This window comes from Ovis aries, chromosome 3 (genome assembly GCF_016772045.2).
Source record: "Ovis aries strain OAR_USU_Benz2616 breed Rambouillet chromosome 3, ARS-UI_Ramb_v3.0, whole genome shotgun sequence".
NCBI lineage: Eukaryota > Metazoa > Chordata > Mammalia > Artiodactyla > Bovidae > Ovis > Ovis aries.
The window spans coordinates 63,214,847-63,286,935 of NC_056056.1; the positions used below are offsets into that span (position 1 = coordinate 63,214,847).

General features: G+C 39.1%; 2 protein-coding genes across 7 annotated transcripts; both read right to left on the reverse strand.

Annotated features, from left to right (window-relative positions):
* Positions 1 to 225: 225 nt before the first annotated feature.
* Positions 226 to 31,742, reverse strand: PAPOLG (poly(A) polymerase gamma). 6 transcript variants are annotated; one of them, XM_060413876.1, is made up of 23 exons: positions 31,514 to 31,742; positions 29,418 to 29,579; positions 27,925 to 27,976; positions 22,194 to 22,275; positions 21,857 to 21,966; positions 19,706 to 19,759; positions 17,750 to 17,861; positions 15,682 to 15,771; positions 14,931 to 15,069; positions 14,320 to 14,392; positions 13,491 to 13,611; positions 13,069 to 13,153; positions 12,621 to 12,674; positions 10,740 to 10,859; positions 10,055 to 10,164; positions 8,249 to 8,370; positions 7,833 to 8,008; positions 7,334 to 7,422; positions 7,035 to 7,252; positions 6,405 to 6,470; positions 6,175 to 6,231; positions 4,459 to 4,553; positions 226 to 1,425 (listed from the first exon to the last, which is right to left on the reverse strand). In XM_060413876.1, exons 1-23 carry the CDS (start codon positions 31,528 to 31,530, stop codon positions 1,386 to 1,388), a joined length of 2,244 nt encoding a protein of 747 aa, XP_060269859.1. In that variant the 5' UTR covers positions 31,531 to 31,742; the 3' UTR covers positions 226 to 1,385. The 6 variants fall into 6 exon arrangements, with proteins under 6 accessions (XP_060269859.1, XP_012026259.1, XP_042102050.1 ...); XM_012170869.5 differs by having other exon boundaries at positions 226 to 4,289; XM_042246116.2 differs by having other exon boundaries at positions 27,910 to 27,976.
* Positions 24,576 to 24,899, reverse strand: LOC114113931 (large ribosomal subunit protein eL39-like). The gene has a single exon (XM_042246118.2). It carries the CDS (start codon positions 24,875 to 24,877, stop codon positions 24,722 to 24,724), a length of 156 nt encoding a protein of 51 aa, XP_042102052.1. The 5' UTR covers positions 24,878 to 24,899; the 3' UTR covers positions 24,576 to 24,721.
* Positions 31,743 to 72,089: the final 40,347 nt, after the last annotated feature.

Sequence of the window (72,089 nt, forward strand, 5' to 3'; positions counted from 1 at the left end):
TGTTTGAGGCAGACGCTACTGCTTGCTAATGTTTAATCAGATATTCCGTGTAAGGCAAACTGAGTATGAGCTTTGTTTTTGTATTAAGCAAGTAGTGGATCCCATTATCTGCCAAAGAGTCTGAGAGGTAAATGACCAACTAACTGGCTGTCAGTGTGAAATATAAGTAAAGACGTCTGGTACTTTTAACTTACTTCCAAATAATATCAGTCAATCACCAATACCTATTTATCAAAGCAAGTTTATTATATTACTTATTCCAGACAGATAATGAGGCTTGTGTGTACAACTAAGAAATTAAGACAATTCAAATAAAAGGCAGGAAAATTAATATGAATTACACAAACAGCTAACTAGAAAGGAGCAGCAGCTGCATTCATTTTACATTAATACTGTGAAGTGATGTAGCACCATTTACCTCAAATATATCCTAAGTATTTTTTAAGGTAATTACTTGGGTCCTTGCTAAAAAATGCAGCAATACATTAAAAAATTAGAGCAAGCCTGATGATAATCTTATGTTCAACTAACTTCAAATATAAAACTCCAGAAAAAAATAGGAAATCTGGGAAGGCTCTGACCTTGTACAATTCTTTTAAAAAATCCTAAGGAAATAGTTACCATTTTTGAGACTGGCTTTTTTCTATTGCTTGCACTATATTCATCACTATTATCATGACTTAAATTCCAAGCTTTGGAAGGTTCAATAGGTACTTATTTATGCATTCATATAATTTATTAAAAAATTTTTTTACACTAAAGTTCTATTTCTTGGTCTGTTCAGTCTGAACCAATGGAGGAATAAGAAATTTAAGGCTACCAAATCAAAGGATTAGCATCTTTAATTATTATTTTAGGATCTTTAATTATTAATTCTGCTTTTTACCATTTCTAATGATTATTCTAAGCTATTCTACTCTGATCATTCCTACACTGAAATTTGTTGGTTTGACCCTGTTAATGAATTGAAGTTAACATGAAGACATTTATAAATCCAATCATAAGGCTTTTTCTAAATACTGATAAAGTTTCATCTGAGATATATAAAGAAAACTTGAAAAGAGAAATTCAGTATTTCAGAGTCTTTCATTAGCCCACTTTACTAGTTAAGAGCCACAGTACATTTTCAGAAATATACCACAGAAAAATCTTAAGAAAATTCCAAAGTTTGGGATTATTCAATCCTGTAAAGCTGTGGTCCCTAACTTTTTTTTTTCTTAGTGTCATGAACCATTTTGAGAACTGATGAAAGTATGAACTTCCCCTCAAAAATATGCATATGAACAAAAGCTTCTTATATATATTTGCAAGGGATTCCCTACAGTCCATGATCTTGCAAGTTGGGAGTTCCTATTTTGAAGTGGTGGACACCGTGGAAAATAAGTTTAGCCCATTTTGACACTGTTCGTCTTCACTTCTCTGTTCCTATATAGGACAGTAAGCATTTTAATGTTACCAAATTGCTGTCTTAAGACAAAAATTCTTATTGTAAACACAGTCTTGTAAAATCCTCTTCCCCTAATTTTACAAGGTTTTAAGCCATGTATCCTGTCTCTCAAATTAGTTAAATCCCTAAGGTTTAAACTAGCAGATAATCGTTTCTTTGATATATTTTATTCTTTAGAGCCAGTCACTGAAAAGTAAGATTAAAATTTAATACTGTCATGAAAATGAATGTGTTGTCCACATACAGAACAGGTTATTTGACTTTATAAAATATATTTCTAGTTATACTTGAAATAAAACACATCTTAGAATCAAACACATTCACCTAGTGCCTCTGAACACAGCACATAATCACAGACCATTCCTTCCCCACCTCTTAACTTACTTGGAACTCCATCTCCTACCATGATAACAAAATGTACAGCTGACCCTTGCACAATGCAGGAGGTAGGGGTGCTGAACCCCTCATCCCAGTTGAAAACACCTGTACTGCTAACTCCGTCTCAAAAACATAGGAACTGATACATGACTCACCCAAGGGCAGGAAGATGAAAGAGTTTGGATAGAATCAGGACTCAAACCCTAGTTCATTTGATTCTACATATTGTGATCTCCACCTACTTAAAGATCTGTAAGATAAAAATACAAGTACTATATTTATTGAAAAAATATGTATAGGTAACATATAGGACCTGTGTAGTTCATACATATAGGACGTGTGTAGTTCAAATCTGTGTTGTTCAAGGGTCAACTGTACTGATTGTTCTACACACTGTTTGGGATAGAAAACACTTCATTTCTGACCAAACCCACCATCTCAAAAGCATCTCATCAATTCCCCGAACCAGTCAGCAAACAGGTTGAAGAATGCTGTCTCTGAGGAGTTAAACACTCGGCTATGTCTTTAACCCCATGTCGAATGGACACTTAAAACAAGAGATATGACTATACTACAGTACAAAGGTTAGGCCTGTTGCTTTCTTATTAAAGAGAAACTCCACTAGTTACTCCAAAGAATTGGTTACATAGTAGGTGAAACTTGGATGTATGTATGAAGAATTCTTAAAGCCCTTAAAGAAGTTTTTAATGTTTTGAGTCACATGACAATTATTCAGTCTTTTCCTAATCATGTACTTTTGCTCAAACAGAATATTTATAAAACAAAGCTCAAAATACCTGAATAAAGGAAAAGGGTCAGCTAAAAAAAGTTTTGCCAAGGAAGCTACTATTTGGTCATGGGATTTCATTCTTGTCTTTTCCTACGTAAAAAATAAATAAAGGAACAACCATTGTTTTCTCCTTGCTATTCTTTAACTTTCACAAAGGAAAACTTAGAAGTAAACACTAGAATTTCCATTTCAGAGATGTAGGCAGGGGTCAGGAACAGGAGGGGAGAAGGATACTGCTTTCTGACAATCAGAATTCAAGTTATTTCAGCTCAATGGTAAAGGGCTTGCAAGAAAAAATGGACTATGACTCCAATGGCTAAATGGCATCCCGTGTGTCCTGTAAACTATACAACTAAGGGCTTCTCCCTGCACTATTCAAATGTACCATTCTGTTTTTCCTACTAGACCTGCTAAATGGTGAGTGCAAGCTGAGGAAGGTAATATATACCAGCATTCCTGGCTGTGTAATCTATACATTTTCATTTTAATTCAAGCATAATCCATATTTAAAAAATTAGACTAAAGAGAGACAGTAAAGGTTTTAAAGTTTTCTCTTTGAAAAGATGGTATCTTACAGTACATACAAAAATACTCTGAAAATACATACGACTTCATTTACAAAACACTGAATCAACATATTACAAGAATTACATGGTTATGGATTTCAATAAATGGAGCATGCATTCATGAAACTTAAAAAATATTAAGAAAAGGACTGAAAAAAGCAGTGTAAAAAAAGACAACTCATATTTAAATAAAAATTACAAAGGTCCTGAGCCAATTAATGGTTGGTAACAATGTCATCAAAAATGCCTTTAGGTCTCAATAAAATCCACTGCTTATTTCTGCATGCCTAGTCCGTGAAGAAACTGAAGTTGTGGGGGTACGTAATGGTCAGGAATTATCATGCCAAGTTAAATTGTACACGTCAAAAATACAAATTTGCCATACTTAAAGTATCTTTATTGTTGATGCCGGATTGAGTTGCTCCTCAGTAAAAAATACCAGTCAACTAACAAGAATGGCATGAGATAGGTTATGTAACAATTTCACCATTCATATACTGACTTTCAGTATTCTGGTTATATTTTGATTCTTAATAAAGATGCATTTCAAAGGCCTCCACAGGAGGCAAAATATAGAGAATTTATGGTGCCCAACTCTTATGTAATCACTGGACTAATCCTCCCTGGTAACTATGCAACATTTGGACAGAAAGGCACAAAAAAATAAAATTTAAATATTTCATGTGCCAATCTGAGAAAAAATAATTTAAATCAACAGAACAGACAAAAAGTACATCTACACAAATGAGGAAAGCAGAAAAGATACCTCACATTCATTTATCTCAGGTTTCACAAAGTGGCTTCAATGCTAAAGTAAATGTGTTAACATTTGGAAAATTACAAGACTTTTTTTTTCTTCAAAATTTTCAGTTCTATACAATGATTACAACGTAAGACTTAAAAAAAAGGGGGGGGCGGTGGATATTTCAGGACTTGTTTTATGAGTGTCCAAAGAGCCAAGAACTGGTTCCCATAACAGAGAAACAAGCATCGAAAGTTAAGGCAGTAAAACCTCCAACGCAAAGCCATAAGACTGCAGATGACAATTTGATAGCAGGTGATCCTCAGAGAAGTGTATGTAGCAATCAATGAGAGAATGCTACAGCATCTGCAGGTCAAAGTGTGAGAGTTCAAAAAAACACTTCAAGGTCGTTAGGCGGATGACTGTAACTTTCACCTTATCTTATGTGTGACAGCTCACTCTATTTTTAAGAGTGGCTGCATCTATGCCACTAAATGATTGCATATTCACTTTAGTAAGGAGGCACTGCTTTTACCGATTTAGGGTCAGCCGAATGGAATTTTTGATGACACGGATGTTATTTGCTGGAACTGGAGATGATGAATCTGGTAGTTCTTTGCTGGGCAGTCTCTGTTAGAAAGAAATAGAAACAAAGAAGGAAAAACAAATACATATTATAAAGGTCCACTGAGTGAACAGTAACAAAAGTATGCGTTTTTTGCCAAGAGCTCTAAGTTCCTATACACTCAAGTATTCGTTGAATACTTTTTCCCAACGTTCATAGGTACTTCTTGTTTGGGGGAATTAAAAATAGGTGAAAAGCAAAGGGACGGGGAAAGGGCAGAAGTGGGAGGGCTGTATGAATAAAAAAGAGGGCTGTGTAAAATCAATCGACACTTCTACACTGAGAAATGCACAAAGAACAAAATCCTCCTCAGAGTCAATGGTAAAGAGAAACAGGAAGACTAAACACGAAATTCTCAGGGTGCAAGGTGAGAAATGAGTGTGTGATACAGAGGGAAACTTGATATCGAGTTATATCCCTCAATTAGTTTCTGTACAACATTCATGGAGAATAACCCAACTTGTGAAGTAATTAAGTTTTTAGGAAAACTGACTTTGCAGTCAGGGTAGGTAACTTTAGTGATGGTACAATTCAGCAACATCTCTATGAAGGCTTTTGAAGGCACTGAAGATGATTACATAATGAAGGCAAGTCTATGAAACTGAGAAACAAAGATAGAAACCTAAAATACAGATAGTTGTGTGATGGAAACAGTATGTTAGCTTCAAGTCATTACGAGAAGACTGTAAGAAGTAATTCTCCTTTCACGTTACCTCGGCTAAACCATTACATCATACGGGCATCCATTAAAAAAACACAAAAAATTTCAGACATGCATAAAAGAATAAAAAGGATGATGAAGATGCCACAATGAAGACTCAGACATTATTAAAGTTTTGCCATAGTTCTTTGGGTTATACCCCTTGCCCTTTATGCTTGAAATCTTTTAAAGTAAAACTCAGACATTTCATTTCACACTTTAATATCCACCTCAAATTTTTTTTTCCATTACCATACATTACATAATTATACACCTCTATTTTTTGTAACTCGCTCTTATGTTAAACTGCACAAATTCTACAACTAATAGAAAGTATGAGGACATTTTCTATTTTGCTTTAGAATTGTCAATACATCCTGAAGAATCTGGCAGGGTGACAGTTGACTACAATGAGAAACACGAGAACCTACATTATTAGCTAAAATGTTTAAATTAAGATTTAGGGGCTCTTTAGGTCATGTTTCAAAGATACTCACTCTATACACCAGTATATTTGGTTCCTCCAAAATACTAGTAAGTATGGTCTCCAACTATCAAGCCTGATTTTTATCAGTAAGCAATGGAGTTCAACAAAAGACTATCAAGTGTTGGTAGGAATTACTGTGCTGAGCACTAAACTGCTTCTTTAAAAATAAAAACAAAAGTTGAACATACCTTGAATAAATCATGAAATCTTAGACAACTCCCTCTTTTCTAGACTTTTGAGATACATACACATTTAGGCTCATATACTCTGCTATTTCCATCCCCAACTTCCAACTACACTGCTAATGTGGAGGACACAGACAAAATCTTACTAACGCTTTCTTTCACCTAGTGCTAGGCTCTTCTTAATGAGCTTTTTGTACCTGTAGATTACCTATGAACTCGTACTTGTGTATTTTACTTACAAATCAGACTGTTACCTTTTTGCGTGACGTATCAATAGTTGGAATAGGCATACATTCTCCTCCAATGGCATCCTAAAAACAGAATTACATACAAGTGAAGATGTTCCTATATGCAAATATTTATTTCTACATGATATAAGCCATAACTAAAAGTTAAGAGATAAATCTGATCTACTTTTGAATATAGTACTCTTCCTGATACATGGCTCTTTAAGCATTTTTAAGCACAGTATTAATATACTTACTACTGATTTTCTTTTTCTGTCTTCAGCAGCACGTGATTCCTTAAACGTTGATTCAAGTCGAATAAACTAAAATATAAACATTAAAATGAGGTGCTATTATTACCTATTAAACAGGTACTATTTATTTATAGGTGTTATTTATTACCTATAAAACCATATAAGTCTATATAAAATGAGAAACTAATTAGTGACCAGGCTGATGTCAAAACTTTTACAAATAGGTTTGGTGAGCAAAGATAATTTAAATCAGATTGAATTTAACTGACACTCTTAATTTCTACAGTTTGATCTACTGAGATGATAATAAAATACTTATACCACCACCTACTGGAGGCAGAGGAGATCACCATTATAACTCAATAAATATTTAGTTACCAATAATGACTTTTACGTAAGCCAAGGAGAAACTCAGACTAATCATTCAAATTTTTAGACACATTATTAATTCGAATTCAGAATGAACAATTAGTATTATCCTATTAGGGTTAGGTAAATATTCTTTTTAAACGGTCAAATCCTAATGCAATACTAAGGTAACTATGAAGAACTGTGAGCTTCTTTAGCACTATTTTAAGTTTACTTCGAAAAAATAAATTCACTACAGAATCACCACTGACTCTGTAATCCTACCTTTTCTATGTCTTTCAACCTCTTAGAGGACCCATCTACGGATGGGGAGTGGGGTCTTTTAGGCGTAACATTCTTAGTTACATTTGAGATCCCATTTAGATGTGGCTGCCCCTGGACAGGGTTGTGAGGTGTGACCCTAGGAATGACATTTCGTCCTACTACCGTAGGAATGGTACACACAGCCGGGGGTGATACAGCTTTTAATGCAGCGTCGACTTCTGAAAAGGAAAAAAGAAAGGTTTTAGTAATTAAATACAGATGTAATAGAATCGTTAACTAAGAAAAGTATAGATACCTACTTGCACCAATGACAGGAATAGATAGCCCTTGAGCTGGCGGGACACTCAGTGGCTTTTCCATGATTACAGCAGCAGGCTCAGCATTATTCCTATAAAAAGTGTTAAATTATCATTATTAAATTATTTAAATAGTATGTATTTAAAACCTTAACTAAATGTTTAAATTACTTCTTTCAAGTACTCCTACTTTCACATTTCACCAAAGGAAGAAAAAACAGTGGGGAAAGGAAGAGGACCCAGTGAGAATTAACAGCAAAAATTAAAGAGAAAACCTGGACATTTCTATTTACTTACCTATTAATATTCCCATATATTCATAAACCTAGACCACTTCCCACAGGATTACCACAAACTGTCAAGTAATTCTAAATAAGAAACTGACTAGTAACTCACAAAATAATTTTTTTTTTTTACAGTTAAAGATATTTAGCAAAAGTACACAAGTTTACATTATCCTCAAATAAACTGAAGACTGAAAGGAAAATTTTGAAATGCAGACCTCTCTGTCTCCCCTGAAGGAGGAATATCAGGCTTGGAAGGCTTGTTTGCAGACACTGGGGAATTAAAAGGTGTTTCATTATCAGTGTCTCTGGAGCTGTCCAAACAATTGCTATCCAGAGATGATCTTTTGGATTGAGGTCCACTTGAACTTCGGGTGACATCAGATAGACTTTGCTGAAACAGGGGAAAAGCTTTTAGGATTTCAAAATGTAAATGAAAAAAAATGGTTTCAATTCTGAAGTACATATAAAACAAAAGATATTTTGTGATTAATGAAGGTTAAGATTTTAGTCCTAGATTGAATTGCCTGTACTTTCCCAAACCTTCTCAATAGGGTTGGATGCTGTAAAAATGCAGATTTGGGCCCAGGATCATGTGTCTGGGTTCAGACTGGAGAGGTGAGTACAAACTCACCTTTTTCTTCTTCTGAAGAATTTCTGCGGGAAGGTAGTGATGAAGTTGTTTTTTTTTAACATGAGTTGCTTCAATTTTCATTCCCTCCTTTAGCATGTTTATATTGTTTGCCTGTCTGTACACTGTAACAAAAGTCAGTATGTTAAAATGGGAAACTCCTTTCTAAAGAAAAAGTGCTATTTTCTTTTTCTAAAATACAAACATTCAGTAACTCCACATTACTACACAAAAACACATTCTTCTTACAGAACAAATACTTCCAAAACATTTTCACAACATCACAATCCTTTTCAAGTACTGACTAGTTTCCTCATGTCCAACTTCTAAGACTTTCCCATAATCAAATCAAATCTCACTAACAAAATTAATGTATGGAAAAAAGTTTTCCTAAATCTTGTTTTCTGCTATTTTCCCTAAGGGCAATCTCTTCTCATTACTACCTGCCCAAATCTGAGCTAACCCTAATGCCATATATACAAGATGCAATTTAAGCTCTCCTCCTCCATGAAGCTTCTTTTACTGTATGAGTCACAGACTGTCAGACATGGGAAACCATCTACAAGTACATCTTTATCATCCAGGTAGGTAAACAAGACTCAACAGCCTTGAATGCGCTGCCAATACTGAAATACACATAGCCCCAGATTCCCACTCTAGTGCTTCTCACCCTTGTAAAAGAGTCAGTTTTATTAACTATTATATAAATTATTTAGTGTATGTTAACTGTGAATACTCATATGATAAGCTAACTGAAGAGAGGGGTTTCTTCTGCACAGTATCTACTGTGAAATGCAAATTATATAATCTCTTAGGGCCTCAATATCTCTATCTGGAGAACATTTTATATATCTGTAATAAACAGAGATTCCCAACCCCTTCCTTTTGGAAAAAAAAGAGTCCAAATTAGAATGGAAAAATTTATATCTATGTTTTCATTCCAGATTGCTTATAAAACCCTTAGGAGTGCATGTTCAATGTGCAGACTTCTGGCTCCACTCCCAGAGCCTATGATTCAGTAGTTGTAAGGTGATGCAGAGAAACCTGCATTTTCATAAGTATGAGTGCTAGTTCAAAAGAAAAACTCAGATGAGCTAACCAAGAATATTAATAGTATAAATGTAGTTTCCACATTATTAAGACAACCTCACATTTATAACAAATATATTAAGATATTTCACAGAGATAGTCTTAGAAGATGTGAAAGATTCTTTTCACTGATTTTGAAACATATTCAGTAAGCCTGTACTGACTGATACTTATTTCATGTAAAATAAAACTCAAAGAGCAAGTAATCTTTATGACTTTGGTTATAAATACTGGCTGTACACACTAAAAATCACCTATAGAGTTTCTTTAGTCTTTTTGTTTTAAAAGTTAATAGTCACATGGTATAAAACTCAAAGGGTTCATGAGTATACAGTGAAGTTGCCTCTGTTAGACACACCCAGTTAGTTCCTTGACCTAAAAGCAATTCTACCAGTTTCTTTTATTAAAAACTATATATCCTTCCAGAGAGAGTCTATGATTTTTAAGCAAAAATGCATGCATTTCTTTACTGATTTATATAAATGACACTATACCGTACCTACCAGTCTGCACCTCCCACCTCCCACAAGAGGTCAGGTAAATTGTCTCATCATGCCTTTACTTTTTTAAGGGCAGCGCATAGTTTCATAATATAGATGTTTCATGTTCATTTAACCAATTGTGGAACTTTATAAAAATATAGCTAGCCAGATCCGAGACAGACGATACTGTATTACAGCCAAGGTTGAGTGCCACAGCTCTATGATGACGAAGTCTTACCTGTATCAGTAAATGACTGTATATCGTATGTCAAGTCTATATTAACACTTTCTGCATTTTCTACTCTCCGAAAAATTATTCCAAGGAACCACATTGATACATAATTGTTGCTATAAAATAAAATTTAAGAATTTCCATTAATTTTTAATAATTTTACAGATGCTTTTTGATAATTAAAACTTGGTCTCTATGGAAGCACAAATACAAATTTCAATGGTTTGGCCAAATTCTTTAAAAAAAATGCTAAGTTATCCTGTGTTATTATAAAGCAGATTAAATGCTTTGAAAATGACTAACTAAATATGTATTTAAGGATGCTCCAAATACTGTGATGGAGATTTTGTTGAAGTCTGTGGGCTACCAACATAGCATGTACTTGGTTGGGGTTTTTTTTGGCCTCATCATGTGGCTTGTGAGATTTTAGTTCCCTGACCAGGGATTGAACCTGGGCCCTGGGCAGTGAGAGTCAGAGTCCTAACCACTGAGCCACCATGGAATTCCCAACATGTACTTAGTTTTAATGCATGATCACTTATGCTCAAGTATACAATTTATCATCCTCCATCAGTGCCTGTTACATAGCAATAACTGCTATGTAACATGGGAATCTTATAAGTGATCTTAAATATACATATGTCAGGTAACATTATTTAAGAAATAAAATATTAAAAAATAATTAACTTACTCTTTATGATGTTCCTTATTTCCTGGGAATGACTGGGGATTTACATGGGCAAGAGTAATAAATTCATTCCGTTCCAAATTTCCCACAAGTACACGTATTTTAGATTCTACTAAGCCAACCCTAAAATAAAAACACAGACAAGAATTTTCAATGTTAAATGTGGAAGCTATATCCAAGTAAACCAAATAGCATATTAGCTATGATGATTTTGTTGTTCAGTTGCTAAGTCGTGTCTGACTCTGTGACTCCATGGACTGCAGCACACTAGGCTTCCCTGTCCTTTACTATCTACCAGAGTTTGAGCAAACTCATGTCCATTGAGTCAGTATGCCATCTAACCATCTTATCCTCTGCTGTCCCCTTCTCCTCCTGCCTTCAATCTTCCCCATCATCTGTGTCTTTTCCAATGAGTTGGCTCTTCTCATCAGGTGGCCAAAGTATTGGAGTTTCAGCTTCAGTCCTTTCAGTAAATATTCAGGACTGATTTCCTTTGGGACTGACTGCTTGGATCTCCCTGCTATCCAAGGGATTCTCAAGAGTCATCTCCAGCACCACGGTTTGAAACCATCAATTATTTGGTGCTAAGCCTTCTTTATGGTCCAACTGTCACATCCGTACACGACCACTGGAAAAACCACAGCCTTGACTATACAGGCCTTTGTCAGCAAAGTGACGTTTCTACTTTTTAATATGCTGTCTAGCTTTTCTTCCAAGGAGCAAGAGTCTTTTGATTTCATGGCTGCAGTCATCATCTGCAGTGATTCTGGAGCCCAAGAAAATACAGTCTAGCACTGTTTCCATTGTTTCCCCATCTATTTGCCATGAAGTGATGGGACCGGATGCCATGATCTTCATTTTGTGAATGATGAGTTTTCAGCCAGCTTTTTCACTCTCCTCTTTCACTTTCATCAAGAGGCTCTTTAGTTTCTCTTTGCTTTCTGCCATTAGGGTGGTATCATCTGCATATCTGAGGTTGTTGATATTTCTCACAGCAATCTTGATTCCAGCTTGTGATTCATCCAGGCAAGCACTTATGGTGTATTCTGCATATAAATTAAATAAGCAGGGTGACAATATACAGCTTTGAATACTCTCTTTCCCAATTTTGAACCAGTCTGTTGTTCCATGTCCAGTACTAACTGTTGCTTCTTGACCTGTATACAGGTTTCTCAGGAGGCAGGTAAAATGGTCTGGTATTCCCATCTCTTTCAGAATTTTCCAGTTTGTTGTGATCCACACAATAGTCAAAGGCTTTAGCGTGGTCAATGAAGCAGAAGTAGATATTCTTGTGGAATTCCCTTGCTTTTTCTATGATCCAAATGATTTTTGGCAACTGGATCACTGGTTCCTCTGCATTTTCTAAATCTAGCTTTATACGTTCATTAAAAAAATTCAGTCCAATGTATTAAGAGACCCTGTTTAGAATACCATTCAAGTAAATGAAAAGTTACTTAGTGAATTCTGTTTCCTTCCCTTTCTTTTTCAAGAAGGACAGATCTATTTAATGCATTCTTGATCTAAAATACTGCCTTTTAGGGCCATAAAACAGTCATGACTGGAGCATGTATGTATATATATGTGTCTGTACAGACATTATGGTTATATACTAGGTATCAGAATCATTCAAATGCCTCACAATTTTGCTTAAATCTGACTCGAGAAGTGACAAATAGCAAAAGTCTGTGCATATATCCTTATGTCATTTTCAATTCTGAAACATTAATTTGGTAGCATTTCTTAAAACACTGATACTCCATGGTCAAGTACAACAGTCACTATGATATTTAATAATTGAAAAGTAAGAAAGTGTTTTAGAAATGATAAAGCATCATATAAATATGTTATCATTACATAGTAGGCAGAGAACTTGAAATGCCTTACCACTCTAGATGATTTTCTTCTGTTGATGCACTGGCAGTCAATACTATATAATGTCTGTGAAGAATTTTCAGCAACAATTGGGGGGGAAAGCCAGAAATTACTGTTAGAGTCTGCCTTTCCATCATTACTTTTTCTTTCTCCCTCCCAATGAACAAAAAAGCTAACACAGGCACACATTTATGAAAATTAAAACATGCTCTGATTTTCACAAAATTAATTCTAGACCCTCTAATTAAAAACAATTCACTAAAACCAAAACCCCACAAATACTGGGTTGATACTACTAGAGTATAGACTTTATCACCCAGAGTTTCTGCTAACCTATTCTCTACCTCACTTGAACTATTCAAGTGACAACTGTCACCTATTATGTATTAACTTTGTAAGTTTAATATTCTTCCTTACACACACACACACACACACACACAAAATGCAAAATTTCAAATACCTATACTTTTGGAAAAAATTTGGTGGCTCAAGTAGTTTGGACCAATCTGATTTCCCCTGAAGAATTTCATCTGTGACTGCAAGACCTAAGTAGAGAAAGAAACACAGATTCTGAAAACTCAGCATCACAGATCCTGTATTACCCTTCCCTCAAAGCTCTAACCCCACCAAATCACTAAGTTAAAAAAAAAAGTATAAATTTATTATATTCTTTCTTAGAACACAAAAGTCAGTTTCAACCAGACTGGAGTGGCTCCATTTTTGGCCTTTTAATATTATCACATACTCTGCAAAACCAATTACTGAAAAAATACACATTTGAAAGAATTTTTAGAAATAAAAGGCATAACTGCAATAGAATAAAATTGTTGTCAACCAAAACTTGTGGGAATATGTATAGGGCAACAGGGCTAACAGGTTTACCTTGTTTAAATTCTTCTACCATTACTGTTCGAGTTGATGTGGACACATTATACGTAGAATTCTGTTGTGGGTAGGCAGGGGTGATTATGGGCATGAGATGATACCTATCTGATGGATTTACCTGTGAAATTAGAAGCAGAATAACTGATCTAGTCTCCTATTTCAGTTGTCCTCACTTCATTTCCCCACAAGTCTGAAGAATATGAAATATATTTTAATACTACATTTCCTCAATTCTAAGAAAAACATTTCCCCTCCCCAATTACATTAATTTCTGAAGTCAGATGTGTATGATAGTCAAACTTAAATTGATGGTACACTTTATAAACAATGGTCTTTTAGAACCAAGGAAATATAATAGTAAGTGCAAAGAGGATTATCTGGTCCAATGGTCCTCTATCCTCTTTCCACACCTTCCCCTTGGTTACCCAGGAATGAGTACTCTAAAAGCAAATTAAAATGCAAGGGTAGAGTTCTGCTATTGTCAGACCATGAATCTGCTTTAAACTGTACTGCAAAGTACATGTTTTATATATGTCAGTATTTTATTATTAGTAACTAATTACTTGTAAGACAGCTTTAAACCACAGATGATGACATCCTGGTTGATACAACCACTCATCAAGTCTTACACGGGTTATTTTTAATGCTGTAACATTTGGATCAGCATTGGAGACACAAATTATCTGCACCAAAAAACACAGCAGAGGGAGGGAAAGGACTATAGTCACATAGAAGGAAGATGAACAGGAACAAGGGGAATTATCCTTAACTAGATTTCACTTTACAGAAGTGTCCTTTTCCTAGAAAGCTTTAATAAGTTACATACCCGAGGATCCCAAACTGGCAAATTCAAATTGCTTTCTTCCGGTTGCTTCAGCAGCACAGGATTTGGCCATTCCCTAACATGAAATAGGAAAATAAACTCATGTAAGACCTCATTTCAGGAACTACATGAAATGTTAAAAGCTGCTTATTTTAAAGCAGTGATCTCTGAAAGGGCAAATACTGCTTTGCCCATTAACTTTAACTAATTTAAACCTGAATTTTTTCTTTCCTTCTCATTTGCTTTCATGGACTTAACTCTGATAATTTAGTAACAGCAACAGCTAACATTTATTGAGAATACTCCTAACAAATACATGGAGCAGCTATGGTTATCATCTCTATTTTACAGAGGAGGAGATTTTAACCTATATAGAGCTAGTAACTGGCAGAGCAAAGACCACTCTCACTAGCTACAGGCCCACATTTACAGACCCCCAAGAAGAAAGCACCATCTGGTATCCCATCATTTCCTCAAATTTGATGTTTAAAATTTAACTTTTAAAAAGAAATGTAAGACAACAGAAAAAGTATACGCATAACTCTTAATTTCCAAATGAGTATACACATAGGCAGAAGTTAGTAAGCAGAGAAAATATGTACATGACTACTTACCATTTGGAAAAAACTAAGAAGAACTTATGAACTAAAGTAGAAGCTGCTGCATTTGGATATAATTGGCAAGTTCTTGCAACCAGCATTGCCCAGGAGACACCACCAAGGAATCCCAGCATGTTGGAATAAATACCACGTCCTAGAAAATTAATACAGTTGTTAATTATTGTTAGGACCTACTATCCATGACATTCACATCTAAGGAACAGTTTGAAGTTTAACTGCTCTCCTAAGATTTGCTTGGAACTCTTTTCCATCATAGAAACATTAAAATCAACAAGCAGACCTTCATGACAGGCTCATTCTTGTTAGTAACCCTAAGTCACTCATCTTATCTCCTACCTTGCCCTCCAATACAGAGTGCTATAAGGTAAAAACAAAATGTTAAAACTATCACTGTAGGTTCTTCCTTTAAAAAATTTACTGCACACCTATTATATACTAGACTGCTGATGATGGCGATAAAGATGATTAAGATGGTTCTGCCTACAGAGAACTTGAAAATAAGTAAGGATTTTACTCTTCAAGTTCTAACTCATTCTAACTCCCTAGTTGAAACCTAAGATGTAGAGTCAGGGGCTTTTAGTTTTCATCTATGGAAGAAAAGAAGAGTCACATCTGAAAAAGAAATAGCCCCTCCAAAACGTACTGTACCTCAATCCCCCAGAGTAGTTTCCTATGTCTGTCTACCATGAACAACTGAAAATTATAATTTTATAACTCAAGGTAAAATTAAAGACTGGATACTTACGTTTTGCCCATAGTTTAACTGCTCTTAGGGTGAGTCTGAAAGTTTCTTTATTTGGCACTAAATGCAAAATTTCATCAGTAACTCTACATCCTGAAAAACATAAAGCATTCATTTTTCATTATGCAACAAATTCCAGTTAATTCAAACAGCCTTTTAACTTCAATTCTCAAATGCTAAAAATATCAAAGATAATAAAATATGAAGTTTAATTTCTCCATGTAAATTTAGCCCTTATATAACAGAAATCACTTTGCTTATAAAGAATCACACAGCACATGGGTAATGCAATCTAATATTAAAATAAGAGATGAATCTGAAATATATTATTTTTTTCCACATCTGGCTTTACTGTTAGTCAAATGCCTCTAGGTTAGAAAACTATTATTGCTTTAATGCAAACCTTGTCCACAAATACTGTAATCTATTGCTGCTCTCTGGAAATATAGCAAAACACAATGATTAAGTTAAAGAAGATACTATAAACCAGTAGTTCTCAAGGTGTGGTCAGTGGACTCTGGGGACTGTTAGGTCAAATCTATTTTTGTAATATGAATGTGTCCTTTGACTGTTTCACCATGTTAAATTTGCACTCATGGTGTGAAACCAGTGTTGGGTAAAACTTCTGGGATCTAAGCAGTGAATCAAAGCTGTGCCAACAAAGTGTATTAGTAGACAATATTATCTTCACCACAAGTTTGCAGTTAGAAAACAGGAGAGGAACTTGTGTGGTGATGTCTGAACGTGTTCAAGGTAAGCTAACTATGTTCTTTTATTCAGGGAACATCAGTTTTAGTAGGAAGAATGATTGACAGACAACTGTGGTTATTCATTTTTGGGTATTTAGCAGACATTTCCTAAAAAAATGAACAAAATGAGCCCCTCACTTTTAGAAAAATGAAAAAAATGAGCCCCTCACAAATGATGAAATTTATTGAAATAAAACTTGAGCTTTCAAGTAAAAATCAGAATTTTGGACAACTAGTATTTGCTACTATGAGCGTGACAGCTTTCTAAGACCTAGGCTTTTCTGATGAGATTGGTGGTGACAGTGATGAATGTGATTTTTAAAAAATTATTTTATAGTAAAATGTGTGTTAATATTTAGAAGACTCAAATTAACTTTGTGAGCCAGTATTTTCCACATACCTAAGGCATGATAAGACAGAATCATGCATGGGTAAAAGATCCATTCAAAGAATCAGACACACCAATATATTTTAATGTAACAAGCAGACCTTTTATAACAGTGTACAAAAGTTAACTGATAACAGTTTCAGGTTCTATATTCTAATCAACACATAAAAAAGATCACTTTTAATTCATCAGAAAAGGGAACAAATTACTGATGTATGCTACAAACATGGATAAACCTCAAAAACATTACGCAAAGTAAAAGAAGCCAAACACAAAAGACCACGTATTATATGATCCCATTCATATGAAATATTCAGAAAAGGCAAATCTACAGAGATAGAAGTGGTTGTCGGCAACTGGAGGTTGAAAAGGGGAATAACTGCAAATGGGTAAGAGGGATCATTTGAGAATGATAAGAAATGTTCTAAAATTCTACTGTAGTGTACAACTGTGAATATACTAAGACTACTAAATTATACACCTTAAAAAGATAGATTTTATAGTATATAATTATACGTGAATAAAGCTGTTAAAAAGAAGCCTGCCATTCTCACACAAAAATATATCTATATTCACTTATAAATTTATTACAGCTATTTTTAAATGGACTAAGTAAATACCTTAAAAATTTCTCAGTTTTTATTTCTAACATGATATATTGATAAATATAATTCACGTAAATGGAAGATCTTGGGGTAGGTCCTCAAAAAATGTTTAGAGTGTAAAGGGGTCCTGACACGAATAAGCCTGAGAACCACTGCTATAAACATTTCAAATCTGTGTTTTATGATGGTTAAATGTGATCAGATTACTTGTATAAAGAAAAGTACATCATTTTAAACTAAGGCTAATTCTTGTAATAGTTTTGCAAAAAGATCTCTATTTGTCCAATTGTTTTCAAGCAGGTTTCTGAAATTTCTTTTTAGAAGCTTACCATTTAGGCTGCGAATACACCTTATATCAAGGCTTCTCAGTCGAGAGTCATCTCTTAGATCTAAATTTTCTGATATGGTCTGTATTGCCAATCTTGCAAAGACTAAATCAATCTTTGGAAAAATGAAAAAGAGAAATATTACTTTTTCTCCTAGTCCATTCTTCCTCTCTTTCCCATCTCAAAAATGTAAAAAGTTCTAATTACTAGTTTGGTAAGTTCTACCAAAATTTCCAAAGGCCTATGCAGGCAACACCACATTGGAAAATCACTGCAACGTTTTGGGAGAACAGTTTTCAAATGAAGGGAAAGCATTTTAATTTTGCCAAGCATTTAAAAAATAAAAAATCAAAACCATATGAGTGAAATTTCTAGATAAAGATGGTAGATTCAACACATTTACTTTCATTCCCTCTTGAAAGCCCACTGAAATACTGGCAAAATTTTGTTTTGTTGTGTTCTAGTGTTATTGTTTTTAAAGGCATAACCTACTAGGTCAAAGAACACAGTAGGAGACAACAGCAAAAACTATGAAAGCTGGAAAACAAATGTTGTTGGACAAATGTAACAGACTGAGCAGATCTAAGAAAGCACAAAAAACGTATATAGGAAATAAGGACAAGAAGCTGTAAATAAACTCATAAATAAAAAGGAACACTAAAAGAATAAAAAAGCATTCTTAGAAAATAAAAGTATGATGGCAGAAATGAACAAAAGAAAAGTTTAAAAGATGAGACAAGCCCAAAAAGGAGAACAAAATACGAAGACACAGTTATAAGCAGGAAGGAAGAAGTTTGTTTGTTTGTTTGTTTTTTTAAAAAAGGCAATCCTGGGGGTACAAAAATGTTAGGAGTTCCAGGAGGAAAGAAAACAAAGGCAGGAAACACAACAGAATTCAATACAATTTCCAAGAGCTGAAGGACAGGTATTTCCAAATCAAAGGAACTGAGTGCCTCAGCACATTTGTTTGTAAAGACACATGGCAAAACAAAGTGTATTACCATGAATTTTATAATGATGAAGACCAGGTGGCAAAAAGAAAACCACACAGTGGCCAAAAAGACAGAACAGGTCACATAAAAAGGATGAGGAATCAAATTGGTTTCACATTCCTCAACAGAGTATGGGAACTAGATGACAAGGAAGCAAACAATGCCTTCAAAATCCTAAGTAAAATTATTTCCCACCTAGAACTCTATACTTAGCCAACATATCAATTTGGTGTGAGAATAGAATAAAGACATTTTTAAACGTGCAAGATCTCAAAAATATGCGCTCTTTTTAGGGAAGCTGGTGGATGAGTGCCTCTAAAATGAGAGCAAGTCAAGAGAAAAGAAAACTAGAGAAGCAAAAGGAAATCCCAGGATCAGTGAAGAGAGAAGTCAGGGTGACAGCTGTGTATCACTAATGGAGACCAGTCAGAGTACATCTGAATAGATGAGAACAATCAGTGAGACATTTTCCCAAGATATTAATGACAGAACACCTGAGAAATCCAAACCTATTTAATGGAGATTTAGACAACCAGGAGAGACTAAGTTTGAATTAGTAAAAGTATAAAAATCAAGGAAACAAAACACAGAACATTAACTTCCGAGAAAACAAGTCACATAGCAAAGAATGGTAACCTAGTACATTTTGTGCTTAGTTTTGAACAGTATTATAAGATGATAATAACAAAAACAATCAATACTGCTCTAACTAAAACTATAATAATATAATTATTTTAGGAGATTATCGGAATGAGATGGATGTGTATAAAAATAACGGGGGCAGGGATAGAAGAAGTTGGTTCACCTTCCATGGTGAGGAAGGATTCCCCATGACTAGACTATTTGATTCCTTAAAATATGGGCCTATGTAAACCTGATTTTTAAAAAATACAAAACAGTACCAAAAAAACACCCCATACAAGTTAAACAGTTCAACTGTAAAGTCAGAAAAATAGATAACACTTACTTCAATTCCATCAAATTCGAATTTTATAACAGGAACAAAGGCATCTTCTACAGCCTGCAAAAGAAGAAAACAATTACAAGAAATAAGGTGTAATCTTTTCTCTGTTCTTTCCAAATGCCAATAATGTGAATACTTTTTCTCCCAATTTCTAACTCAGTAGAAAATATGAAAATTTTCTTGGTTTCTCATTCTAGGTAAGCAAGCACTTCTACATTGTGACTGTGTTATCTAAGATATGCAAGATATCCATCGGAGTAGTTATCTAAGTTATTATCCTTCTAAAAATACTCATCAGAATCTGGTAGGGAAAAATGCTATCATTTGGGTATTTACTATTTGTTGGAACTTAAATTGAAAACTGATTATTTACCAAGAGCACTAGTGTAAAAAATTAAAGTATCAGATCTCATCACTAATTTAGCAAAAAAATCTATGCAGTTTGGATTTAGTAGGAATGTTTCTCTAAGCCCTCCTAATTTCTCCACCTAATGAATTCTTAACCTCCTCCTCCATTCCCAGAAACCCAAATAACAAGATCCTCTGAGCTTCACCTTATCCAAGCACTTGAAATTACAGCAAAACCGTTTGTTGGACTTGCCTGGTGGTCCAGTAGTTAAGAATCTGCCTGTCAATGCAAGGGACACACATTCGACCCCTGGCTGGAGAAGATTCCACATGCTTTGGAGCAACACAGCCTGTGCCCCACAACTACTGGGCCCAGGTGCCTAGAGCCTGTGCTCTGCAATAAGACAAGCCACTGCAGTGAGAAGCCGAGGGCCACAATGAGGAGTAGCCCCTCAGCTCGCCACAACGGAGAAAGCTCATGAGCAGCAATGAAAACCCAGCACGGCAAAAATAAAAAATAAATAACTAAAAATGTTTAGTTCCCCCAATCCCAGAATCCCATAAACTGTGTTTTGTTTACTCTTGTATTTTATGGGACTAAGGCCATATTGGATGAATCACTGCTGAAATTTTATTTGCTGAATGAATAGCTAGATATACACACTAAAGAGTTATTAATAGAACCTTACACATAATAGGAGCCACAATTTTATAGGCAACAACCATTTACCAGATATTACAGTAACTGATTTATGTAAATTATCTCATCAATCCTCCAAAAAACTTTATAAGAAAGTTATCACTAGACTGTCATTTTATAGCTAAGGAAACAGACTCAGAGAGAATAGGTAACTTGACCAAAATCCACTATTTAATATGTGGTAGATTTTAGACTGGAGAAGGCAATGGCACCCCACTCCAGTGCTCTTGCCTGGAGAATCCCATGGATGGAGGAGCCTGGTAGGCTGCAGTCCATGTGGTCGAGAAGAGCTGGACACGACTGAGCGACTACACTTTCCCTTTTCACTTTCATGTATTGGAGCAGGAAATGGCAACCCACTCCAGTGTTCTTGCCTGGAGAATCCCAGGGACAGGGGAGCCTGGTGGGCTTCCGTCTATGGGGTCGCACAGAGTCGGACATGACTGAAGTGACTTAGCAGCAGCAGCAGCAGATTTTAGACTCAATCAAGATCTATAGAACTAAAAAGCTCATGTTTTTATATATAATGGAATATTAATCTTAAAAAGGAACAAATGAGTCAGCTGAACTAAGGTGGATGAACCTAGAGCCCGTTAAGTGAGTGAAGAGTGAAGTCAGTCAGAAAAACAGAAACAAATATCCTATGTTAACTCAAATATGGAACCTAGAAAAACGGTACTGGTGAACCTATCTGCAGGGCAGACACAGAGAACGGACTTGTGGTGGACAGAGAGTGGGGAAGAGGTGGGGGAGAAACCGAGACAGTAACCCTGGCATATATACACTACACGAGCAAAACAGACAGCTAGTAGGAAGCTGCTGTGTAACACAGGGACTTCACTCTGGCGTCCTATGACAACCCAGAGGAGTGGGGATGGGGAGGGAGGGAGGTTGAAGAGGGAGAGGATACATATCTATACTTATGGCCAATTCACATTGTATGACAGAGATCAATACAACATTTTAAGCAATTATCCTCCAATTTTTAAAAAAAAGCCCATGTTTTAAGATATAGCAATTTCTTAAATATATCAGTCATCACAAGCCCCAACTTTTGCTGTTATTTGTTAATAGATTCAAAATGTTAAATAACAGAGGATACTTACTCTTAAGTTTCTAATGCCATCTTGATGTTTCAACTTTTCAAAAAAAGACTGAAAAAAATCAGATCTCTCCACATGTCTTGGGGCTACACAAAGTGCATCAATGTCAGCTCCTGCAAATCAAAGTATTATTAAAAACAGTATATTGAGTATGTGTTACATTTTTATAAACAAAAACATACAGAAGAAACTATGTAAGATGAGTATAGGGAAATGTTAACACTGATGAACTCTGAGTGATGAGATAATGGGAATTTCCCCCCCTGTATTTTCTAATTATAAACAATAAATAAGTTTGTCATTCAAAGTTCTTACCAGTAAAACACAGAAAAGGAATTACCTTTGGTGTGTACTCCAAGTCTATAGGAGCCAAAAGTAAAAATCTTTCCACCAACAGTAGCCACAACAGAAGGTGGAAGATTCTAAAATAAAATAAAAAATATAAAAGGCATTCAATCATTCAAATTATTTAGCATTAAAAGTGCTCTAATAAACACTGGTGAGGATGTGAAGAAAAAGTAATCCTTATAAACTATTTATGGGAATCTATCAATATATTGGCGCAATCACTGTAGAAAACAATTGGAAGGTTCCTTAAAAAAACTAAATTAGAGCTACCATATGATCCAGCAATTACTGGATCACACTCCTGGGAATATATGGGAAGAAAATAAAAACATTAATTCAAAAAGATATATACCCTCATGTTGGGTACATATCTAAATTGTAACATATATAAATTGGGAAAGGAGTATGTCAAGGCTATATATTGTCACCTGCTTATTTAGCTCCTGTGCAGAATATATCACAAGTGTGGGGCTGGATGAATCACAAGCTGGAATCAAGACTGCTGTGAGAAATATCAACAATCTCAGATATGCAGATGATACCACCCTAATGGCAGAAAGCGAAGCGGAACTAAGAGCCTCTTGATGAAAGTGAAAGAGGGGAGTGAAAATGCTGGCCTAAAACTCAACATTCAAAAAATGAAGATCATGGCATCTGGTCCCATCACTTCATGGCAAGTTGATGGGGAAACAATGGAAACAGTGATAGACCGTATTTTCTTGGGCTCCAGAATCACTGCAAATGGTGACTGCAGCCATGAAATCAAAAGATGCTTGCTCCTTGGAAGAAAAGCTACGACCAACCTAGACAGCATATTAAAAAGTAGAGCTGTCACTTTGCTGACAAAGGTCTGTACAGTCAAGGCTGTGGTTTTTCCAGTGGTCATGTATGGATGTGAGAGTGGGACTATAAAGAATGCTGAGCGCCACAGAATTGATGCTTTTGAACTGTGGTGATGGAGAAGACTCTTGAGACTCCCTTGGACAGCAAGGAGATCCAATCTGTCCATAGTAAAGGAAATCAGTCCTGAATATTCATTGGAAAGACTGATGCTGAAACTCCAATACTTCAGCCACCTAATGCGAAGAACTGACTCATCTGAAAAGACGCTGATGCTGGGAAAGACTGAAGGCGGGAGGAGAAGGGGACAGCAGAGGATGAGATGGTTGGATGGCATAACTGACTTGATGGACATGAGTTTGAGCAAGCTGTGGGAGCTGGTGATGAACAGGGAAGCCTGGTGTGCTACAGCCCATAGGGTTGCAGAGTCAAACAAGACTGACTACCCTCATGATCAGAGCAGCATTATTTACAGTAGCCAAGACATGGAAGCAACCTAAATGTCCATCAACAGAAGAATGGATAAAGATGTAATGTGTGTATAATGGAATACTACTCAGCCATAAAAAAATAAAATTTTGCCATTTGCAACAACATGGATGGATTTCAAGAGTACTATGCTTATGTAAGTCAGACAGAGAAAGACAAATATTGTATGTTATTCCTTACATGTGAATGTAAAAAACAAGTGAATATAACAGCAAGAAACAGACTTGTAGATACAGAGAACTAAGAGTGGTTACCAGTGGGGAGAGGGGCACAACAGGGGTAGAGGACTAAGAGGTACAAACTACTATGTATAAAATAAAGTACAGGGACATACTGTACAGCACAGGGAACACAGCCATATTGCAAAACAATTTTAAGTGGAGTATACCTTTAAAAATTGCAAATCACTATGTTCTACACCTAACATTGATATATTGTAAATAAACTATACCTCAATTAAAAAAAAAAACAACTGCCTAAATGCTACTGATACAAACTACATCTGTCAAATTTAGTGAGCTGAGATTTATAGTTTTTTGATTGTAGCTTGAAGTAGTGAAGGTATGCTCAGAGGACAGACAAAACAGATTTGTCTCTAGTATACATGCATACATGGGCTTCTTTGGTGGCACAGTGGTAAAGAATCTGCCTGCCAATGCAGGAGACACAAGATCCCTGGGTCAAGAAGATCCCCTGGAGGAGGAAGTGGTAACCCATCACAGTATTCTTGCTGGGGAAATCCCATGTACAGAAGAGTCTGACATGCTACAGTCCATGGAGTCACAGAGTCAGACACAACTGAGGGGACACACACAGATGCATATATCACACACACACAGATGTATATATCCCTATCTTAAGAAAAATGTTTTCTATCATTTCTATCAGTCTTTATTTCTAAATCCCATTTTGCAAAAAATTCATTGGCTGATATTTTTAACTCTATCACATAACTCTTTTGCTCAAAACTTGCCAATGCATTATTTTCTGGATACTGATCCCTGGATCCTAAGGACTTCGATGGTATGCTCTTAAGGATCTTTCATTTTTTTCCCAATATTTCATATTTATTACTGAGTCTCAGACTGATAGTGAGGAAATAAGAAACATCAGGAGCCAAGCATTACAGTAGTGATGTTCTCACTGTGATTTGGCTGCTTAAAAAAGTGGCACACATGTTAAGACCACTTCTTACAGACCCAGCTTGGTTCTTCTCCAATGTCTTCTCTTGGAGTTGTACCTGATTTTATTGCCAGTTTTCATTCGAATCCACTGAGGAATGGGACAATTCTGCTTTTGTTTCTTGGCCAGGAATTGCTTGATCCTGAAAGTCTTGTGAGAAGACATGGTGAGGAGAGAACTCAACCGCACATAGGATGGCGGAGAAAAGTAGGATCTTTCTTGCCTTGTTTCTTGATCTTCCCTTCTGAAGCTCCAACTGCCAACATGTTACATAACGTAGTCTCCTTCCCATTGCATTTGCCATTTTCCTTGCCTCAAATGGGCCAACCGTTTGGTGGCTCAGCTGGTAAAGAATTTGCCTGTAATGCAGGAGACCCGGGTTTGATCCCTGGGTTGGGAAGATCCCCTGGAGAAGGGAATGGCAACCCACTCCAGTATTCTTGCCTGGAAAATCCTATGGACAGAGGAACCTGGCGGGCTACATACAGTCCACTGGGTTGCAAAGAGTCAGACATGATTGAGTGACTAACACTTTCACTTTTGCCTCAAATGATTGCTCTCCTTTCTGCTATCTCAATTTCACCTATTTTTCAAAGTTCACTTCAAGTCCCACGTTCCTCATGAAGCATTCTTTGATTATCCACCTCTTTATAAGAAGCTCTTTTCCCATGTGCTCTTTCATACTACATTTACTTTTCTTCTTCCCTGTATGTTAGTTCCATCACTTCAACTATATTTACATTCCTTGAAGGTGAGAACTATATCTACTATTTCTAGGCATTTCCCCAAAATGCCTAGTCCAAGTTCCAAAGAGTAGTTAGTATACGCTAATTAGTTTGATTAAAAATATCTGTATAACAGGATATTATGTTTGTTACTTTCTCTGTTTAACAGGTATGTTTCAAGAGTACCACAAATTTTATAGCTAGAAAGGAGTTAATAAAATTATTAATGACTAACATGAAACAAAAGGTTAGAGAAGCCCTGTTGAGTTTACCTTCCCACTTTGAAAAGCATGATTCTTTCATGATTTATGAGAAAGTGATAAACAGAGCAAAACATTTTCACCACAAACCGCAGTATTTAACTAAAATGATTTGGAGTTCTAGGTTGTTTAAATATTGCAACTATGCACAGAATATTAAAATGATATTTGATCTAACTCAAATCCTTTGGATATTTCCCATATAAAATAGGTATAAATGACAGAGAATTATGATATTGAAAATGACTAATCACTGTCTATGCAAAGGAAGATGGTAAAACCAATTAAATTAAAAAAAAAACTTTTATTTGCTTAAAAAAAAAGATCAAATAGTGGTAATGCCTCAAATTTTTAACAATGGTTTTATGCCTAGGAATTAAATGGAAACCAGCTAGTGAAATTTGTAAATTAGGGTACTGATGTAAATAAAATGAGGGGAAAGCAATTTTAAAAAATTTTAAAAAACCTTTGACCTTGAAAAAGATTCTACTAATTTTTCTTTTAGGTGCAAAAAATCCACCCAGTAAGAAAATTAGTTAGGTGCATATCTGAATAAAGTATCTAGCCCTTTTTTGTGAATAGTTAACACTTGACTTCCCTTGATGTATCCTGGAATATGTATGAGAGCAAAGACCTCAGTATGACCATATTACATGACATAAAGACAACACAAGAAGTCAAAAAGCTTGTTACTTTGATTTTAAATCAGTTCTAGCTGATTGTGTATCTGGTTTGCATACCCACAGCAATTATGGGCTGATTATAGACAGAGACAACAGGTTCCCCAACATTCATTCAATGCCTGAGCTCTGTCCTAAGGTTGTGCAAGTGAATAAGACAAGATTATTTAAGAGTTGATCAGCTAGTAGCAGAGAAACAAGCATGATTTTTTTTTTTTTAATTACTCATGACTAGCATTTCACCTGCTCAGAATTCAACCTAACAGAAAACTTCAACTATTGATAACCTTGCTGTGAGCTCAAACATGAGCCAGATAGTCATTTGGCAGAAAAAGTCAATAGTGTAAAGACCATTTATATAAACTCAATGACTGTAGACTTAGCACAGTCCCTCATAACCTTATTCAGAGCCCACTGCTTGAAAGAACCAATTTTATACACATATCAAAGGTTACAAAAGGAAATAAAAGTTGTAAAAGAATTCTAACAGGTGTGTAATTTCTAAACTGATGAAAATTAATGGGCAGAAAGGGATTTTACAGAGACACTACTGCTGTGAGCCATTAACTTTCAGGTGATAGTTGTTAAGAGATGGGAAAACTATTAAAAAAAACACACACACACAACTAAAACTAAAAATTTAAAATACAACAGTTTGAGCCACTTAGTAAAGGAACAAACAGTATTATCCAGTTGAACATGCCCTATCTCATTTTACTACAGCCAATGAAGATTCCCACACAAATGAATTCAAAAGATTCTAAGAAAGCAAAGAGATTAATTGATTTTAGAAGGAAAAAAGTTAAGCTACTAGAGGGGAAAAAAGCAATATAATTATAAATTAGGGTTTGCAAACTCCAATGTCTCACAGGCCAGGCAGATAGGCAAATGAGGAAAGTATACACATAAGAAACACAGAAACTAATAACTGACAGTTGCTATGTCTGAGAGAGCAGGGAGTAATGGGGACCATGAGGCACCAGAGGGGAGTAGCCCAATTCCATTCAAGCCTCTTCTGGCCTTGCCCAAAGAGAGGCCCAGTGCTGCCACACCTGTTATTTCACCAGATTTCTGAAATCTGGCTTTTAAAATTTCAGTATTTAAAGTTTGGTTTACTACATGTGAGTCAAGGAAGACATTTATGTGGAAATGTAGTCAGACACTGGCTACCTCTGGGGTAAATCCTCATTTATTTAGGACTCAACTGTCTAGAGGGCTTCCCCAATGGCTCAGCCGGTAAAAAATCCACGTGCAATGCAGGAGACCTGGGTTCGATCTCTGGGTTGGGAAAATCCCCTGGAGAAGGTAACGGCTACCCACTCCAGTATTCTGGCCTGGAGAGTTCCATGGACTATATAGTACACGGGGTGAAAAAAGCTGGACATGACTGAGTGACTTTCTCTTCACTTCAACTGTCTAGAACAATTCATCTCCAAGTATACTAAAAACATTTAATCTATTTTTGATTATTCTCAACTCTGCATTTTGTTACCAGGACACAATGAAACTATGAATTCAATTCAGAGTCTTACCTTACTCTCACTGACCTCAGAAATCCATTCTTTTACTAGATTGTTCAGTTTACCAAGAACAACCAGCCTATAACAAAAAATAAAATGCTTTAGATGAAAACAAACAAAAAACCCCCACCAAAAACAAACAGTATTTTTAAAAGTAATTAAACTTATAGGCAGTACCTTTATGTTGGTGCTAGAGTAAAAGCATATTATACACGTGCTAATGCTATCACATCTGTTGACACAAGGCACATCTCTTTGGCATTCTTAGGTTCCTAAGAGTTCCAAAGAGACGATAAATGTGATGATAGTATTTTGGTTTTTGAGCTATTTTTTCAAAATTCAAAAAGCCTAGTTAAAAAAAAAATCAAAATTACCTTCAATAAGGCTGCAGAGGCCAACTGAACTGTCAACTTTCTTGGCCTTACTATGGAATACAATCAATTCAGTGTGGTAACAGTAGAAGTCAGCACTCTCATTGACAGTTACAAGTTTTTGGATAATAAAAACAGGCAAATTATTTATTGGCTAATTTTTTATAAAATTTAACTTAATAAAAGCAATTTGATATTAAAACAAACTTGCAACCAACGTAATATCCAAATCCAAATTAAAAAAAAAAGTTTAGGCATCTCAAAGATAACACATGAGAAACCGAATTCCCGATCTGTCCAAACTTGCTTCTCCCTCAGCCTTTCTCAAGTAATGGAACCCCATCCTTCCAGATGCTGAGACCAAAAATCTTGGCATCATCCTTGATGCCCCCCACCAACCCCCATTCGTTATTAAACAAGACATCCAGAATTCTACTATCTCTTATCACCTCCACTGCCATCCCCCTAGTTCCGGTCACCATTTCTTCCTTGGGTTATTAGAACAGTCTCCTAACTAGTTTCCCTGTTTCTGACTTTGACCCCTCTGCAGACTACTTTCAGTAAAGCAGCCAGAGTGACTGTGTTAAACATGAATCAATCATGTCAATCTGCTGCTCAAAACCCTAACAGCTTTCCATCTCAGAGTAAAAGCTGAAACCTTTATAATGGTTTTCAGGTCCTAAATGACCTTTCCCTCCAAGCTCCTTCCCATCTCATTTTCTTTAAGCCCACATTCCCCTTCTTATTCACTCTGTGTCATATACCTAGGTTATCTTGCTATCTTTTTAAAATATACCAGGCACAGTCCTGACGCAAGCCTCTGCCTAGACTGCTCTTCCATCAAATCCACATAGCTCTTTCCTCACTTTCAAAATTTCCCTCAAATGTCAATGAAGACTTCCTTGACAACCTCCACTCCCAGCTTCATTTTTCTCAGCCGGCAACTGTCATATGTAACACTGTGTTTATTTTACTTACTTGGCTAATTGTTAAGTTTCCTCCTCTAAGCTCTAGGAAGGCCAAGTTTTCTCTTCATTTTGTCATTTTTATATCCCTACACAGGGACATCACTGGTACATGAATATATGTTTATAGAAGTAATGATTAAAGAATGTACTGTAAAATACTTTGCATTTTTAAATGACATACCTATGGTTCAATTCTTCCTCATCTTCAAACACTCCAAATGGTTTCATGGCATCAATTAATTTCTGTGTGTAAATATGATCAATTTCTTTAGGACATGCCAAGCTAATTGGAGAGGTGATTCCATAATGCTTTTGTTGACGCTGGCTGTCCAGCACAGTGTTTCTGTTCAAGAAAAATGAAAGAGCAGAAAAAATTTAACGTTTCATTTACTGATACATTAAATCTCTCAATCCACTCATTAATTTAGCTACTTTAAAAGTTTACTCAGTACTATTGGTTGCCCCCCACCCCTTTTTTAAGGAAAAAAAGGATATTTTGTGCTTATGGAGATTCATTCTACTTCAAGCTTTCATGGTTAGGATGCGTTTTCAAGTCAAAAGCAGCCTGTGTTGGCATCAGGACAACTGTGCCAACACCACTCAGCTCAAATGCAAAGAGCCTGAATGGGAGCTGGGCCAGGGCCACCTTGACTACACCCTGCAGACTTAAGTCAAGTACCACCTTTGAAAAGCAGTCAGCCACTTGAAAGAAAGCTCTACGTAAAAAACAATGCCCCCAACCTCATTAAAAAACAAATTATTTCATTAGAAGGTCCTTATGAAATACTCTAGCTTTTAAAAAGAAATCACTAGATGTGTCCCAGAGAAACTTATTAACATCAGTTGTTTCCATCAGAGTTTATAGTCCTAACATTCTGTGACTCTAGTTGAATTGTTCTCTTCACTAAGTGAAGTCTATGATACCAACTATGATCTTGAGTCCCACTTTCTTATCTCTGTGCTGAAAATGCTGGCTATCAAGGTCCCTACTAGCATTAAAATTCCAAATCCACGGTTCTGAACCTCTCTCATCTAGACAGGAAAACAAAAGCAAGTGACACAATCCCTGGAGAAGTAAACACTCTGGAAAAATTCTAGGATAAGTGCACAAAGAGACATGTACAAAAACGTTCACTACCACATTGTGACATTAAAAAAAAAAGAAAACTTAGAAAAAACCTAAAACACTCACTAACAGGAAATGGACTAAATCAGAATGTATCTCTACAAAAGAAAACAATACAGTATTAGTGTGAATTAATTAGAGCTGAAAAATACTATCATGGACAAATCTCTTTAAAAGACATGTTGTGCTAAAGAAGTTGTTGAATAACAAGTGTGGTACTAGTCATATAAAGTTTAAAAACAAGTAAAACAATGCAGACTATGGACATATACATATGCAGTAATAGCATTAAAAAAAAATATGCCGCATAAGCATCAAATTCAGAACTGTGGGGAACTCCAGGCAGGGAGGTGAATGGGCCTACAGGAGGAGATAACAGAATTCCTTCATATGTATTCAGTATGTTCGGTTTCTTTTAGCTAAAGATATGTGTACACACACACACACACGGAACGTTATGCTTTGGGAGATGCGTGATGGCTACGTAAATGATGCTGTTATGTTATTTTCGGCATTTTTCTGTATGTTTAAATTATTTCCTAATAAACCAAAATGTAAGAAGTTAAAACAAAATCTTGCCAAGCACCGACACTGTTTCTGACTTATCAAAGTATGACCAGGAGGTATAGACTGGCAGATGTACTGTGGATAGGTGGGGAGATGAGGGAAGGGTGAAAAAACCAAAGCTTGACTAAAAAGAGAAACCCATGGGCTGGGATAGAGGTGAATGCACTCCAGAAGACCTGGAGACAGCCGGTCAGGAAGGGAGGCGGGGGAGGTAGGGGGATGGTATTTGCGCCAATGCAGACAGGAGCTGAGACCGGCTCAGACAGCGCTGGGGGCAGGAGAGTGACCGACAATTTTTCCCCACAGACACACGGGCCTTTCTCCCGCCGCAACCTAGTCTGGGGGCGTCCTCGGAGACAGGGCAGCCAGGGAACAGATGGGGACTTCTAGAGTCCCCGAGTCTGGCCAGGTGAGCCGCCGGGTGTAGGGGAGGTGCCCTTGCCGACCGGTCGGGAGGGAGAAAGGAGACTACACGAGAGCTCTGGGCAGGACGCGAGGGGCAGGGAACGGAAACGGGGTCCGTGCAGGCCACCGCAGCCCACCCAATTCTGCCTCACCCCCAACCGCCGCCCCCCACCACTTACGCAGACATCTCTTTCATCGCTTCCTGCGTCTCCCTCACCGGCGAGTTGTCTTTCGCTCTGGAGTCCTGTTCTTGCTCTTCCCTTCTCCTCCTGTCCAGTTTCCTCCGCTTGCTTGTAACTCGCTTGCACGCTCACTCTCTCACTTACTACAGCCGAGGCATCCAACCGAGTAGTGAAAACACCACAAAACCGGCTCTATTTATGACAATACAGCGCGGCCGACGCCAATATGGCGCCGCTTCCCAGCCTGCCCCTCGGCCGCTGCGGCCCCGCCCATGGGGGGCCTGGGCCCGCCCTCGACCCCGCCCCCTCCTGCTTTAGGTCCGGGTAAGAGGCAATGGCATCCCACTCCAGTACTCTAGCCTGGAGAATCCCGTGGACGGAGGAGCCTGGTAGGCTGCAGTCCATGGGGTCGCCAAGAGTCGGACACGACTGAGCGACTTCACTTTCACTTTTCATTTTCATGCATTGGAGAAGGAAATGGCAACCCACTCCAGTATTCTTGCCTGGAGAATCCCAGGGACGGAGGAGCCTGTTGGGCTGCCGTCTATGGGGTCGCACAGAGTCGGACACGACTGAGGCGACTTAGCAGCTGCAGCAGGCTCAGTGGCCCCGCCCACAGAGGCGCAGGCTTGGGCTGCAAACGCCGGTCTGGAATAGTGCTTGGTTCCCTTCATTGTCCGTGGGACTGTCTATCCAGGCTAACTGCTATCCAGGCTAACTGCTTGGAAGGTAACTTGGAACGTATTCCTTATCTTGTGAAAGCCTATGTCATATATTTTTAAAAAACTACACAACCTTGCCTAGCAAATATTATTTTAACTCTTCCATTATACCGCACCTTTATTTTAATCACTTATATGTAATCAATCTATTCCTTGAGGCGATTATGCTGTGAGAAGGTCACACCTAGGAACGTGTGCCTTTATAATTACCTGGGAGTGAAGCGAGTTTGTAAATTGGAGACTAACTGTTCACCTCGAAGTACCTCCCCCTGATTTATGACCTTCTAGCAATCAGGTAGGGCTTCCCTAGTGGCTCAGATGGTAAAGAATCCTTCTGCAACGAGGGAGACCTGGGTTCAATCTTTGGGTTGGGAAGATTCTGTAGAGGAGGGCATGGCAACCTGCTCCAGTATTCTTGCCTGGAGAATCCCATGAACAGAGGAGCCTGGTGGGCTACAGTCCATGGGGTCACAAAGAGGTACGACTGAGCGACTAAACACAGCACAGCACAGCAGTCAGGTATGGGAAATTGGTAGGCTGGTAGCCTGCAATATAGGGATAAATACACGGCTGAATCAAAATCACATGTGTTCAAACAGTGGAGATCATGTTTCATGCAAATGAGGATGAAAATGGGAAAATGATGACAAATTTTAAAAAGTTAATTTAAAACAGTAAATTGGTTACAAGGAAAAGAATGTTAAGAAGCTGCTTTTTCTTGGAATGTAACAATACATAGAGAAGATAGACTCATTTATTAAAAAATATTTATTGAAAACCTAATCCGTGCCACCGCAAGTTAGATAGGTCATGGTGGAGAGTTCTGACAAAATGTGGTCCACTGGAGAAGGGAATGGCAAACCACTTCAGTATTCTTGCCTTGAACAGTATGAAAAGGCAAAAAGATAGGACACTGAAAGATGAACTCCCCAGGTTGGTAGGTGCCTAATATGCTACTGGAGATCAGTGGAGAAATCACTCCAGAAAGAATGAAGAAACAGAGCCAAAACAAAAACACCAGTTGTGGATGTGACTGGTGATAGAAGTAAAGTCGGATGCTGTAAAGAACAATATTACATAGAAAGCTAGAACGTTAGGGCCATGAATCAAGCCAAATTGGAAGTGATCAGACAGGGGATGGCAAGAGTGAACATCAAGATTGTAGGAATCAGTGAACTAAAATGGACTGGAATGGGTGAATTTAACTCACATGACCATTATCTCTACTACTGTGGGCAAGAATCCCTCAGAAGAAATGAGTAGCCCTCATAGTCAACAAAAGAGTCCAAAATGCACTACTTGGATGCAATCTCAAAAATGACAGAATGATCTCAGTCAAACCATTCAATATCAGAGTAATCCAAGTCTGTCGTCCAACCAGTAATGCTGGAGAAGCTGAAGTTGAATGGTTCTATGAAGACCCATAAGACCTTCTAGAACTAACACCCCCCAAAGATGTCCTTTTCATTATAAGGGACTGGAATGCAAAAGTAGGAGTCAAGAAATACCTGGAGTAACAGGCACATTTGGCCTTGGAGTACAAAAATGAAGCAGGGCAAAGGCTAATAGAGTTTCACCAAGAGAATGCACTGGTCATAGCAAACATCCTCTTCCAACAACACAAGAGAAGACACTACACATGGACATCACCAGATGGTCAACAGTGAAATCAGATTGATTATATTTTTTGCACCCAAAGATGGAGAAGCTCTATACAATCAGCAAAAACAAGTCCAGGAGCTGACTGTGGCTCAGATCATGAACTCCTTATTGCCAAATTCAGACTGAAATTGAGGAAAGTAGGGAAGACCACTAGACCATTCAGGTATGACCTAAATCAAATCCGTTACAATTATACAGTGAAAGTGACAAATAGATTCAAAGGATCTGATAGACAGAGTGCCTGAAGAACTATGGACGGAGGTTTGTGACATTGTACACGAGGCAGTGATCAAGACCATCCCCAAGAGAAAGAAATGCAAAAGGCAAAACGGTTGTCTGAGGAGGCCTTACAAATAGCTGTGAAAAGAAGAGAAGTGAAAGGCAAAGGAGAAAAGGAAAGATATACCCATTTGAATGCAGAGTTCCAAAGAGTAGCAAGGAGAGAGAAGAAAGCCTTCCTCCATGATCAATGCAAAGAAATAAAGGAAAACAATAGAATGGGAAAGACTAGAGATCTCTTCAAGAAAATTAGAGATACCAAGGGAACATTTCATGCAAAAATGGGCACAAAAAACGACAGAAATGGTATGGCCCTAACAGAAGCAGAAGATATTAAGAAGAGGTGGCAAGAATACACAGAAGAACTATACAAAAAGATTTTCATGACCCAGATAACCATGATGGTGTGATCACTTACCTAGAGCCAGACATCCTGGAATGCAGAGTCAAGTGGGCCTTAGGAAGCATCACTGTGAACAAAGCCAGTGGAGGTGATGGAATTCCAGTTGAGCTATTTCAAATTCTAAAAGATGATGCTGTGAAAGTGCTGTACTCAATATGCCAGCAAATTTGGAAAACTCAGCAGTGGCCACAGGACTAGAGGAGGTCAGTTTTCATTCCAATCCCAAAGAAAGGCAATGCCAAAGAATGTTCAAACTACCGCACAATTGCACTCATCTCACATGTTAGTAAAGTAATGCTCAAAATTCTCCAAACCAGGCTTCAACAGTATGTGAACCTCCAGATGTTCAAGCTGGATTTAGTAAAGGCAGAGGAACCAGAGATCAAATTGCCAACATTTGCTGGATCATCGAAAATGAGAGTTCGAGAAAAACATCTACATCTGGTTTATTGACTATGCCAAAGCCTTTGACTGTGTGGATCACCACAAACTGTTGAAAATTCTTCAAGAGATGGGAATAGCAGACCACCTGACCTGCCTCCTGGGAAATCTGTATGCAGGTCAGGAAGCAACAGAACTGGACATGGAACAACAGACTGGTTCCAAAGAGGTAAAGGAGTATGTCAAGGCTGTATATTGTCACCCTTCTTATTTAACTTATATGCAGAAATGCTGCATCATGAGAAATGCTGGACTGACAGAGTGGTCGTCGTCCCTTTTTCTTTGAGACTGGGTTCTCAAATGTCTGAGAAGGTAAATAGGTAGATAGTTAGACATGAGCAGGGTATCAACAGGGGCCAAAGAGTTGGCCCTAAAAATAAAGAGAGGACAGAATGTGGTCACCCAAGGACAAAAGAGCAGATGAAACCAAGGAGGGTCTTGGAATGCAGGAACAGATAAACCAGACTCTCACTGTCCTTCTCTTCCCCATGTTCTAACTAGTAACGGATTTCAGGTCTTCCTGAGCAGTAGAACCTGTCTCCCCTCCTACCTCATAGGGAGAAGGTGCTTTACTCTTCCCTCCACCTGGTATACATGCCTCATCCAATTAGCAAATGACCCACAAGACCCCTATCCCACTCCTTGTACCCTGAATATAAAAGTGAACTAAGGACCCCTATTCGAGGTTGGTTCTCCCTTGAGCTGGCCCAATGTTCTAACAGCATCTCCCACTCTAATAAACTTTATTTCCCTCTTAAAAAAAAAAGGAAATGCTGGACTGGATGAAGCACAGCTAGAATCAAGGTTGCCAGGGGAAATATCAATAACCTCAGATATGCAGATGACACCACCCTTATGGAAGAAAGTGAAGAAGAACTAAAGAGCCTCTTGATGAAAATGAAAGAGAGTGAAAATACTGGCTTAAAGCTCAACATTCAGAAAACTAAGATCATGGCATCTAGTCTCATCACTTCATGGCAAATAGATGGGGAAACAATGGAAACAGTGACAGACTTTATTTTTGGGGGCTCCAAAATCACTGCAGATGGTGACTGCAGCCATAAGATTAAAAGATGCTTACTCCTTGGAAGAAAAGTTATGGCCAGCCCAGACAGTATATTAAAAAACAGAGACATTACTTTGCCAACAAAGGTCCATCTAGTTAAAGCTATTGTTTTTCCAGTAGTGACATATGGATGTGAGAGTTGGTCTATAAAGAAAGCTGAGCACTGAAGAATCGATGTTTTTGAACTGTGGTATTGGAGAAGACTCTTGAGAGTCCCTTGGACAGTGAGGAGATCCAACCTGTCCATCGTGAAGGAAATCAGTCCTGAATATTCACTGGAAGGTCTGATGCTGAAACTCCAATACTTCAGCCAACTAATGCAAAGAACTGACACATTTGAAAAGACCCTAATGCTGGGAAAGATTGAAGGTGGGAGGAGAAGGGGACAACAGAGGATGAGATGGTTGGATGGCATCACCAACTCAATGGACATGAGTTTGAGCATGCTCCGGGAGTTGGTGATGAACAGGGAAGCCTGGCATACTGCAGTCCATGGGGTCGCAAAGAGTTGGACATAGCTGATGAACTGAACTGAACTGACTCTGTGCCAAACTCTGGGTCAGACTCCAGTGATTTAATCATGCATAAAACCAGATGTATTCTTTAATTTTATGAATTTCAAAGTTTATGAGGAAACAATCAAAAAGAAGTGATATTCTCGTGTTATAGAACTAAAGAGTCTACTATGTGTCAGGCACAGGAACTATTTCATTCCTCTCTGGAGAGTTCACAGTCTCCTGAAGGAGAACGCACTTACACAAGATCAAATGTGGTATGGTCTGTGATAAGATGGGGTCAGGGGATTTAGGGAGGCCTACAGCAGGCTGCCTAAACTTCAGGGCAGGAATGCTCAAACGTAACTTCTTGGAATAGAGTATGCCCTTAATTAAATGAGCAAGATTTGGAAGTAGGCATTGGGTGCAGGTGGGAGAGAGAAGGCAAAACCTATCCAAAGCAGCATACAGTAATAGCGAGCATTGGTTTCAGTGTGAGGGAAAACCAAATTTGAATTCTAGTTTTGCTACTTACTAGTTTTGTGACCAGAGAGAAATTTACCTTAAAAAGTCCTTTCCTCATCTGTAAAATGAAGTTAATAGAATTGTAAGAGAATGAAATGAGAAGAGCATGTATAGCCAGTATGAATCTCTATCCAAAAGTTCAGATATGCAAGAAATGTCACTTTAGTTTCTAAGACAGAATTTTTGACCCTGAGCCCCTCATTCCTCTGAGCTGGCAGGTAAAGTCAGTCTTGGGCATCCTGAGTCTCTCTCTTCCCACTTCTTGAGACTTAAGGATTCAGGGAGTTATGGCAGACTGTGTACATCTGGCCCTGGGCTGTGGTAAATACACCTTCCTGTCCTTTGGCACCTGCACCTCAAGGGTTTCTCCTACCTCCAGTTCTCATCTCAGGCTCATTGGGCGGGCTGGTGGTCTCATCCCAGAAGCACCACGGAGCTCATTCTTCCTACCTCTTCCTACATCTTCCCAACAGTTTAGGGAATCTTGCCAGGCTGGGATATAGAAAATCTCCTTTCCTCAGGTTTTCAAACCAAGATATTTGTTGCTGGCTGCATAGAATTCTCTTCAAGGTTCAGCTTTGTTTCAAATAAAAAAGCCAGAAAAGAATTGCAGGCAGATTCTGTCATCTTCACAGGGCAAAGTCCTTAGCTCAGAGCCAGGCGCATAGGCGTCAGTAAATGTAACTCTTATTCACATCGATTACCAAAACTCTTATCTCTTAATTTTCCTCTTTGTTTATGTATTTAATTTTCAAGTACTTATTTTCCTTCTTTCCTTTTTTTTTTCCTCTTATAGAATGCTTTGTTTGCTCTTATCTACTGCAGTACTTTGGAAGAAAGGAAAACTCTGTTTTTAATTCTACTAGTTCAATGAAATCCTACAGTGTTTCAAACACAGCTTTAAACCTTTATGTAATTATCAAAGTCAATATCAGAAAAATACTTTTCAATTCTCTTTTATGTTGTTATTTTAAATTCACCTCAGTTTTAGTTGTTTTTCTTCCCATTTTCCTGTCTTTGTCAATCTACCTTGGATTGAATGCCAGTCCCCAACCCTTATTTCAATAAGGACACTTTCTTTCAAGGAAGCATATGCTTTCCTTTGATCAGGGATCTACCCTGTATCTCTATTTTTTAAACTCAAATTTTCCAATTACAAATGTAACCCATGTTTGTTAAAAAAAAAAAAAGAGAGAGAGAGAGAGAGAGAGTGAAAATCTGTCCCTCCTGCCCATTCCTAACTCAAGTTTTATTCCCCAGGGACCATTTTTAACAGCTGGGTATCCATCCCTCCAGAATGTTTGCAATGTACCCCAAACTGCATATAAGCATGTACCAGAGGTTTGTTTTTAGTGTTTAAGTTTGAAAAAAGGGGGATTGTACTGCATGTGCTGTTCTGCTCAAATTTTTTTTTAACCTAAAAAATCATGAACATCTTTCTATGTTACTAATGTTATGGACTGAATTGTGTCCCCCAGATTTTATATGTTGAAGTTCTAGTTTCCAGCACCTAAGAATGTGACTGTGTTGGGAGATAGGCTGTTTTTATTTGTTTGTTTTTATTTTTGGCTGCGCTGAGTCTTTGTTGTCGCGCACGGCTTTTCTCTAGTTGCGGCGAGTGGGGGCTTCTCTTCCTTGTGGTGCCCTGGCTTCTCATCACAATGGCTTTTTCTGGCTGTGGGGCACAGGCTCTAGTTGCATGGGCAGCATATGGACTCAGCAGCTGCAGCTTGCAGGTCCTAAAGAGCAGGCTCAGTAATTGTGGCACATGGACTTAGTTGCCCCATAGCATGTGGAATCTTCCTAGACCAGGGATTGAACCCTTGTTTCTTGCATCGGCAGGCAAATTCTTATCCACTGTACCACCAGGAAAGTCCAGGAAATAGAGTTTAAAGACAAAGTCAAGTGCGAATAAAGTTGTTAGTGTGGTCTCTACTCCAATATGACTGATGTCCCTATAAGAAGAGAAAATTTGGACACAGATGATACAGAGGAAAGACCACATGAAGGCACATGAAAAGACAGCCATTTACAAGCCAAGGAGAGAGGCCTTGTTGACACACTGTTTCAGGTTTCTAGCCTCCAGAACTGCAAGAAAATAAACCTCTATTCTTTAAGCCTCCCACCTAATCTGTTACTTTTTTAAGGCAGCCCTAGCAAACCAATATAGTAAATATGCACCTACTTTGTTCTTTTTAACAGTAATATGGCATTCTTTATCATAAATAGTATGTAATATTTGTCAGAATATATTTAACCACTTCACTGTTGTCACAAATATGTTTATATTATAAATAATGCTTATAATAAATATCCTTATACCTATATCCTCTATACTTGTATCACTAGTTATTAATAAATTCTTAAAGATGGGATTACTATATCAAAAGGTATGTATATTTAAAAGTTAAATTTATCAGATAAAGACAAATATGATATCACTTATATGTGGAATCTAAAAAAAATTATACAAATGAACTTGTTTACAAAACAGAAGTAGACTCACAGACATTAAAAACACACTTATGGTTACCAAAGAGGAAAGGGGGAAGAGATAAATTAGGAGTTTAGGATTAGCAGATACAAACTACTATAGATGAAATAGATAGCCAACAATAACCTATTGTATAACACAGGGAACTATACTCAATATCTTCTAATAACCTATAATGGAAAAAAATCTAGAAAAATAATCTAATCTATACATATATGTATAACTGAATCACTTTGTTGTACACATGAAAGTAATACAACACTGTTAGAACTAACACCCAAAAAGATGGCCTTTTCATTATAGGGGACAGGAATGCAAATGTAGGAAGTCAAGAAACACCTGGAGTAACAGGCAAATTTGGCCTTGGAGTACGGAATGAAGCAGGGCAAAGGCTAATAGAGTTTTGCCAAGAGAACGCACTGGTCATAGCAAACACTCTCTTCCAACAACACAGGAGAAGACTCTACACATGGACATCACCAGATGGTCAACACTGAAATCAGATTGATTATATTCTTTGCAGCCAAGATGGAGAAGCTCTATACAGTCAACAAAAACAAGACCAGGAGCTGACTGTGGCTCAGATCATGAACTCCTTATTGCCAAATTCAGACTTAAATTGAAGAAAGTAGGGAAAACTGCTAGATCATTCAGGTATGACCTGAATCAAATCCTTTATGATTATACAGCGGAAGTGAGAAATAGACTTAAGGGCCTAGATCTGATAGATTGAGTGCCTGAAGAACTATGGACGGAGGTTTGTGACATTGTACAGGAGACAGGGATCAAGACCATCCCCGTGGAAAAGAAATGCAAAAAAGCAAAATGGCTGTCTGAGGAGGCCTTTCTAATAGCTGTGAAAGAAGAGAAGCAAAATGCAAAGGAGAAAAGGAAAGATATAAGCATCTGAATGCAGAGTTCCAAAGAAAAGCAAGGAGAGACAAGAAAGTCTTCCTCAGTGATCAGTGCAAAGCAATAGAGGAAAAGAACAGAATGGGAAAGACTAGAGATCTCTTCAAGAAAATTAGAGATACCAAGGGAACATTTCATGCAAAAATGGGCTCAATAAAGGACAGAAATGGTATGGACCTAACAGAAGCCAAAGATATTAAGAAGAGGTGGCAAGAATACACAGAAGAACTGTACAAAAAAGCTCTTCATGACTCAGATAATCACGATGGTGTGATCACTCACCTAGAGACAGACATCTTGGAAAGTGAAGTCAAGTGGGCCTTAGAAAGCATCACTACGAACAAAGCTAGTGGAGGTGATGGAATTCCAGTGGAGCTGTTTCAAATCCTGAAAGATGATGCTGTGAAAGTGCATCACTCAATATGCCAGCAAATTTGGAAAACTCAGCAGTGGCCACAGGACTGGAAAAGGTCAGTTTTCATTCCAATTCCAAAGAAAGGCAATGCCAAAGAATGCTCAAACTACCGCACAATTGCACTCATCTCACATGTTAGTAAAGTAATGCTCAAAATTCTCCAAGCCAGGCTTCGGCAATATGTGAACCATGAACTTCCAGATGTTCAAGCTGGTTTTAGAAAAGGCAGAGGAACCAGAGATTAAATTGCCAATATTTGTTGGATCATAGTAAAAGCAAGAGAGTTCCAGAAAAACATCTATTTCTGCTTTATTGACTATGCCAAAGCCTTTGACTGTGTGGATCACAATCAACTGTGGAAAATTCTGAAAGAGATGGGAATACCAGACCACCTGACCTGCCTCTTGAGAAACCTATATGCAGGTCAGGAAGCAACAGTTAGAACAGGACATGGAACAACAGACTGGTTCCAAATAGGAAAAGGAGTATGTCAAAGCTGTATAGTGTCACCCTGCTTATTAAACTTCTATGCAGAGCACATCATGAGAAACGCTGGGCTGGAAGAAGCACAAGCTGGAATCAAGATTGCCAGGAGAAATATCAATCACCTCAGGTATGCAGATGACACCACCATTATGGCAGAAAGTGAAGAGGAACTAAAAAGCCTCTTGATGAAAGTGAAAGAGGAGAGTGAAAAAGTTGGCTTAAAGCTCAACATTCAGAAAACGAAGATCATGGCATCCGGTCCCATCACTTCGTGGGAAATAGATGGGGAAACAGTGGAAACAGTGTCAGACTTTATTTCGGGGGGGTTCCAAAATCACCACAGATGGTGATTGCAGCCATGAAATTAAAAGACGCTTACTCCTTGGAAGAAAAGTTGTGACCAACCTAGATGGCATACTCAAAAGCAGAGACATTACTTTGCCAACAAAGGTCCATCTAGTCAAGGCTATGGTTTTTCCAGTAGTCATGTATGGATGTGAGAGTTGGACTGTGAAGAAAGCTGAGTGCTGAAGAATTGATGCTTTTGAACTGTGGTGTTGGAGAAGACTCTTGAGAGTCCCTTGGACTGCAAGGATATCCAATCAGTCCAGTCTGAAGGAGATCAGTCCTGGCTGTTCTTTGGAAGGAATGATGCTAAAGCTGAAACTCCAATACTTTGGCCACCTCATGAGAAGACTTGACTCATTGGAAAAGACTCTGATGCTGGCAGGGATTGGGGGCAGGAGGAGAAGGGGACGACAGAGGATGAGATGGCTGGATGGCATCACCGACTTGCTGGACGTGAGTTTGAGTGACTCCGGGAGTTGGTGATGGACAAGGAGGCCTGGTGTGCTGCGATTCATGGGGTCGCAAAGAGTTGGACATGACTGAGCGACTGAACTGAACTGAGCGATTGAACTGAAAACATCTATACTTCAGTAACAAATAAATAAATTTATGTGTTCCAAGTTGTCCCCTAAGAATGTTATATTAGTTTACACTCTAACCAATAATGTGTATGCTGCTGCTGCTGCTACGTCACTTCAGCTGTGTCCGACTCTGTGCAACCCCATAGATGGCAGCCCACCAGGCTACCCTGTCCCTGGGATTCTCCAGGCAAGAACACTGGGGTGGGTTGCCATTGCCTTCTCCAAATAATGTGTATGGGATGGTCTATTTCGTTAAACTCTCACAAATGCTAGATATTGAAAATACTTTTTATCCTTATTATGAAAATTATAAATGTACAGGAAAGTAGAGAGAATAGAGTAGCAGATGCCATAAACTTACCACTTAGATTTAATAATTATTTTAACATTTGTCATGTTTCACTTTTTTTAAGTAGAAGCTTTTTAAAATAAATATAGACTCCTAAATATCTCACTCCTATTATTTTTTCTTCCAGTTTTGTTGAAATACAATTGATAAATAGCACTGTAAGTTTAAGATATACAGCATGATTTGATTTACATACATTATGAAGTGATTATTAGAATAAGCTTATTAACCATCTATTATCTCACATTTAAACAAATTTTATAAAATAGAAAATAAATTTTCTTTTGGTGAGAACTCAGGATTTACTTTCTTAACAACTTTCATATATAACATGCAGCAGTATTAATTGTAGTTATCATGTTGCACATTACTTGTCTAGTACTTTGTTATCTTGTACCTGGAAGTTTGTAACTTTTGACTGCCTTCCTCCAATTCCCTCCCCCCCCATCCCCACCTCACTCCTAAATGTTTCGATACGAGTTCAGTTCAGTTGCTCAGTCGTTTCCGACTCTTTGCGACCCCATGAATCGCAGCACACCAGGCCTCCCTGTTCATCACCATCTCCCGGAGTTCACTCAGACTCACGTCCATCGAGTCTGTGATGCCATCCAGCCACCTCATCCTCTGTCGTCCCCTTCTCCTCCTGCCCCCAGTCCCTCTCAGCATCAGAGTCTTTTCCAATGAGTCAACTATTCGCATGAGGTGGCCAAAGTACTGGAGTTTCAGCTTTAGCATCATTCCTTCCAAAGAAATCCCAGGGCTGATGTCCTTCAGGTTGGATTTCCTTGCAGTCCAAGGGACTCTCAAGAGTCTTCTCCAACACCACAGTTCAAAAGCATCAATTCTTTGGTGCTCAGCCTTCTTCACAGTCCAACTCTCGCATCCATACATGACCACAGGAAAAACCTTAGCCTTGATTAGACGGACCTTAGTCGGCAAAGTAATGTCTCTGCTTTTGTATATACTATCTAGGTTGCTCATAACTTTTCTTCCAAGGAGTAAGTGTCTTTTAATTTCATGGCTGCAGTCACCATCTGCAGTGATTTTGGAGCCCCCCAAAATAAAGTCTGACACTGTTTCCACTGTTTCCCCATCTATTTCCCATGAAGTGATGGGACCAGATGCCATGATCTTACTTTTCTGAATGTTGAGCTTTAAGCCAACTTTTCCACTCTCCTCTTTCACTTTCATCAAGAGGCTTTTTAGTTCCTCTTCACTTTCTGCCATATCTTTCTCCAGGTGGTGTCATCTGCATACCTGAGGTTATTGATATTTCTCCTGGCAATCTTGATTCCAGCTTGTGTTTCCTCCAGTCCAGCGTTTCTCATGATGTAATCTGCATATAAGTTAAATAAGCTTGGTGACAATATATAGCCTTGATGCACTCCTTTTCCTATTTGGAACCAGTCTGTTGTTCCATGTCCAGTTCTCACTGTTGCTTCCTGACCTGCATATAGGTTTCTCAAGAGGCAAGTCAGGTGGTCTGGTATTCCCATCTTTTGAAGAATTTTCCACAGTTGATTGTGATCCACACAGTCAAAGGCTTTGGCATAGTCAATAAAGTAGAAATAGATGTTTTTCTGGAACTCTCTTGCTTTTTCCATGATCCAGCGGATGTTGGCAATTTGATCTCCGGTTCCTCTGCCTTTTCTAGAACCAGCTTGAACATCAGGGAGTTCATGTATTGCTGAAGCCTGGCTTGGAGAATTTTGAGCATTACTTTATTAGCATGTGAGATGAGTGCAATTGTGCGGTAGTTTGAGCATTCTTTTGCATTGCCTTTCTTTGGAATTGGAATGAAAACTGACCTTTTCCAGTCCTGTGGCCACTGCTGAGTTTTCCAAATTTGCTGGCATATTGAGTGATGCACTTTCACAGCATCATCTTTCAGGATTTGAAACAGCTCCACTGGAATTCCATCACCTCCACTAGCTTTGTTCGTAGTGATGCTTTCTAAGGCCCACTTGACTTCACTTTCCAAGATGTCTGGCTCTAGATTAGTGATCACATCATCATGATTATCTGGGTCGTGAAGATCTTTTTTTCGACATGCGTATCTAAATAAGAATTCTTCCCTACAGAACCACAGTTAATATCAACACACCTAAGTTTCCCAAACTTGGCCCCAAAATGTCTTTGCAGAAACTTTGTTCATATTAGAATCCAATCAGGAACTCTGATTGCATTTGGTTGTTGGGCTTCTGAAGTGTACTTTAATCTAAAACAGACACTCCTTTTCCTGTCCGTCTTTATCTTTCTCATACCCCCAATTAAAACACACACACACACACACACACACATTCATTTGACTGTGTCAGGCATGTGGAATCTTGGTTCCCTGTCCAGGGATTGAACCCACTTCCTCTGCATTAGCGCATGAACTCTTAACCACTAGACCACTAGGAAGTCTTCCCTCCAGCTTTTTATTTTCCTATGACACCACTTGGAAAGACCAGGTCAGTTGCTCCCTGCTGCCGCTGCTGCTAAGTCACTTCAGTTGTGTCCGATTCTGTGCGACCCCAATAGACAGCAGCCCACCAGGCTCCCCTGTCCCTGGGATCCTCCAGGCAAGAATACTGGAGTTGGTTGCCATTTCCTTCTCCAATGCATGAAAGTGAAAAGTGAAAGTGAAGTCACTCAGTCGTGTCTGGCTCTTAGCGACCCCATGGCGGCTGGAGTGTGTTGCCTTTGCCTTCTCTGCAGTTGTTCCCTCAGTTCAGTTCAGTTCAGTCACTCAGTCGTGTCCAACTCTTTGCGACCCCATGAATCGCAGCACACCTGGCCTCCCTGTCCATCACCAACTCCTGGAGTTCACTCAAACTCACGTCCATCGAGTCGGTGATGCCATCCAGCCATCTCATCCTCTGTCATCCCCTTCTCCTGCCCCCAATCCCTGCCAGCATCAGAGTCTTTTCCAATGAGTCAAGTCTTCACATGAGGTGGCCAAAGTATTGGAGTTTCAGCTTTAGCATCATTCCTTCCAAAGAACACCCAGGACTGATCTCCTTTAGAATGGACTGGTTGGATCTCCTTGCAGTCCAAGGGACTCTCAAGAGTCTTCTCCAACACCACAGTTCAAAAGCATCAATTCTTTGGCGTTCAGCCTTCTTCACAGTCCAACTCTCATATCCATACATGACCACTGGAAAAATCATAGCCTTGACTAGACAGACCTTTGTTGGCAAAGTAATGTCTCTGCTTTTGAATATACTATCTAAGTTGGTCATAACTTTCCTTCCAAGGAGTAAGCCTCTTTTAATTTCATGGCTGCAATCACCATCTGCAGTGATTTTGGAGCCCCCAAAATAAAGTCTGACACTGTTTCTACTGTTTCCCCGTCTATTTCCCATGAAATGATGGGACCAGATGCCATGATCTTCATTTTCTGAATGTAGAGTTTTAAGTCAACTTTTTCACTCTCCTCTTCCACTTTCATCAAGAGGCTTTTTAGTTCCTCTTCACTTTCTGCCATAAGGGTGGTGTCATCTGCATATCTGAGGTGATGATATTTCTCCTGGCAATCTTGATTCCAGATTGTGCTTCTTCCCTAGAATGTCCTAATTTCTGGATTTTTCTTATTATCATTTAAAAATAACCCCGATAATTTTCTGTTATTGGAAGTTGAATCTAAAGGCTTAGTTAAATTCAGGTTGAACACTGTATCACATAATGATGTAACTAGGAGTCACATAATGAAGCTCTGGGGTTATTCCATTGTTTGTGATGTTGAGATTGATCACAGGGTGTTTGTAGTGACTATCACCTTGGAACCAGCTAATGATCTGTGAGGTGATAATTTTGCCACCAGGTGACTATCCAACCTTTTACCTGGTGTTTTTAGCATCTGTTGGTAATTCTTGGGCTTAATTGTGTCCTTGAAGTGAAGTGAAGTTGCTCAGTCGTGTCCGACTCTTTGCGACCACAGGGACTGTAGCCTACCAGGCTCCATCCATGGGATTTTCCAGGCAAGAATACCGGAGTGGGTTGCCATCTCCTTCTCCAGAGGATCTTCCCGACCCAGGGATCGAATCCAGGTCTCCCGTATTGCAGGCAGACGCTTTACCGTCTCAGCCACCAAGGGACTGTAAATTGTGATTTTCCAATTTTGTCTACTTTTATAACTGACATTTTTCTTGAAAGAAGTGCTTTTCCTCATCAACTAGGAATATTAGGTACACTGAGATGTAATTACTGTTGCAAAGGAAAAATGTTCCTGTCCCTTTCAGAGAAAGAACTTGGTGTAATGGTTACCTGCAAAATTTATTTTCTTTGCTTGCTTGCTTGTTTCATTCCCTTACTTTATTTTTCTTGAGTATCATATGAACTCAAGGTCTTATATAGTCAGTGTTTTTCAGTTAATTACAGTCATTGTTATTTTGATACTAAAACTGTCCCAACTTTGGCCAGTAGTTTCCTCTGTCAAGCTGGTTCTTCTGTCAGTATTTAAAAAGTGTCCTTTTAAGTTAATATTATAGGTTGGATAGTGGTATTTCTTTTTATTAAATTAGAAAAATGTAAAGTATAATTGATTTACAATGTTGTGCCAATTTCTGCTGTACAGCAAAGTGACTTGGTTATATACATATATACATTCTGTTTTTATATTTTTTTCATTATGGTTTATATATGGTTAATATAATTTTCTGTGCTATACATTAGGACCTTGTTGTTTATCCATGGAAAGTGGTATTTCTTTGTGGTTTTAACTTTTATCTCTCTGATCAGTGGTGAAGGTGATCATCTTTCATATTTCACCAGCCATTTGTATTTCTTTGGGGCTTGTTTATTCATATTTTTGTCTATTTTTTCTTGGTATAAATGTATTTACACCAATTACCAAGTCTCATCTCTACAAATGAAATGTTTTCAGTACTTATTGCCAGTCTCTTCCAACTGCAACTTCCTTATGTTTGAATTTTTTCTTTTGATCATCTCTTGCTCTAGAATGTGTCTTGAAATAGCTTATTCATAGAGCGGCTACATTTCATTAGTTCTGGCATATTTGAAAAATGCCCTTCTATTAAATAATAACATGTCCTTAAAAGCTTGGTGAATGTTGCTTTATTGTTACCTGAAGAGTCTTGGATACTTATAAGATTCTTATTTTTAAATCTTAAAAATTTTCCCCAAATAGGCTTTTCTATGAAAATCTAAAACTCAACATTCAAAAAACTAGGAACATGGCGTCCAGTCCCATTACTTCATGGCAAATAGATGGGGGGAAAATTGGCAGATTTTATTTTCCTGGACTGCACTGTAACTGTGGACAGTGACTGCAGCCATGAAATTTAAAAGACACTTACTCCTTGGAAGAAAAGCTATGACCAACCTAGATAGCATATTAAAAAGCAGAGACATCACTTTGCTGACAGAAGTCCATATAGTCAAAGCTATGGATTTTCCAGTAGTCATGTATGGATGTGAGAACTGGACTATCAAGAAGGCTGAGCCCCCCAAGAGCTGATGCTTTTGAACTGTGGTAATGGAGAAGATTCTTGAGAGTCACTTGGACTGCAAGGAGATCAAACCAGTCCATCCTAAAGGAAATCAACCCTGGTTATTCATTGGAAGGACTGATGCTGAAGCTGAAGCTCCAACACTTTGGCCACCTGATGTGAAGAAATGACTCACTGGAAAAGACCCTGATATTGGGAAAGATTTAGGGCAGGAGGAGATGACGTTAACAGAGGATAAGATGGTTGAATGGCATCACTGACTCAATGGACATGAGTTTGAGCAAATTCTGGAAGATAGTGAAGGAAAACCTGGTGTGCTGCTGTCCATGGAGTTGCAAAGAATTAGACACAACTTAGTGACTGAACAACAACAAGGCAGTCTTTTCCTAAAATAAGTTTAGCACAAAATAAACATTCAAATAATTTCTGAATCATTTTTAAAGATTACATAAAATTTATTTTTACTTTAAAATTTATTATTGCTTCTGTTTATCCATCAGTTTTTTTTTTTTTCAGTTCATTCACGTAAATAGGATTTCACCTTGAGAGAGTTTTGTTAGTACAAATATTTCAGGAAAAAAACCTTAAAAATTAATATTTTAGCTTTTTAAGATTATACTGGGCTGTTTACTCATCTATGGGATTCCCTGATGGCTCAGATGGTAAAAGAGTCTGCTTGCAATGCAGGAGACCCAGGTTTGTCCCCTGGGTCAGAAAGATCCTCTAGGGAAGGAAATGGCAGCCCACTCCAATATTCTTGCCTGGAAAATCCCATGGATGGAGGAACCTGGCAGGCTACAGTCCATGGGGTCATAAAGAGTCAGACATGACTGAGCAACTTCATTTCATTTCACTTCACTTTACTTGTCCGTAGGACAAGTAGGGACTATATCTGCCTTATTCATCAGCTTATCCTCAGAACTTAGCACAGCTGTTCAATAAATATTTGTTGAACTAATTTATTTCAAGTATTATTTAGCATATCTTCCTTTTTCTTATTATATCTTCATCTTTTATCCCTAACTGATAGACTTCCATTTTTGCCTTCTTTCTTTTTTTTTTCAAACTTAAAACTTTTTATTTTGTATTAGGGTATAGCTGGTTAGTGCTTCCCTGGTGGCTCAAATGGTCAAGAATCTGCTTGGGGTCGCAGAGAGTTATACACAACTGAGCAGAATGCCTGCAATGAAGGAGACCCAGTTTGATCCCTGGATCAGGACGATCCCCTGGAGAAGGGAATGGCTACCCACTCCAGTATTCTTGCCTGGAGAATTCCATACGTAGAGGACCTGTCAGGGTACAGTCCATGGGGGCACAAAGAGTCAGACACAACTGAGAGACTGACATTTTCACTGTTCACTGAGCTGCTGACCTTTTCCCTGTTCACCGAGCGGCCAACACTAACACTTAGCCGATTAACAATGTTGTGTTTGTTTCAGGTGAACATGGAAGAGACTCAGCCATAAATACGCATGTATCCACTCTCCCCCCAAAACCCTTCCCATCCAGGCTGGTACATCACATTGAGTAGAGTTCCGTGTGCTGTACAATAGGTCCTTGTTTGTTATTCATTTTCAAAATTGCCTTCTTTCTGTAACTTAATATCCTGAGGTGTCTGAATGTAATACAGGTACGCCACTGAACCTTTTCCACCTCTGAGCAGTCTTCCACTAACTCTAAACTTTTTCTTTACCGAGCAGATTGTTGTAGCACAGTATTGTTCACACTGGCCATTAGCAGCTTATGACTAGCACTTCTGGAAAAATGAATAGATGAGTATGGTGCCTCGAGTAGGAGCATCCTAAAACATCTGTGAGAGTTAGCCCTGATGCCTTGTGTGTCATGCCAGGAAGGACGAGAGTCTCCCCTTCTGCCAGCAGGCTGGGCTGTGCCCAAACTCAGCTTCCCAGGATAACTTTATACCCCTAACAAAAGGGGTTGCAACTTCCTAAGGACCCCTGAAATCCCCAGGTATTGGGCAGCTGGCACCTAAACATAGTCACACTGGCTCCAGTCTCTGTTTCCACATTTGGACAAGGCTGATTTCTCACAATTTTACTCCAAGAAAGTATCATCTCAGGGTACATGCCCCTCTACTGAAATACAACAGCACCTAGCCACAGCATCTTGCTCTCTCTAGGATAATGGGAAGACCTGAGGCCATGCCGTCTTCTCTTCCTGACCCTCAGGTTGTGTGTTTCCCCATTAAAGTGAAAGTGAAGTCGCTCAGTCGTGTCCGACTCTTTGCGACCCCATGGACTATAGCCTACCAGGCTCCTCCCTCCATGGGATTCTCCAGGCAAGAGTACTGGAGTGGGTTGCCATTTCCTTCTCCAGGGGATCTTCCCGACCCAAGGATCAAACCCTGGTCTCCTGCATTCCCAGGCAGACACTTTAACCTCTGAGCCACCAGAGTGGTCCTTAACTCAAGATGCATGACCATGTGGAATTCACCTGGAGGCCTGTACCATGATAGGTGAACCATGCACAGACTCCCTCCCTACTTTGAACAACAACAACAAAATATATGGTTAAATTTGTTCTCCATGCATTCATGTCGTCTCACTCAGCTAATTTTGAAAAAATAGGTGTTGGATGCTGTTGGAAATTGATATGGGTTCTGATTGTTTGTGCCTCTTACTCCTTGTGGAGTAAGAAATGACAACCACTCCAGGATTCTTCCCTGGAAAATTCCTTGGGCAGAGAAGCCTGGCAGGCTAGAGTCCATTGGTTGCAGAGTTGGACACACTCCTCAATTCATATGTTAAAACTTTAATCCCCATTGTAATGCTATCTGGAAATGGAACTTTCAGGAGGTAACTGGATCATATGGGTGGAGCCCTCATGATGGGATTAGTATCCTTAGAAGAAACAGGAAAAACCTTCTCTCTTTGCTCTCTGCTTTATGAGGATACAATGAGAAGATTGACATCTGCAAACTAGTAAGAGAGCTCTCACTGTTGTAGGAAAGGGGATCCCTTCTAGGGCTCAAGAGTGGGCTAACACTCAGAAATGAGTTGTTAGAGGAGACACATGTGCTGACAAAGAGACTATTGGGGAAGGGACATCCCCCCCCCGCCCTGCCCCCACCCCCAGGGAGGGGTGGAGCAGAAAGCAGGAGGGTAAGGGAACCCAGGGTTCTCTGGGTCCTGGTGCACACAAGGTTTTGTTTGAGCCCTCCTAGCCTCTCTGGTGGGTGTGGGGTTTAATTCTAAACATGATTCTGTCCCTTCTACCGTCTTGCTGGGGCTTTGCCCTTGGACATGGGGTATCTTTTTTTTGGTGGGATCCAACATTCTCCTGTCGATGGTTGTTTCGCAGTGAGTTGCAGCTTTGGAGTTCTTACAGAAGAAGATGAACGCATGTCCTTCTACGCCACCATCTTAGAGCTTTGCTATGTTATGCATGGAGAGTCATGTATGGATGTGAGAGTTGGACCTTAAAGAAAGCTGAGCACTGAAGAATTTATGCTTTTGAACTGGGGTGTTGGAGAAGACTTTTGAGAGTCCCTTGGACTGCAAGGAGATCAAACCAGTCCATCCTAGAGGAAATCAGTCCTGAATATTCACTGGAAGGACTGATGCTGAAGTTGAAACTCCAATATTTTGGCCATGTCATGCAAAGAACTGACTCATTGGAAAAGACCTTGATGCTGGGAAAGATTAAAGTCAGGAGGAGAAGGGGACGACAGAGAATGAGATGGTTGGATGGCATCACTGACTTGATGGACATGAGTTTGAGTAAGGTCTGGGAGATGGTGATGGGACAGGGAAGCCTGGTGTGCTGCAGTCCATGGGGTTGCAAAGAGTTGCACACGACTGAGTGACTGAACCAAACTGAACTGAAGGGAACCCAGGAGGGCTACTCTGCTAGGTGGCTTGCAGATTTTAGGTAATAGGATTAGTTTCTGAGTTGTCATTGGCCAATCATTCTGATTCAGGGTCCTTCCTGGTGGCACACGCATCTCTGAGCCAAGATGGATTCCAGCAAGCAGGATTCTGGCATGTTGGTAGGACATATAGGTTAGTGTTTCCTTTTGACCTTTCTGGAATTCTGGTTGGTGATGGCTTGTTAGTTCCATGTTCCTTACCAGGACCTCCTGTCATAAAATAACTCTTGCAAATGGGACTGGTCAGGGTGGACGGTTTCAGTGTTTCTCCTAACATCAGCTCAGTTCAGTTCAGTTCAGTCGCTCAGTTGTGTCCGACTCTGCGACCCCATGAATCACAGCACGCCAGGCCTCCCTGTCCATCACCAACTCCCAGAGTTCACTCAGACTCACATCCATCGAGTCAGTGATGCCATCCAGCCATCTCATCCTCTGTCGTCCCCTCTCCTCCTGCCCCCAGTCCCTACTAGCATCAGAGTTTTTTCCAATGAGTGAACTCTTCGCATGAGGTGGCCAAAGTACTGAAGTTTCAGCTTCAGCATCATTCCCTGCAAAGAAGACACCAAATCTGCTGGCACCCTGAACTTATACTTCTCAGCTTTCAGGACTATGATAAAAATTTCTGTGGTTTAAGACAGCAAGTTTATGGTGTCTTGTTGTAATAGCCTGAATCAAGCAGATCCCCAAACAAAATTTTAATAGTAGGGCATCAGATCCCAATGAAATTAAAAGGAAAAAAAGCTGGCAACAATGACATTTCAGAACTGTAGTAATATTTTATTATTGAATTGTGGGGGAAGAGAGAGTGGAATGGGGGAGGCAGTCACAGTGAAGCTACGTTTCTATCCATATGTGTAGTGTCTCTGGGAAAAGGACCCTACTCTTCAAGTTTTTATGCTTGGCTGAGTAGTTTGTGTCTCAGTGGGACCTCAGCCTATTGCCACAGAGGCCATGTTGAAGGAGGGGCATCCATGTATTACAGTTCCTAGCAGGTCTCTCAACTGGCTTTTCTTCAGTTCTCTGTGACAGAGCGGTCTCTACTGCCCCACGTTAGGGGTGTCAGAGGGCACCATTCAGTATCTTTTGCTTACATCCTAATTTGTTGTCTCAAAGAAGGATTGCTTCTGTGCACTGGTTTTATTTTGCTACCCAGTTCATTCTGCAATGAATTTTACTGTGAAATTTCTGTGTTTTTACTGTGAAATTTCTATTGTTGATGCAGATATTTTGTTTGCACAATTTATTGCATTAAAAAAAGAGAATTTGGTGCAAAGGAGGGGCAAGGCAGGTGCCTATTCATTTTTCTCTATCTAGAATAATATATAAAGTCCTGGACAGGCTTTAGGCAATTCAAGAACCCATTGGTTTGATGTTTGTCCTGATAGCAACTCCAGTTCCAAGTACCTGAATTTCCTGGTTTCTGTTTGTGGGGTGAGGCCCCCTGCATCTTCAAGTATTTTCATGCATTAAAACCCTGAGAGCTTCATTGGAAAGCCTTGGCTCTGTGTGCTTAGATGCATCAAACCAAGGATGGTAGCAATCAACAGCTTTCCTGGAAAATGTCTTAACTGTTTGAAGTTAGGGATCTCAGCAACCCACCCCAACTGTTTCTTCTCTCTACACTTTCGGAAGGGCAGAAGAAGTCTTTACACCAATTTAAAAACTTTTCCCCAGAGCTGGGGGGGGATTAATATATAAACTCAGTGGACAGGGCAGGTAGGTTCCCCGCTTCCCTCCAAATTGAAGCCAAGATTAATTACGGTATTCACCTGTTCCTGCAACAGGCCCGGTAATGGATCCCAGCTGTGTGCTCCCCCAAGCAGCATTCATCCTGCAGTTCTCTGTGGACGCACTGGCTTTGATCAGCTCATTCCCTCTCAGCAGGCCAACACGGTAGCCACAGGACGCAAGTGCTTAGTTTACAATCATGTTAATTTTGCTTTTTGTTTGTCTTTAGCAGTTGGAGATTAATGAGTGAAAGGGTGTTTCAATTTTCAACCAGCCTTCTTCTAATCACTTGGCTGCATTGTTGCTGGCAGTTTTATTACTTTGATTTCCTGAATCATTCAGATATACAGTTTCCTTGTCCAATGTAGGTTATGGTGCAGGAAAAGACAGTCCTACCAGGAAATGCTGCTGCCACTCTGAATTCCACAAAAGGCGATGGGGAAAACAGAACCTTTGTAATGACTTTTCATAGGATTTTCTTGCTGAATGTATCCCTGGCATTTTTAACAGACCCAAGTATTTTTAAAAGGATGTTGCTATGCCTATTTTTCATAGCTAGTGAATCAAATTAGCCTTTATCTGTTGGGATGGTGAAAACTCTGGATTGGGAGTAAATTCTTTAGCAGATTGGGAGTTCCCTGGTGATATAGCGGTTAGGATTCCAGGCTTTCACTGCTGTGGCCAAGGTTCAATCTTTGGTTGGGGAACTGAGATCCTGCAAGCCACGTGGCAAGGCAAAAAAAAGGAAAAGTAGTTGCTATTATAATTCTGAATTCTGTCTTCTGAACTGAGAAAAACAAACTCCATTCCACTGTAGGTTTTCTTCAATGTGTGCTTCTGGGTGGGTGTAAAAACAAGCAAGGCCTGGAAGATGCTCTCTTAAAAGAGGCTTCATATCAAAGAAATCTCCCTCCAGTCCAATACAGTGTAATGGAGATTTGTAAGCACGGTGCCACTGGGTATGCATTGTTCTTGACAGTGAGGAAAATGGATAGATTTACTTTAATATAGAGATAATGCCGGAGAAGGCAACGGCAACCCACTCTAGTACTCTTGCCTGGAAAATCCCATGGATGGAGGAGCCAGGTAGGCTGCAGTCCATGGGGTCACGAAGAGTCGGACACTGAGTGACTTCACTTGCACTTTTCACTTTCATGCATTGGAGAAGGAAATGGCAACCCACTCCACTATTCTTGCCTAGAGAATCCCAGGGATGACAGAGCCTGGTGGGCTGCCGTCTATGGGGTTGCACAGAGTTGGACACGACTGAAGCAGCTTAGCAGCAGCAATAGCAACAGCAGAGATAGTGCCCATCTTTGCATGAAAAGTTCCCATAGTATCTCTAATTTTCTTGAAGAGATCTCTAGTCTTTCCCATTCTATTGTTTCCCTTTACTTCTTTGCACTGATCACTGAGGAAGACTTTCTTATCTCTCCTTGCTAATGCTGTGGAACTCTGCATTCAAGTAGGTATATCTTTCCTTTTCTCCTTTGACTTTTGCTTCTCTTTTTTTCATAGCTATTTGTAAGGCCTCCTCAGACAACCATTTTGCCTTTTTGCATTTCTTTCTCTTGGGGATGATCTTGATCACTGCCTCCTATACAATGTCAGGAACCTCCGTCCATAGTTTTTCAGGTACTCAGTCTATCAGATCTAATCCCTTGAATCTATTTCTCACTTCCACTGTATAATTGTAAGGGATTTGGTTTAGGTCATACCTGAATGGTCTAGTGGTTTTCCCTACTTTCTTCAATTTAAGTCTGAATTTGGCAATAAGGAGTTCATGATCTGAGCCACAGTCAGCTCCTGGTCTTATTTTTGCTGACTGTATAGAGCTTCTCCATCTTCGGCTGCAAAGAATATAATCAATCTGATTTCAGTATTGACCATCTGGTGATATCCATGTGTAGAATCTTCTCTTGTGTTGTTGGAAGAGGGTATTTGCTATGACCAGTGCATTCTCCTGGCAAAACTCTATTAGCCTTTGCCCTGCTTCATTCCGTACTCCAAGGCCAAATTTACTTGTTACTCCAGGTATTTCTTGACTTCCTTCTTTTGTAATCCAGTCCCCTATAATGAAAAGGACATCTTTTTTGGGTGTTAGTTCTAGAAGATCTTGTAGGTCTTCACAGAACCATTCAACTTCAGCTTCTTCAGCATTACTGGTCAGGGCATAGACTTGGATTACTGTGATCCAAGTAGTGCATTTTGGACTCTTTTGTTGATTGTGAGGGCTACTCCATTTCTTCTAAGGGATTCTTGCCCACAGTAGTAGCTATAATGGTCACGTGAGTTAAATTCACCCATTCCAGTCCATTTTAGTTAGCTGATTCCTAAAATGTCAATGTTCACTCTTGCCATCTCCTGTTTGACCACTTTCAATAAAGGATGGAAATGGTATGGACCTAACAGAAGTAGATGATATTAAGAAGAGGTGGCAAGAATACACAGAAGAACTACACAAAAAAGATCTTTACTACCCAGATAATCACGATGGTGTGATCACTCACCTAGAGCCAGACATCCTGGAATGCAAAGTCAAGTGGGCCTTAGGAAGCATCACTACAAACAAAGCTAGTGGAGGTGATGGAATTCCAGTTGAGCTATTTCAAATTCTAAATGATGATACTGTGAAAGTGCTACACTGAATATGCCAGCAAATTTGGAAAATTCAGCAGTGGCCACAGGACTGGAAAAGGTCAGTTTTCATCCCAAACTCAAAGAAACGCAAATCCAAAGAATGTTCAAACTACCGCACAATTGCACTCATCTCAGTTCAGTTCAGTTCAGTTCAGTCGCTCAGTCGTGTCATAGTAGCAAAGTAATGTTCAAACTTCTCCAAGCCAGGCTTCAATAGTACGTGAACACTGAACTTCCAGATGTTCAAGCTGAATTTATAAAAGGCAGAGCAACCAGAGATCAAATTGCCAACATCCGCTGAATCATCAATAAAGCAAGAGAGTTCCAGAAAAACATCTACTTCTGCTTCATTGACTATTTCAAAGCCTTTGATTGTGCAGATCACAATAAACTGTGGAAAATTCTTCAAGAGATGGGAATACCAGACCTCCTGACCTGCCTCCTGAAAAATCTGTATGCAGGTCAAGAGGCAACAGTTAGAACTAGACATGGAACACATACTGGTTCCAGATCGGAAAAGGAGCATGTCAAAGCTGTATATTGTCACCCTGCTTATTTAACTTATATGCAGAATGCATCATGAGAAACGCTTGACTGGATGAAGAACAAGTTGGAATCAAGATTGCTGGGGGAAATATAAATAACCTCAGATATGCAGATGACACCACACTTACGGCAGAAAGTGAAGAACTAAAAAGCCTCTTGATAAAAGGGAAGAGGAGAGTGACAAAGTTGGCTTAAAGCTTAACATTCAGAAAACTAAGATCATGGCATCTGGTCCCATCACTTCATGGCAGATAGATGGGGAAACAGTGGAAACAGTGACAGACTTTATTTTTTGGGGCTCCAAAATCACTGCAGATGGTGATTGCAGCCATGAAATTAAAAGACTTGCTCCTTGGAAGAAAGGTTATGACCAACCTATACAGCATATTACGAAGCACAAACATTACTTTGTCAACAAAGGTCCATCTAGTCAAAGCTATGTTTTCTCCAGTAGTCATTTATGGATGTGAGAATTGAAGTATAAAAAAAGCTGAGCACCAAAGAATTGATGCTTTTGAACTGTGGTGTTGGAGAAGACTCTTGAGAGTCCCTTGGACTGCAAGGAGATCCAACCAGTCCATTCTGAAGGAGATCAGTCCTGAATATTCTTTGGAAGGACTGATGCTAAAGCTGAACTCCAATACTTTGGCCACCTGATGTGAAGACCCTGATGCTAGGAAAGATTGAAGGCGGGAGAAGAAAGGGACGACCATGAGATGGTTGGTTGACATCACCGACTCAACGGACATGAATTTGCGTATTCTCTGGGAGTTGGTGATGGACAGGGAGGCCTGGCATGCTGCAGTCCACGGTGTCGCAAAGAGGTGGACACGACTAAGCGATTGAGCTGAGTGATTGTGCAAACCTGATCATGATACTTCTTGGCCTACCATCCTTTAGTTTCCTCTTTGTCCTCTGGATCATGTCTGACAAGTTTACAGACACATCTCTCTGTCATGCATTCCCTCTTCCTATAACATTGGCTACCAGCTCCTAACATAATCCTGATTGGGAGGAGGCTCTCACTGAGGAAATGGATGCCTGGGGCAGTGAGGAAAGAATTTCACCTTAGGACACTGGAACAAAGATGCATTCAGGGTCTGCCCTGTTGTTCCAAGGGCAGAATGGCATTTCTCAAGACCTCTAGCCCGGGTGATGTGTGATACCCATTTTGTAAGCCCACTGGGACTCTTCCTTCCCCTCCGAAACTCTGGGGAGGGCATCTGAGAGATGGGCCTTAGGAGCCAGCCTGGGGGACTCCACCATGCAGCTGTGCATGGAGGACAGTGGAGTGAAGACGGACACTGTGCTATTGGGGGTGTGGTCTTGTTGGAGACAGGCTGAAGTGGATGGAAAGGCAAAGATGCTAAGCTGGCTGTGGACTTGTGGGAAGCTGCTCTGTCAGGTTATGTTTTCTAAAGATGGCCTCACTGATGTGCATCACATGTTTTCCTTACAATGCGACTTGACACTCCTCCAATGAGAGATGGGGTCCTATGTTTCCAACCCTTGGACCTGAGCAGGCTTTTGTAGCCAGTAGTTTAGGTGCAATGATGCTGTATGACTTCTAAGGCTGGGTCATAAAAGGCAGTATGGCTTCCCTCTGCCTCTCTCTTGGGAAACATTCCTTGGAACCCATTCTTTGGGACCCCTGAGCTGCTGTGTAAGAAGTGCTACCACACAGAAGCTCCTGTGTTGGAGATACTACGCAGAGTTAGAGGAAGGAGTTAGTTTAAGGAGCCCCAAGTGTTCCATGGGGCTTCCTGGTGGCTCAGACGGTAAAGAATCTGCCTGCAGTGTGGGAGACTGGGTTTGATCCCTGGGTCAGAAAGATTCCTTGGAGATGGGAATGGCAACCCACTCCAGTATTTTTGCCTGAATAATTCCATGGATCGAGGAGCCTGGTGAGCTACAGTTCATGGGTTTGCAAAGACTTGGACATGACTGAACAACTAATAAACATAAGTGTTCCAGAAACCAGTTGTTGGGCTCTCCCCAGCCTAGGCACCAGGGATTTGAGTGAAGAAGCTTTTGAGGTAACTTAATCCCAAACAATCAGAATTAAACCTTATGAGTGACCTTGAGCAAACTCAACTGCTCAAGGTCCAGAGCTGAGCGGCTCGAATTCTCCACACAGACGCTGTGAAAGAGAGAATGGTTACTATTGTTCTAAGCCAATTAAGTTTTGGTGGTTTGTTTCATAGCATAGCATCTGGAAAAGTGAGCCTGAAACATTTACCAAGATTGAATATAACCTGGACATAAATTAACCCAAATAATATTTGGGATTTTTTAACTATTAGGGGTAACTGCAATTTAGTTTTAAAAATAAGAACCTGGCAAATATCATAACAATTGTGTATAACTAGGTTGAATTTATTCCAGAAATGCAAGGTTCGTTTAACATTAAAATGTTAATCAGTGTAATTAACTATGTTTTTCAGAATAAGAGCAAAATGTTATTAACTTAATAGAGGAAAAAAGGCATTTGGTAAAATTCTACATATATTCATGACTTAAGAAAAAGCGAAGTCCAGTGCCTATGGATGGAAAAAAATCTTCCCTAATCTAATAAGTGATTCTCCAAATATCTATAGCAAATACTGTACTGAAGAATAAAATATCAAAACCTTTCCCCCTGAAGTTGGGAACAAGAGAAGGGTGTTCACTATCACCATTTCTATTTAATATTGTCCTAGCCAGTAAAAAAGGCAAGAAGCAAAATAAAAGGTATAAGGCTTTGTAACAGAAGGGCTTTCCAGGTGGTGCTACAGGTAAAGAACCTGCCTACCTAGATAGCATATTCAAAAGCAGAGACATTACTTTGCCGACTAAGGTCTGTCTAGTCAAGGCTATGGTTTTTCCTGTGGTCATGTATGGATGTGAGAGTTGGACTGTGAAGAAGGCTGAGCGCCGAAGAATTGATGCGTTTGAACTGTGGTGTTGGAGAAGACTCTTGAGAGTCCCTTGGACTGCAAGGAGATCCAACCAGTCTATTCTGAAGGAGATCAGCCCTGGGATTTCTTTGGAAGGACTGATGCTAGAGCTGAAACTCCAGTACTTTGGCTACCTCATGCGAAGAGTTGACTCATTGGAAAAGACTCTGATGCTGGGAGGGATTGGGGGCAGGAGGAGAAGGGGATGACAGAGGATGAGATGGCTGGATGGCATCACTGACTTGATGGATGTGAGTCTGAGTGAACTCCGGGAGTTGGTGATGGACAGGGAGGCCTGGCGTGCTGCGATTCATGGGGTCGCAAAGAGTCTGACATGAATGAGCTACTGAACTGAACTGAACCAATGCAGAAGACTTAAGAGACATTGGTTTGATCCCTGGGTCAGGAAGATTCCCTGGAAAAGGAAATGGCAATGCACTCCAGTATTCTTGCTTGAGAATTCCACAGACAGAGGAGATTTGCAGGCTACAGTCCATGAGGTTGCAAAGAGGTGGATACTACTGAAGTGACTCAGCATGAACAGAAGGAAAAAACTGTCCTTATATATGACTGGGGGCTTTTCACATAGCTCAAATGGTAAAGAATCTGCCTGTAATGTGGGAGATCTGGGTTTGATCCCTGGATTGAGAAGATTCCCTGGAGAAGCCATGGCAAAACACTCCAGTAGTCTTGCCTGGAGAATTCCACAGACAGAGGAGCCTGGCCGGCTACAGTCCACAGAATTGCAAAGAGTCGGATACGAATGAGAGACTGGTACACACACACATACACATTATTGACATACTTGTAAGTGTGTAAAATTCATAATAATCTACTGATAAATTATTAGAATGAAAAGAATTTAAAAAGTTAAAATATTACAAATTATAGAAAAGTTCTTCCCAGGTGGCGCTAGTAGTAAAGAATCCACCTGCCAATGCAGGAGATGCAAGAGATGTAGGTTTGATCTCTGGGTGGGGAAGATCTCCTGGAGGAGGAAATGGAGGAGGAAACCCACTCCAGTATTCTTGCCTAGACAATTCCATGGACAGAGTAGCCTGGTGGGCTATAGTCTGTGGGGTTGCAAAGAGTCAAACACAGTTGAGCACAGCACAGTTCAAAAGAGTCTAGTGAGGTTGATGAATACAAGGTTAATCAACCATAACCAACTGAGTTTCTATATAACATCAACAATTGGAGAGTTTAAAAATAACATTAAAATAGCATCAAAAAACCCAAAGCACATGAAATAGGGAAAATAGGTAAACTTACAGTTGAGAAGACTGGCAGTTCATCCAAGTGGACAAAATTACCAGCAAAGGGAAAATTTGACATTATGTAGTAATACATGCTGACATGGTGCACAAAGAGAGACATAAAGTTAATTTCATGACTTTTCCTTTCCTAAAAGCAAAAACCCATGTCTAACCATGAGGAAATACCAGATGAAACCAAATCAGGGATATTCTAAAAAAACAAACAAACAAACAAAAAAACTGGCCTTAAATGTGTTCTTAAACATTTCAAAACAAAGACAGACTCAGGAACTGTTCTAGCTTAAGGAAGACCACAGAGATATAATGAATAAATGCACTATATGATTCAAAAAACAAAAATGCCACAGCACTTATTTTCTCTTTTGTTGCGGGGGACATTAGTAAAGGTATAAAGGAAATTTAAATAATGCACAGAGATTAGAAAATAGTATTACATCAATGTTTATTTCCTGATTTTGATACATGTATCATGATTATGTAAGAGAATGTCATTGCTTTTACAAAATACGGATAGATTTAGAGGTAAAATGAAATAATGTCTACAATTTACTCTCAAATGTATAAATGAAGAAAAACACCATGTTCATGGACTAGAATATAATTCTCCTTAAATTAATCCAAATATTCATGCAGCCTCAATAAAAATCTTAGCAAGGTTTCTGTTTTCTTGTTTTGACAAGCTGATTTTGAAATTTATGTGGAAATGCAAGAACCAAAAATAGTTAAGACAACTTTTTAAAAAGAAGAACAAAGTAGAAGGACTTGCTACTGAGTAAAACTTACTATAAATCTATCATTATTAAGATAGCTTAGTATCATGCAGGCCTTCCCTGGTGGCTCAGCTGGTAAAGAATCTGCCTGCAATATGGGAGACTTTGATTTGACCCCTGGGTTTGATCCCCTGGAGGAGGGAAAGGCTTCTCGCTCCAGTATTCTGGCCTGGAGAATTCTATAGACCGTATAGTCTATGGGGTTGCAATGAGTCGGACACGACTGAGCCACTTTCTCTTTCACTAGTATCATTTGAAGACAGATAGTAGAAAATTAGACAGAATACTGTGGCCAGCAATAGATACAGACACAGACATTTGATTTATAGCAAAAGTGACACTTCAGAGCGGTGAAGAAAGATTATTTTTTTCAGTAAATAGTACTGTTACAACTGGATATCCATATGGAAAAAAAGAAGAAACCTGACCACTGCATCGTATAAAGAAAATTAACCTCCAGGAAATTGCAAATTCAGTTGTATGAAGTTTCTAAAAACAATATAGAAAACAATCTTCATAATCACGATGGAAAGAATTTCTTAACCACCAGGACACAAAAAGTGCACTAACCATGAAAGAAAAGATTGATGACTGGACAAAACCAACATTAATAACATCTGTTCACCAAAAGACACTGTTAAGAAAGTGAAAAGGCTAGCCATTAAGATTTATATCCAGAATATATAAAGGATATTTTCTAATCAGTAAGACAAAATACAGACAACATATTTCAAAAAATGGGCAAAAGATCTGAACAGACTTCACGAAATGACTACTAATATATGAAAAAGTATTCAAAAATCAATGAAATTAAAATGAAAACAATAGGGGCTTCCCTGGTGGTCCAGTGGTTAAGACTCAGTGCTCCCAATGCAGGGGGCCTGGGTTTGATCTCTGATCGGGGAACTAGATTCCACATGCTGCAGTTAACCTTGATGCAGCCAAATAAATAATAAATAAATATTTTTAAAAATGAAAACAACAATACAATGTACTGGACACTTCTATCAGAATGGCTAAGATTACAAAGACTGACACTTAGCAATTATGGGTGAGGATGTAGAGCTAGTGGCAACTCTCATACATTGATGATAGGCAAATTGGAATGACCATGTGGTAAAAATTTGGCAGTATATCCAATTGAATGCACACACACCCTAATCCCAACAGTTTCTCTTCTAGATATTTGTCCTGCATGATGTATAGAAATAGTATTCGTATTAGGCTCAAATTGGATACAGGTCAAAAGTAGAATGGATAGGGACTTCCCTGGCAGTCTAGTGGTTAAGATTCTGCACTGCTTGATGCAGAGGGCACGGAATCAATCCCTGGTCAGGGGACTAAGATAAGATTCCACATGTGGCGTGGCCAAAAACAAAACAAAAAGCAAAATGAATAAATAAACTGTGGCATACATATACCATTTAGTACTGTTGGCCATAAGAATGAATGAACCGCAACATATTCAACCATGGGGATGAATTTCCTGGACATAATACTGAATAAGATACAAAAGAACACCTGTGGTACGGTTTTATTTACATGAAGTTCAAAACTGGGCAGAACCAATCTTAATTGTATTTTTTTTTTTTACTTTCTATTAAGTTATAACTTGAGAAAATGCACAGATCTGAAATGTATAGGATGATTCTTACCTATGTAAACAGTTATGATAACCATCACCCAGATCAAAATACAGAACATTTTCAAACTCCGGTGTGTTGCCTTCCAGATGACAGCTCCCAATATTAACCACTCTTCAGACCTATTAGTTTTTTCATAGATTACCATTTCTTGACCAGATTGTTGATTACATAGATGCGGTCACATATTTATCAATTTGTATATTTAGGATTTGTGTACTTTTCTGTGCTTATACTTCAGTAATAATTTCTTTTGAAGTTAACGATTCTATGATTTGCTGCTGCTGCTGCTAAGTTGCTTCAGTCGTGTCGGACTCTGTGCGACCCCATAGATGGCAGCCCACCAGGTTCCCTCGTCCCTGGGATTCTCTAGGCAAGAACACTGGAGTGGGTTGCCATCTCCTTCTCCAATGCATGAAATTGAAAAGTGAACTCCTCAAATCCTGCACTGTAGAAATTTTATTTGGGTGTGTTCTAAGCACTTGCTTCTTCCATTTCTGCTACTGTAGGCATAGTTCATAAATTTATAACTGTTATCATTTTATGAGTCTATTCAAACTAAAAAGTCACATTAAAATAGAAAGGAGGAAAAATTTTAAAATTTTTTAAAATTACTGTACTATAAAAATCATTGTTTCTTTGTCAGGGAGATGATGAATATATGAACTATTTTTTCTCCCCCAGCTTTCCTGGTCTTCTAAAGAACAGCCTGAAAGACACTTCATCTGAAGAGGTAGGAGAGAGGCTCAGCAATATGCAAACAAAAGCTCCTCGTTGTGCCCCAGTGTCTACCTGAACACTTTCTCTCTCCATCAGTCCCATTTAGATTAAGGTATGGCTCCAAGTCTGGTCTTCAGCATCAAAGTCTAACACTAATACCCCAAGGTAAAGTCTCTCATTATGTCTGCTGATATTCTTTGTATTGAGTTCATTAGTTTCATGCTGGGACTATGTATCTTTCTGTCTGCTGCTTTCTAAGGAAATTTGTAGGAGTGGATACCAATAATTATGGAAACTGTGGAGTTTTATGTACAAATTGACTTTTTGTTGTTTTTAATCTCTCTTCCCACCGTCATTGTGTTGTACAATCTTTCTGTTGAGAGAATGTCAAGCTGTTGTTATGGCTAATGTTAAAGAATATTATTTTCATATGAGTTAGTTCCAATTTAATCTCCATGTCATAAAATTACCTCAAAATGAATTGATGGTTTTAAAACATAATCACTTTTAGGAAACAGTTTGGGACATTGTGTTCCTAGGTGAACATCAAGTATAATTTGATGTTTGAAAAATTAGAAGCAGTTAATTGTGCTCAAATTATGACTCTCTCCTGAGGAAAGTATTTTGCAGACGACAATTATTAGTCCCACTTTTTAAATGAAAAAGCAAGCATTGAAGAAATTAAATGCTCTGTGTAAATTTAGAGCCAAGAATGAGACTCAGGATTTCTGGCAGCAAATCATCTGACCACAGGCAACTATTACAATTTAGCTAAAAATACAAGAATTTGTCAAAATAACCTTGATAAATTAATATGCAAAATTAAAAATGAATCTCTACCTTATATATATTCACATTACTGTTCCTTATATTCTTGGTCTCCACTGGAAACCCTCATTACCTAAGCTAAAAACCTGGTAGTCGTTCTTAACTCCTGCCTCTCTCATGTCCAGTTAGACTTTAAGCCCTGCCAGTTACTCTGTTTTTCCTTTAAATCATTTCAAGCTTGCAAGAATAGTGCAAAGAACGGTTTTTTTCCTCAAACAATACATACATTGCTGACATGGTACTATAACACTCCACAAAAATCCCTGGAGATGCAAGCAAGTTGTGTGTCGATAGTTCCTTCCTTCTTCTTTTTTAAAAATTTATTTATTTATTGGCTGCATTGGATCCTAATTGTGGCCTGGGGAATCTTTAGTTACGGCATGTGGAATCTGGATCCCTGACCAGTGATCAAACCCAGGCCCCCTGCATTGGGAGCATGGAGTCTCTGCCACTAGACCACCAGGGTAGTCCCATTTCATTCCTTCTTATCCCTAAAGAGGATTCTGTGGTACCAGTTTGTTGACAACCTGTTGAAAGACATCTGACTTGTTTCTAGGTTTTAGTTATCACAAATAAAGCTGCTGTAACATTTGTATTAGGGATTCCCTGATAGCTCAGCTGGTAAAGAATCCGCCTGCAATGCAGGAGACCCTGGTTTGATTCCTGGGTCGGGAAGATCTGCTGGAGAAAGGATAGGCTACCCACTCCAGTATTTTTGGGCTTTCCCGGTGGCTCAGACAGTAAAGAATCCACATGCAATGCAGGAGACCTGGGTTCGATCCCTGGGTTGGGAGAAGATCCTCTGGAGAAGAGAAAGGCTACCCACTCCAATATTCCGGCCTGGAGAATTCCATGGACTGTATAGTCCTTGGGGTCATAGAGTCAGACACGACTGAGCGACTTTCACAACATTTGTATATAGGCTTTTGCGTGCATATTAGTTTCATTTTGGGGGAATAAAAGTGCAGGAGGGCAGTTGCTAGGTCAAATGATAGCTGTATGTTTAATTTTATAAGAAAGTGCTACACTGTTTTCCAGAGTGGCTTTATCATTTTAGGTTCCTGTCAGCAATGTATGAGTTTCTTCATATTCTCACCAGCATCTGGTGCTGTCGCCATATTTTAGTTGGCTCTTCTGATAGGTATGTAGTGATATCTATTGTGGTTTCAACTTGCACTTCTTTAATGTCCAGTGATGTTGAATATATATTTATGTGCTTATATGCCATCTGTATATTTTCTTCAATGAAGTGTCTGTTCACGTCTTGTGTCCCTGTTCTGATCTGTGCAATTCTCTTTCACATTAAATTTGTGAGATCACACTTAAAGCATACTTTAACTAAGATATGAAACCTTATATTCTCGGTTTTAGCTGTTCACCTTAAGCTAGAAACTTGAGTCATTCTTGATTCCTGCCTTTCTCTTGTTTCACTCCTCTGTCTCCTGTTCTAATTGCACTGTTTATATTTTTACTGTTCTGACTGTTGTCTGTGTATTCTATTTATTTATTATTTTGGGCTGTCCTGGGTCTCTGTTGCTGTGCATGGGCTTTCTCTAGTTGCTGCAAGTGGGGGCTACTCTTCCTTGCGGTGCTTGGTCTTCTCACTGCAGTGGCTTCTCTTGTTTTGGAGCACAGGCTCTAGGCCCAGGAGCTTTCGTAGCTGTGGCTTGCAGCCTCTAGAGCACAGGTTTCATGGTTGTGGTGCATGGGCTTAGTTGCTCTGAGGCATGTAGGATCTTCCTGGACCAGGGATTAAACTCATGTCCCCTGTATTGGCAGGCAAATTCTTAACCACTGGACCGCCAGGCAAGTCCTGTATATTGTAAATACTAGTCCTTTGTCAGATTGGGCTGTGCTGTGCTTAGTTGCTCAGTTGTGTTGCTCAACTCTTTGTGACCCCATGGACTGTAGCCCGCCAGGTTCTTCTGTCCATGGGATTCTCCAGACAAGAATACTGGGGTGGGTTGTTCTGCTCACCTTCAGGGGATCTTCTCAATCCAGGGATTGAATCCAAGTCTCCCGCATTGCAGATGGATTCTTTACTGTCTGAGCCACCAGGAAAGCCCAAAGACATTGGAATGAGTAACCTATCCCCAGGGCATCTTCCTGACCCAGGAATCGAGCCGGGGTCTCCTGCATTGCATGAAGATTCTTTACCAACTAAGCTACAAGGAAGACCTTTGTCAGATTAAAACTTTGCAAATACTTCCTCAAAGGATAGTTTCCTCTTAACAGTATCTTTTGTGGATACTGTGGTCCAGTTTATTAATTTTTCCTCCATGGTCTATCATGTTTTGGTGTCAAGTCTAGCCTGAGATCCCAAAGACTTTCTCCCATTTTTTTCTTAAAAGTTTTCTAGTTTTACATTTTACATTTAAGTCCAAAATCTGTTTTGTGTTAAATTTTGTAGAAGATGTATAGTTTAGATTTTGGTTAATTTTTGTTTTTTCTTATCAAAGTATAGTTGTTCTGGCATTATTTGTTGAAATAATATCCTTCTTCTGTTATCCTTCTTCTGTTAAATTTTTTTTATACCTTCATCAGAAACCGTTTGGTTGTATTTGTGTGGGTCTATTCTGGGTCATCTCTTCTATTCCATTGATTTACATGTCTGTATACCAATATCATATTCTCTTGGTCACTAGCTAAATAGAAAGCCTTAATATTGAGTAGAGTGATTCTTCCCAGTTCATTTTTATTTTTTAAAATTATTTGAACTGCTCTAAGGCCTGGGCCTTTCTATATGTATTTTGGAATGAGCTTGTCTATGTCCACAAAAACCCTTGCTAGGATGTTTATAGAAATTGTATGAAACCTATGGGTAAATCTCAACATGCTTGCTGTGTTGAGTTTTCCTATGCATGAACATGGTATATCTTTCTCTCCATTTATTTAGATCTTTGGTTTCCTTCAATCAGCATTTTGTATGTTCAGCATACCAATCCTACATGTTGTAAGTTTATACCTCAGTATTTAACTTTCTTTAGAGTGACTATAAGTAGTACTATGTTATAAATCTCAATTTCCACATGTTCATCATTAGAATACAGAAATGCAATTGATCTTTGTGTATTGATGAGTGCTGCTGCTGCTGCTGCTGCTGCTGCTGCTGCTGTGTCACTTCAGTCGTGTCTGACTCTGTGTGACCCCATAGACGGCAGCCCACCAGGCTCCCCGTCCCTGGGATTCTCCAGGCAAGAACACTGGAGTGGGTTGCCATTTCCTTCTCCAGTGCATGAAAGTGTTGGACGGTATTAAATGCCTTTTCTCGTATCAGTTGATATGATTTTGTGAATTTCCTTCTTTAGCCTGTGGATGTGGTAGACTACACTGATCATTTTAAACATGTCGAGCTAGACTTGTATACCTGGAATAAATTCCACTTGGCTTAAGTTGCATACTTCTTTTTATACATTGTTGGGTTAGGTTTTTTAGTATCTGCTGGGGATTTTTGTGACTCGAGATATTGTGAAATATTGGTAGGTTTTTTTTTTTTTTTGTATTTTATTTGTGGTATTAGGTAATACTAGCCTCAAAAAATAAGTTGGGACATGTTCCTTTCTCTTCTGTTTTCTGGAAGAGATTATGTAAAATTGGTGTTAAACCACTTAAAGTTTGAACTCTTCAGTGAAACCGTCTAGAACTGAAAATTTCTTTTGGGGGAACTTTTTAATTATAAACTGAATTTTTTAAATGGCTACAGGACTACAAATATGGCTTTTGCAATAACGAAATCTCTGAACTTCTGTCTGTGCCTCAGCTGTCATTGCACAGATGCCAATTCCAGCATCTTACCTGAAATATAATTATACCCGGTGGCTCAATGATAAAGAATCTGCCTGCCAATGTGGGAGACATGGGTTCAATCCCTGGGTGGGGAAGATCCCCTGGAGGAGGAAATGGAAACCCACTCCAGTATTCTTGCTGGGAAAATCCCATGTACAAAGGAGCCTGACGGGCTGCAGTCCATGGGGTTGCAAAAGAGTTGGACACGACTTAACGACTGTGCACACACGCACGCCCTACAATGGCTATCACTCAGGAAAAGCTGTACTGCAACTCGCAAGGCACATCAGTTTGGTTATTTTTACATCAGGTTCCAGCAAATGAGGCACTTTCTCTGCAACCAACTATTGAACTGCTACTAAGCTCTGCTATGTTGCCATTGTTTTCTGTGGAATGCATTATTAAGGCTTTCTTTTCTTCCAGTGCCTTTAAAACATGTAATCAACACTCTTCCATCTTATTTGAGTATCTTTTATAACAAGTAAAAAAAATAAGAGCGCTCCTAAATCTCTTATATGTTCAATAGCTTGCTTTAGCTGAAGGATGATGAGAGGAGCACTCCATGGTTAAACCCATGGCCAGTAATAGTATTATATTATGCTGTACATGGGTGCAATCTCAAAAATGACAGAATTATCTCCGTTCGTTTCCAAGGCAAACTATTGAGCATCACAGTAATCCAAGTCTATGCCCCAACCACTAATGCCAAAGAAGCTCAAGTTGAATGTTCTATGATGACCTACAAAACCTTCTAGAACTAACACCAAAAAAAAGATGTCCTTTTCATTATAGGGGACTAGAATGCAAAAGTAAGAAGTCAAGAGATACCTGGAGTAAAAGGCAAGTTTGGTCTTGGAGTACAAAATGAAGCAGGGCAAAGGCTAGCAGAGTTTTTCCAAGAGAATGCACTGGTCATAGCAAATACCCTCTTCCAACAACACAAGAGACAACTTTACACATGGACATCATCAGATGGTTAATACCAAAATCAGATTGATTATATTCTTTGCAGCCAAAGATGGAGAATCTCTATACAGTCAGCAAAAACAAGACCGGGAGCTGACTGTGGCTCAGATCATGAACTCCTTATTGCCAAATTCAGACTGAAATTGAAGGAAGTGGGGAAAACCACTAGACCATTCAGGTATGACCTAAATCAAATCCCTGATGACTATACAGTGGAAGTGAGAAATAGATTTAAAGGACTAGATCTGATAGACAGAGTGCCTGATGAACGATGGGCGGAGGTTTGTGACATTGTACAGGAGACAGGAATCAAGACCATCCCCAAGAAAAAGAAATGCAAAAAGGCAAAATGGCTGTCTGAGGAGGCCTTACAAAGAGCTGTGAAAAGAACAGAAGCGAAAAGCAAAGGAGAGAAGGAAAGATATAAGCATCTGAATGCAGAGTTCCAAAGAATAGCGAGGAAAGATAAGAAAGCCTTCCTCAGCAATCAATGCAAAGAAATAGAGGAAAACAACAGAATGGGAAAGACTAGAGATCTCTTCAAGAAAATTAGAGATACCAAGGGAACATTTCATGCAAAGATGCACTCAATAAAGGACAGAAATGGCATGGACCTAACAAACGTAGAAGATATTAAGAAGAGGTGGCAAGAATACACAGAAGAACTGTACAAAAACATCTTCACAACCCAGATAATCACAATGGTGTGACCACTCACACTCAGCTAGAGCCAGACATCCTGGAATGTGAAGTCAAGTGGGCCTTTGGAAGCATCACTATAAACAAAGCTAGTGGAGGTGATGGAATTCCAGTTGAGCTATTTCAAATCATGAAAGATGATGCTGTGAAAGTGCTACACTCAATATGTCAGCAAATTTGGAAAACTCAGCAGTGGCCACAGGACTGGAAAAGGTCAGTTTTCATTCCAATTCCAAAGAAAGGCACTGCCAAAGAATGCTCAAACTACCACACAATTGCACTCATCTCACAGGCTAGCAAAGTAATCCAAAAATTCTCCAAGCCAGGCTTCAACAGTATGTGAACTGTGAACTTCCAGATGTTCAAGCTGGACTTAGAAAAGGCAGAGCAACAAGAGATCAAATTGCCAACATCCACTGGATCATCGAAAAAGCAAGAGAGTTCCAGAAAAACATCTATTTCTGCTTTATTGACTATGCCAAAGCCTTTGACTGTGTGGATCACCACAAACTGTGGAAAATTCTGAAAGAGATGGGAATAGCAGACACCTGACCTGCCTCCTGGGAAATCTGTAGGCAGGTCAGGAAGCAACAGTTAGAACTGGACATGGAACGACAGACTGGTTCCAAATAGGAAAAGGAGTACGTTAAGGCTGTATATTGTCACTCAGCTTATTTAACTTATATGCAGAGTACATCATGAGAAACGCTGGGCTGGAAGAAGCACGAGCTGGAATCAAGACTGCTGGGAGAAATATCAATAACCTCAGATATGCAGATGACACCACCCTTATGGCAGAAAGTGAAGAACTAAAGAGTCTCTTAATGAAAGTGAAAGAGGAGAGTGAAAAAGTTAGCTTTAAGCTCAATATTCAGAAAATGAAGATCATGGCATCTGGCTCCATCATTTCATGGCAAATAGATGGGGAAACAGTGGAAACAGTGGCTGACTGTATTTTCCTGGGCTCCAAAATCACTGCAGATGGTGACTACAGCCATGAAATTAAAAGACGCTTACTCCTTGGAAGGAAAGTTATGACCAACCTAGATAGCATATTACAAAGGAGAGACATTACTTTGTCAACAAAGGTCTGTCTAGTCAAGGCTATGGTTTTTCCAGTAGTCATGTATGGATGTGAGAGTTGGACTATAAAGAAAGGTGAGCGCAGAAGAATTGATGCTTTTGAACTGTGGTGTTGGAGAAGACTCTTGAAAGTCCCTTGGACTGCAAGGAGATCCAACCAGTCCATTCTAAAGGAGATCAGTCCTGGGTGTTCATTGGAAGGACTGAAGCTGAAACTCCAATACTTTGGCCACCTGCTAGGAAGAGCTGACTCATTTGAAAAGACCTTGATGCTGGGAAAGATTGAGGGCAGGAGGAGAAGGGGACAACAGAGAATCAGATGGTTGGATGGCATCACCAGCTCAACGGATATGGTTTTGGGTGGACTCCGGAAGTTGGTGATGGACAGGGAGGCCTGGCATGCTGCGATTCATGGGGTCACAAAGAGTC

Bases quoted from the DNA above. Each gene is read 5' to 3' on its own strand.
- PAPOLG (XM_012170864.5), bottom strand. The intron at 10,860-12,620 runs GTAAGGCATTTC...TTTTTATTTTAG, and splicing joins GAAGAAAATCATCTAGAGTG to GGTTGGCTTAGTAGAATCTA. The intron at 7,253-7,333 runs GTAGGTATCTAT...TTTCCTTTTCAG, and splicing joins TATTCCTGTCATTGGTGCAA to AAGTCGACGCTGCATTAAAA.
- LOC114113931 (XM_042246118.2), bottom strand. From the start codon at position 24,877: ATGTCTTCTCACAAGACTTTCAGGATCAAGCAATTCCTGGCCAAGAAA.